At 49.7% G+C, this 60948-nt stretch overlaps 1 protein-coding gene across 2 annotated transcripts; it reads right to left on the minus strand.

Moving 5' to 3' along the window:
- Positions 1 to 12412: 12412 nt before the first annotated feature.
- Positions 12413 to 41539, minus strand: lcat (lecithin-cholesterol acyltransferase). 2 transcript variants are annotated; one of them, XM_072518427.1, is made up of 6 exons: positions 41331 to 41539; positions 29681 to 29837; positions 27528 to 27643; positions 26704 to 26799; positions 26096 to 26320; positions 12413 to 13391 (listed from the first exon to the last, which is right to left on the minus strand). In XM_072518427.1, the coding sequence occupies exons 1-6, from the start codon at positions 41503 to 41505 to the stop codon at positions 12847 to 12849; spliced, it is 1314 nt and encodes a 437-aa protein (XP_072374528.1). In that variant the 5' UTR covers positions 41506 to 41539; the 3' UTR covers positions 12413 to 12846. The 2 variants fall into 2 exon arrangements, with proteins under 2 accessions (XP_072374528.1, XP_072374529.1); XM_072518428.1 differs by lacking the exon at positions 41331 to 41539 and adding an exon at positions 39517 to 39652.
- Positions 41540 to 60948: the final 19409 nt, after the last annotated feature.

Here is a 60948-nt window from a genome sequence, read left to right on the forward strand (position 1 = left end):
GGGAGGGGGTCTGTGCTGGGGTGGAGGTTGGGGGTTGGGGAGGGGGTCCATGGCGGGGTGGAGGTTGGGGGGGGGGGTCCGTGCTGGGGTGGAGGTTGGGGGGGGTCCGTGCTGGGGTGGAGGTTGGGGGTTGGGGAGGGGGTCCGTGCCGGGGTGGAGGTTGGGGAGGGGGTCTGTGCTGGGGTGGAGGTTGGGGGTTGGGGAGGGGGTCCGTGCCGGGGTGGAGGTTGGGGAGGGGGGGGTCCGTGCCGGGGTGGGTGATGGGAGGGCAAATGAGTTGGTCCACCTGGCCAGGTGCCAGCCTCCAACAGTTGGACCCATGCGGTCCATGCCACCTGGCTGGGGGGAGGAGGGGATATGGGCAATGATGACATGTCGTCGTTCCCCTCCCCCCCACCAGGCCGTCATGTTTTCAGACCATCCAGCGATGTTGGCCGCCGTGGTGGCAGCCGCTCATGTCTATGTTGCCCTGGATGAGGAGGAGGAGGAGGAGGAGCGTGCCAGAGAGGCGGCGCAGGCTGCCGCAGAGGGGCAGGCGGCAGCCGCCCAGGCTGGAGGGACACCTGACCGACAGGACGAGGAGGGGGAGGACGACGTCGCGGCCCCACGGCAACGGAGGCACCCGAGGGCGCCCCGTGTGTACCGGCCCCGGCAGTCATACCAGGACCTCACGGACCGGGAATGCAGGAGGAGACTCCGGATGAGCCGGGAAACCGTGGCACACATCTGCCACCTGCTGGCACACCTGTCACCGCGTGGCACTGGCGGGGGACACCCTCTCCCCGTGTCCGTCAAGGTTACGGTGGCCCTGAACTTTTATGCAACGGGGTCATTCCAGGCACCGAGTGGGGACCTGTCCGGCATATCGCAGACATCGGTGCATCGGTGCATCCGGGCAGTGACAGATGCCCTTTATGCCATGGCGCACCGCTACATCCGCTTCCCCGTGGACCGGGCCAGCCAAGATGCCCGGGCCGTGGGCTTCTCTGCCGTTGCCGGGTTCCCCATGGTCCAGGGCGCGATCGATGGGATGCACGTCGCCGTGCGGCCACCTGCAGATAACAGGGCCGTGTTCACTAATAGGAAGGGGACCTATTCGATGAACGTACAGGTGGTCTGCGACCACCGCATGATGATCCTGCACGTCTGCGCCCGTCACCCAGGCAGTGTACACGACTCATTCGTGTTGTCGCGGTCATCCATCCCCGGCATGTACGAGGGACGCCATCCCCGGCTGAGGGGCTGGTTGCTGGGCGACAGGGGCTACCCATTGCGATCGTGGCTGATGACGCCTATACGGAGGCCACGCAATGAGGCGGAGAACCGCTACAATGATGCCCATGTAGCGACAAGGGGAGTGATCGAGAGGTGCTTTGGCGTGCTGAAGATGCGTTTCAGGTGCCTGGACCTCTCTGGGGGCGGCCTCCAGTATCGGTCAGATAGGGTCGGCCGCATCATTGTGGTGTGCTGCGTCCTGCACAACATAGCCCAGCAGAGGGGCGATGTGCCGCAGGCAGAGGAGGGCGGAGTGGAGGAGCAGCAGGAAGAGGCCCAGTCCTCCCCAGATGAGGGGGATGGGGGCAATGGTCAGGGCAGACGGGGTAGACACAGACGGGTGGCTGTCCACCGTTACCGGCTGGCCCAGCGGGCACGGGACAGACTGATAGCCGCCCGCTTCACTGACTAGATGGGCGTGGGAATCGGGTAGTATGGCCACAGACCGCACACCATGACAACAGCCGACCACCCACACCCCCCACCCATCCACCCACCCAGCACCCTCACCCCCCTCCCCAACCCCACACACCCCACCCGCATGCACACCACCCCCCCACTCCCAATTGCCGATCCACCGGCGGCACAACGGGCCGGGCTCACCCAGTTGCGGGTGGACGCGTGTCTATCGCAGGCCATGGAGAATGATGACAACCCGCCTCCGATGAGCTCCTGGCTCTACATCGTTGGACTATGTCTGACCCATGGCCACAGTACCACCATCCACCCGGACCATCCCTGCATGCGGCTGTGACACTGCAGCGCACGGTCCCGTCCTCTGCCCGGGGGATGTTGATGGCGGCCCAGGGGGAAGGGGGCAGACTCACCTGGGGCTGAGGTAAGACCACCCCTCACACACACACTTGCGCTCAACGTACATGACACCCCCGCACACTTTGGACAGAGCACAAAGGCAGCTTCGGTAGGTGTAACAATGACTTTAATAACCAAAGGAGTTCATGCACGTGCCCTAGCGCCTAAAACTCATCTGTGCCCTGCACCCGTGCCAACTTACTCAGTGTCTAATTGTTTGGCCTTACGGGCCCTTTGACTACGTCTACGTGGTTCCCCAGACGGTACAGCAGAACTGGAGGTGGACTCCTGTGATTCCTGCCCTCTGACACTGGATCCCTTTGGCGGCCGTTTCCTGGGGCGTCCTGGCCTAGATGGGCCAGGCTGCGGCCCGGGCGACTGGGATGGCGAGCTGCCAGCCTGTCCTGCCCGTTGCCCACCCGATGCACCTGGGACGGAAGGGGGGGAGTCCGAGGTGTCGCGGTGTACCGGGACCTCCCCTACAGAGGGAGCCGGGACGGACCACACCACCTCCTCCTCCCTCGGGGTGCCCGATGGCCCCCAGGCCTCTACATGGGTGGGGGATGCGAACGGACTGGCCATCCGACGCGCCCCCGACATCTGGCGCTGCCAGTCCTGGAGGCCCGTGCTGGTATCGACAGGGGTCTGCAGGTTTGCAGCCATGGAGCCCAGGGGGTTGTCGAACCCTGTCTGCGACAGTGCGACGCCAGCTCGCACATGGCCACTGGCGCCGATGCCCTCAGCGATGGCCTGCTGAGACTGGGCCATGGCCTGCAGCGACTGGGCCATGGCCTGCAGAGACTGGGCTATGGCCTGCTGAGACTGGGCCATGGCCTGCTGAGACTGGGCTATGGCGTTGAGCGCCTCTGCCATCTGGCGCTGGCACTGGCTCATGGCCTCCTGTGAGAGGGCAGCCATTTCCTGGGCCACAGACGCCGCCTGCACGGAAGGCCCCAGGCCTCGCAAACCGTTCCCCATGTCTGACACCGTCGCACCCATTGCCTCCACCGCGGACGCCACCCGTGCGGTGTCAGCCTGGGTGGCACGCATGACCGGGACCACTCCCAGCTCCTGGACGCGGGTGGACTCCTCCACCTGCGACCGCAGCCGCCGCAAGCCACCCGTCACCCTATTCGCTCGTCTCCGTGTCGGTGGTTGCATCGGATCTATGTGTGGGTGTGGTAACTGCAGGAACCCGGGATCCATCTGGGCGGCAGATGTTCGCTTGGCCTGGGCTGCCCTCCGACCGCCCGGTCCCTCTGCTGCTCCTACCTCCACCTGCTGTACCGGGACGGCTGTGTTGTGCGCACCAGTGAGTGTACCAGACGCCTCATCACTAAAGTGCCCAACCGTGGTGAGTGTTTCTGCGATGGTGGAGGGTGTTGGTGACAGCAGTGGCGTTGTGTCGTGCTCTTCGTCCCACTCTGAGTCCATGGCACTTTGGGGTGGGGGTTCGTCTCCACCCATCCACTCTGAGTCACTGTCCGGTATTTCGTCTTCCAGGGTAGGGGTGTCCTGGGTAGTGGTGTCCCGGGTAGTGGTGTCCCGGGTAGGGGTGTCCTGGGTAGTGGTGTCCCGGGTAGGGGTGTCCTGGATAGTGGTGTCCCGGGTAGTGGTGTCCCGGGTAGGGGTGTCCTGGGTAGTGGTGTCCCGGGTAGGGGTGTCCTGGATAGTGGTGTCCTGGGTAGTGGTGTCCTGGCTCGGATGTGACGGGGGCCTGTGGCTGCCCCCCTCATCGCTGGGTGGTCGCTCCCGCACGTGACGGGGGTGTCGTCTCCCTGTTGCTCCAGGTCTCTCCGTCTCCCGTGGTCTCCGAGGGGCATCCTGCGGGCGTCGCATGCTGGAGGGTTCGGGTCTCTCCGTCTCCCGTGGTCTCCGAGGGGCATCCTGCGGGCGTCGCATGCTGGAGGGTTCGGGTCTCTCCGTCTCCCGTGGTCTCCGAGGGGCATCCTGCGGGCGTCGCATGCTGGAGGGTTCGGGTCTCTCCGTCTCCCGTGGTCTCCGAGAGGCATCCTGCGGGCGTCGCATGCTGGAGGGTTCGGGTCTCTCCGTCTCCCGTGGTCTCCGAGGGGCATCCTGCGGGCGTCGCATGCTGGAGGGTTCGGGTCTCTCCGTCTCCCGTGGTCTCCGAGGGGCATCCTGCGGGCGTCGCATGCTGGAGGGTGCGGGTCTCTCCGTCTCCCGTGGTCTCCGAGGGGCATCCTGCGGGCGGTCTGCATCTGCGGGGATGGGTGCCTGGACGTTTGGTCCTGCGATACACAATGAAGCATGCATGGTTAGACATCAGGCAGTGATCAGGTGATACGGGAGAGGGGGATATAGGGGAGGGGGGATATGGGGACGGGCTGTTGGTGGCTCACTTGCTCGTGGGGCCCCGACCTCTGCATCAGCAACCTCCCGGTCCTCAGGTCCGCCAGCCAGTTCCAGGGCCCTTTCCTCGTGTACGGTCAGTGGCCTCTCATCAGCGGGCCCTCCTCCAGTCCTCACATGCTCCCTATTGTTGTGTGCGCGCTTCTCCTGGGGGGGGGGGGGTGGCAGGGGTAAAAGGCAACAGTGTTAGGCAGGTATATGAATGCACGCCATCGGTTGCGCGTGCATTGCAGAGGTTAAGGTTAGGGCTGGATTCACTTGGGGATATGGGGGATATGGGGGAGGGGGGATATGGGGGAGGGGGGATATGGGGGAGGGGGGATATGGGGGATATGGGGGAGGGGGGAATATGGGGGATATGGTGGAGGGGGGATATGGGGGATATGGGGGAGGGGGGATATGGGGGAGGGGGGGGATATGGGGGAGGGGGGATATGGGGGATATGGGGGAGGGGGGATATGGGGGAGGGGGGATATGGGGGATATGGGGGAGGGGGATATGGGGGAGGGGGGGATATGGGGTGGGGGGGATATGGGGAGGGGGGATATGGGGGATATGGGGGATATGGGGGAGGGGGGATATGGGGGATATGGGGGAGGGGGATATGGGGGAGGGGCGATATGGGGGATATGGGGGAGGGGGGATATGGGGGAGGGGGGATATGGGGGAGGGGGGATATGGGGGAGGGGGGATATGGGGGATATGGGGAATATGGGGGAGGGGGATATGGGGGATATGGGGGAGGGGGGATATGGGGGAGGGGGGGATATGGGGGAGGGGGGATATGGGGGATATGGGGGAGGGGGGATATGGGGGAGGGGGGATATGGGGGATATGGGGGAGGGGGGATATGGGGGAGGGGGGATATGGGGAATATGGGGGAGGGGGGATATGGGGGATATGGGGGAGGGGGGATATGGGGGAGGGGGGAATATGGGGGATATGGGGGAGGGGGGATATGGGGGAGGGGGGATATGGGGGAGGGGGGATATGGGGGAGGGGGGATATGGGGGAGGGGGAATATGGGGGATATGGGGGAGGGGGGATATGGGGGATATGGGGGAGGGGGGATATGGGGGAGGGGGGATATGGGGGAGGGGGGATATGGGGGAGAGGGGATATGGGGGATATGGGGGAGGGGGGATATGGGGGGATATGGGGGAGGGGGGATATGGGGGAGGGGGGATATGGGGGATATGGGGGAGGGGGGATATGGGGGATATGAGGAGGGGGGATATGGGGGAGGGGGGATATGGGGGAGGGGGGATATGGGGGAGGGGGGGATATGGGGGAGGGGGGATATGGGGGAGGGGGGATATGGGGGATATGGGGAATATGGGGGAGGGGGGATATGGGGGATATGGGGGAGGGGGGATATGGGGAGGGGGGGATATGGGGGATATGGGGGAGGGGGGATATGGGGGATATGGGGGAGGGGGGAATATGGGGGATATGGGGGATGGGGGATATGGGGGAGGGGGGGATATGGGGGAGGGGGGATATGGGGGATATGGGGGAGGGGGGATATGGGGGAGGGGGAATATGGGGTATATGGGGGAGGGGGATATGGGGGATATGGGGGAGGGGGGATATGGGGGAGGGGGGATATGGGGGATGGGGGATATGGGGGAGGGGGGATATGGGGGAGGGGGGAATATGGGGGATATGGGGGAGGGGGGATATGGGGGATATGGGGGAGGGGGGGATATGGGGTAGGGGGGCTATGGGGGAGGGGGGGATTTGGGGGAGAGGGGATATGGAGGATATGGGGGACGCTCACCCTGCCTGCTCTGACGAGGTCGTTCACCTTCTTGTGGCACTGGGTGCCTGTCCGTGGTGTTAGGGCCACAGCGGTGACGGCCTCTGCCACCTCCCTCCACAGACGCCGGCTGTGGCGTGGGGCAACTCTGCGGCCGTGCCCGGGATACAGGGCGTCCCTCCTCTGCTCCACCGCATCCAGGAGCGCCTCCACATCGCGTGACTCGAACCTCGGGGCTGAGCGACGGCCAGCCATCAAGTCGGGTGTTGCGGTCGGCTGTTCCGGTCGGGTGGGGGGGAGCTGCGCGGCCTTATGAGCCGTCACGCCGTGCAGCGCGTATGACGTTGCACGGCGTGAACCACTGCGCAAGCGCGGATCCCGTTACGTCGCTGCTAGCCCATTTCGGGCCGCAGACTATCGGCCCATTTTTATGACGTGACGCAAGTGGGATTTGCGCCGTTTTTTGCGCCGATCGGCGGAGTTTCCGCCGATAACGGAGAATTTCGCTCATCATTTTTTTTAAAATTCCAATTAAGGGGCAATTTAGTGTGGCCACTCCACCTGCCCTGCACATCTTTGGATTGTGGGGATGTGACCCACGCAGACATGGGGAGAATGTGCAAACTCCACACGGACAGGGGACCGGGATTAAATCTGGGTCCTCGGTGCCGTGAGGCAGCAGTGCTAACCACTGCATCACCTTGGCACCCTGAAACAGACATATCATACTCCACTATTTGATTTAATAGAGCCTTTATTATTTAACTCAGACTTTAGCTATGTGCTGATTTAAACAGATACATAAATTTTAAGACTCACAACTTGAACAAAAATGCTACCTGCTGGAGAGAACTTGGCCAGACTCGCTCTGGAGGGTGTGAGCTGTGAGCTTCCAAACTCAGCTCTTGTCTTGCGAATGTAGATCCCGGGGTTATCACCATTGAATCTCAGATGTCCATACTATTTTATAATATTTCAGCTTGTAATTTATAGTTCATTCATATGAACAATCCGGTAGCACACATAGACCTCATTCATCTCTGGGCAAGCCTTGTAGTCGCTGTTCCAAAACAAAGTGTTATCAGCAAAATGTCCAGTTGCAAGTTGTCATTGTGTCTGTTCCCATGAAATTAATTTTGAAGAGTGCTGCAGTTTTCTCTGTTAGCCTCTTTAATGTTAGTCATTGTCCTCTTTTACCATCATGCCTCACTGAGCCATCTTTCCCACTGAGCATGGGTTTTTGTCAACATCATCAATGTTTTCATGGTCATCATTAGACTTTTAATTCCAGATTTTATTGAAGTCAAATGTCACCATTTGCCATGGTGGGATTCAAACCCAGATCCCCAGAGCACTACCCTGGTCACTGGATTACTAGTCCAGTGACAATGCCACTACACCATGATGATACTACTGGCATGATGGAGTTGTCTTGCCAATCAGGCCTCAAAACCTGCTATTTAATGGTCCTGCAGTGGGTTGGGGGAGGAGGGGTGGGGCTGGGAAGGCCCAACGTTCATCCATAAAATGCGCCCAATTAGCGTTCTCTTAAGGTGACAGACTTCACAATGGGAGGAGCAAAACGGAGGAGGTCCTGGCCCTTTTCAACATTGTGTTCAACAACTTTCCCCTCTGTCTTAAACCCTTTTTTAATATCCTATATATTTATTGCCTCAATGCAAAAGCCCTAACTTCCCCAATCTTCCCCACAACTTTCCCTCTCCCACAATGGGCCATTTGTCTCTTATTCTGAAGGTTGCTACATCTCGTTGCAATCTCTCCCAGCTACAGTTTAAAATCCAACATATTTCTCCCTCTCTTCAGTTCTGATGAAGAGCCACAAGGGCTTGAAATGCTAACTCTGCTTCTCTCCCTACAGATTCTGCCGGACCTGCTGAGTTCTCAAGCACCCTACTCTTGTTTCTGACCCTTTTCATGTCTGAATAGTGGGCCATTCAACTGGTGACACTGCAGTCTTGCGCCCTCCTCCATGACTTGCTTGCTCCACATCAGACCAAAGAGATTTGGGAGCCATCGGTCATTATAATAAGACTGCACATAAAAATAGACAAGTTATTGAACGATAAAGAATTTGCGAATAATTAAAGAGTTGCTGTTAATAATTTTTTGTTCAATTCAGTGGTGTCTATTGATGAGGAATATAATCTACTGCTATGTGTAATAAAAAAGACAAAATGTGGTGTTAAAACTAAAATGATTCTGGTATAGGGATCATGCCCCAAGAACCTTCCCCACCAACCTCCCCCAAAAGTACCCCATATAACCGCTGTTAACATTGCTCCATTGGCTCTTTTCAATGTCCAGACATTCACTTGCAGCTTCCCTGCCTCTCTCTACCTTGTCAATAATACAAGATCCTCACTATACAAATCACAAGATTTACATCAGCAACAAACCTTCCTGAAACCCAGCAAAGCACTGATTTAATTTCACAACCAACTATATGGTTCCAGCTACTTGGCAACTTCAAGTCAGTTTCAGCAAAAATAAATGCAAAACCTGATGAATTTAATCTATTTTATGTCGATCCAGATGTCATGCGTGTCTGGTTCTGTTACGTAAGGTCCATGTTTTAAATCTAGGAGAATTGTTTTGGAGAGGGGCCTGATCCTTTGACAGGTGTCAAAGTGTCAAATTGGAGAACATAGCTGGAGCACTGATGCCTCACAGCGCCAGGGACCTGGGTTCGATTCTGACCTCGGGCGACTGTCTGTGTGGAGTTTGCACATTCTCCCCGTGTCTGCGTGGGTTTCCTCCGGCTGCTCTGGTTTCCTCCCACAGTCCAAAGATGGACACGTTAGGTGTATTGGCCATGCTAAATTGCCCCTTAGGGTGGGTTTGCAAGAATAGATTGGGGAATCGGGCCTAGGTAGGACACTTTTTCGAAGAGTCAGTGCAGACTCGATGGGCTGAATGGCTTCCTTCTGCAGGGATTCTATGATTCTATACATAGCTGTATTCAATTCAAGCAACATTCTTCTTAATTTTGGCTCCAGTCTGTAGCTAAATATTAGAACAAAGAACAAAGAGCATTACAGCAGAGGAACAAGCCCTTTGGCCGACCAAGCCTGCGCCGATCCAGATTCCTTATTTTGACCTACTACTTATTCTATGATTTCTAGGTATTCAAAGCCATGAGGGGTTTGGACAGAGTAGATGGAGAAAAACTGTCCCCACACTTGAAAGGGTCAAGAAAGAAAGATCGGGCAAAAGAAGAAAAAGTAACTTGAGGAAAACCTTTTCACACTGCGCGTGGTTGAGGTGTGGGATGCACTGCTTGAGAATATGGCGGAGGCAGGTTCAATCGAAGCATTTAAGAGGAAATTAGACATTTATCTGAAAGGAAAGAATGTGAAGGGTTACAAGGAAAAGGCCGGAAAATGGCACTCAGCGAACTGCTCAGTGGGAGAGCCAGTACAGACACGATGGACTGAATGGCCTCCTTCTGCGCTGTAACATTGGGGCACGGTAGCACAGTGGTTAGCACAGTTGCTTCACAGCTCCAGGGTCTCAGGTTTGATTCCCGGTTTGGGTCACTGTCTGTGCGGAGTTTGCACTTTCTCCCGTGTCTGCGTGGGTTTCCTCCGGGTGCTCCGGTTTCCTTCCACAGTCCAAAGATGTGCAGGTTAGGTGGATTGGCCATGCTAAATTGCCTTAGTGTCCAAAAAGGTTGGGTGGGGTTGCTGGGTTACGGGGATGGGGTGGAGGTGTGGGCTTCGGTAGGGTGCTTTTTCGAATGGCCGGCGCATACTCGATGGGCCAAATGGCCTCCTTCTGCACTGTAAATTCTATGATTCTAACAGTTCTGTGATAACTATCCAGGTAGATACTGTGGAACTGCCAAAAACCTCTGACTGTAACTCAGAGTCTGAGATATTCACGGAACGTCCCAGGGAAACAGGCAAATCGCCCATTGGAAGTTCAAACATTCTGGGCAATTGCCATATGGATCTGTGCGTCAGGCCTTCCACAGGGTCCTGGTGTGTGTATTCAGTCTCTGACAATCCGGAGGTCAGAGATTTGGCTTGCGAATATGCAAAAATAACAACTTTTCTGTATCTTTTGGTTCTCACTACAAAAAACTTGAACAGCTGATATTAAATGTAATGAACTGCTTGCCCACATTACGTGCAGATATTTATTAATGTGGCTTCATATTTACACAAGTTAATCTGAATCTTTGTGCGTCACCTGTTTCCTGTGGTTCAGCATTGATAGCCATGCCTTCAGCTGTCCAGGCCCTAAGGATCATAGAATTACAGTGCAGAAGGAGGCCATTCGGCCCATCGAGTCTGCACCGGCCCTTGAAAAGAGCACCCTACTTAAGCCCACACCTCCACCCTATCCCCGCAACCCAGTAACCCCACCTAATTTTTTTTGACATTAAGGGGCAATTTATCATGGCCAATCCACCTAACCTGCACATCTTTGGACTGTGGGAGGAAACCGGAGCACCCAGATGAAACCCACACAGACATGGGGAGAACATGCAGACTCCACACAGACCCAGGTGCTGTGTAGCATCAGTGCTAACCACTGTGCTACCGTGCCATCCACCTAAGGTCTGGAATTTTATCTCAAAACCTGTACACTTCCCCCCACTCCCCTAGAAGTATCAAAGTTCAATAAAGTTGAACTTTGTAAAACTCCCAACTTGATTTATTTACTCACTGATGCACTGTTTTGCTCTTGTCAACATCAAGTTCTTCCATATGTCAGGCATGCCATGGCCAGATAGTAAAATGGTGCAGCGCAGTAGCCCCAAAGCCCCAACTCAGAAAGTGGTCTTCACCACACCAACGTGACATTTTTCACACCAGGCAACCTGGGACCTCTCCAAATGAGAACGTTCATCTGTGCTGAACAAGGGATAGTTCTGCCCAGTGCGCAATGAGATTTAAATTGGACAAACCCCTTTCATACTGGGACCTGCGTAGCCAACAAAATTAATGAGGTTCAGAGAGATCGTAAACCAAGTGCTTGAGGCCAGGGGCAAGTGTCTAACCCACTGCATGCTTTTGTTTTAATTTTACAGTGACTGGCACCTCTGGAAGTTATGGTGTGCTGCGCACGTGCTAGATGCATTACTTTTCATTTTTTAGATGATTTAACGTTGCACAAAATTCTTGAGCTGGGATTCTCTGTCTGCCGACGCCGGAATCGCAAAACCTAATTAGGTGGAGAATCAGTTCTGACGCCAACATCGTTGCCGACGCCAGGTGCACACCAATTCGCAATTCTCCGGTGCCTCAACAGTGGCGTCAATGCATTCCACCCTGCACGAAAAGTAAACACCATTGGCATATCATTAGAAGGCCTGACCCAGTATTCTCCAGGGCATCTGCGATTCCCCACTTCCACCGGGGGGAATTCAAGACGGTGAGGCTCACTTCTGCTTTCAAAAATTGTGAAACAGACGCCGTGGCTGATAAGGGGGAGAGAGGGGTACGGAAAGTGTCCAACATTGCCATAGTCTGCTGACAGGCTGGGGGGTTCTGCCAGGCAACCATTGACCTCTCCAAGTGAGAATGTTCATCTGTGCTGAACAAGGGATAGTTCTGCCCAGTAGGCAATGAGATTTAAATTGGACAAACCCTTTTCACAGTGGGACCTGCGTTTCTGCTGGGGGGGAGTAGCAGGAGGGGGGGGGGGGCAGGAGCAGGAGGTGGGCCGTGGGATCACGGTGGACGGGTACGGAACACCATTGCCGCAACCTGCCAGGTAGCCATGCCACTGACTGCTCACTGTGAACCGAGCGCCACGGATGGTATGAGTGCCCGTATGGGATGAGTGTGTGTGGGGAGTGGAGTGGTAATATGCGGCTGCAGCTTGTCAGCCTCTCGCATGGCAATCCTGAACCGGTAAATCCTACACCGTTTTTCGATTGGAATCGATCGTGCTCCACATGGTGCTGCTGCTTGCCCCTGAACGCTCGGTGAATTGGTCCAGGTGCGCCGCCAGTTTTGCTGTCGTAGAACTCCACAAATCCTGCTCCGGCGTCAACATTTTGTCTCAGGGACGATGAATCTGGCCCTTTGAGTTTACAATTCTAGTGTGGCCCCATGATAAAAGCAGTTTTAAATGACAGTTGTGTGTCAGCATGGGGATATTCCCTTCACTTCAGCAGCTTCAACTTTTACGGGTCAAATCTTTCATAAAATATAACAATTAAAATATTTTCTTTAAAAATGGTTTAATCTGCAGCGTTAAACATTTAAAAACATTTTAATGTTGCACATTTAGACATTTCAAGTTCCTTTTCCACACACAACTGACATCAGCTTACTCCCTGTACTAGATGGTTTTTTTTTCAAAGTATGTCCTCTGCTGGTTTGTCTAAGAAATGTCAACAGTTACCCAGTCTGGCCAAATCATGTAAAAACCCCATTTAACTGGGTATGATCATAAGTAATTTGTAGCTTGTAAGTTCAGAACTCTACCAAAGATGGTAGTGAATCTCACAACAGACATTGTTATTACAATAAAAATGCCCTGTAGATGTCTTTGAACCCTCTCAGAGAAGCCCATTCTTGTTTAAAGGCAGAGGTTGGAAATCTAAAGTTATGTGCGCTGAATCAGGGACACCTTAATCACTGTGCAAATCCCATCTAGTTTCTGGAATTGACTTGGCGTTCGGAATAGTTTCCTAGCAAAATAGCTTGAATGATCTCTAAAGCTTCAACGTCATAAATCGTATCAAAATGTTGTTTGCCAGGAAGTTCCACAAGATGAACGTTATGCTTTTGCTGGTCCTTCCATTCTCTGCACAGAGACAAGCTTTTCAGGCTCACGGTGTTGTCACCATCACCATAGACAATCTGTACTGGCTGGCTGGAAGGAAAACCTTCATCATATATATAAGTCATTGGTGTTGGGATGTCTGCACCATACATGCAGTATACATCCACCCCTGGTGGAGGCAAGTCGGTCAGAAAACCCCTGCTGTGTTGCCACTTGAACCAGCCATCTTCATGTCCTATGTCAGTGAAGAACTTCCTATAGTCATTGTATGTGTAGTTGTAGCTTGGTGTGGAAACAAATACATGGTCTGCTGGCCAGGCCCTTCTGGTAGGGAGTAGCCAATGGTTGGTTGTTGTCATTCGTTGTTGCTCCCGTATCTTCAGGAGGTCAAGAGCAAGGCCATAGTTGTCCCCTGGAAAGAAGAATTGAAGTAAGAAAAACATAAATGTGAAATCTCCATTCTCTTTTAATGATAATAATAATTTTTATTAGTGTCACAAGTAGGGGCGGCATGTGGCACAGTGGTTAACACTGCAGCCTATGGCGCTGAAGACCTGGGTTCGAATCCTGGCCCCGGGTAACTGTCCGTGTGGATTTGTACATTCTCCCTGTGTCTGCATGGGTTTCACCCCCACAACCCAAAGATGTGCAAGTTAGGTGGATTGGCCATGCTAAATTGCCCCTTAATTGGAAAAAAATAATTGGGTATTCGAAATTAAAAAAAAAAAAAAATTAATGTCACAAGTAGGCTTATATTAACACTGCAATGAAGTTACTGTGAAAAGTCCCGAGTCACCACACTGCGGCGCTTGTTCGGGTACACAGAGGGAGAATTCAGAATGTCCAAATTACCTAATAAGCACGTCTTTCGGGGCTTGTGGGAGGAAACCGGAGCACCCGGAGGAAACCCACACAGACACGGGGAGAACGTGCAGACTCGGCACAGCGACCCAAGTGGGAATCGAACCTGGGACAGTACAAAAGAAGCTTGATATCATCCAGGATTAAACAGCCCACTTGATCGACCCTCCATCCACCATCTTACACACTCTCTCCACCACTGATGCACAGTGTGTACTATATACAAGATGCACTGAATCCACTCACCGAGCCCCCCCCTCCAGCAGCTTCCTAACCCCTGATATCTACCGTCTAGAAGGACAAGGGCAGAATATGCATTGGAACGCCACCACTTGTAAGTTCTCCTCCAAGCCACCCAACATCCTGATTTGGAATTATATTGTCGTTCTTTCACTGTCACTGAGGCAAAATCCTAGAAATCCCTCCCTAACAGCACAATATGGGTTGCAGCAGTTTACGGTGGCGGTTCACCACCACCTTCTCCAGGGCAATTAGAGATGGACGATAAATGCTGGCCTAGCCAACAATACTCACATCTCATAAACACATAATAAAAAACCACAAATCCATCTGCATGTACAATGTGTACAAAGTGATGGTTGCACTTGTCAGCAAAATGAGATGATAAGCCGAGGCCTAGTTGCCAATGTTCAGGTGGATGTAGAAGATCCGAATACACCATTCAAAGGGCAGCTGGAACTGCACCCAGTCAACATTCACCACTGATAGCCAGATTAACTATTTGCCTATCTAACTTCCTGTTTGTGGGAGCCTGGCTACATGGAAATTTGCAGCCAAAATAAAATAAGCTACTGTTCAAAATTCTGAGTGAAGCACTTTGGGATGTCGAAGAATGTGAAAAGCTTTTTATAAAAGCAAGTTCTTCTCTCTGACCAAGTTTGTTTGTAAGTGTGGGTGGAATTCTTCCATGCCCCCGGTGGCGGGTTCATTGGTGGACAGGAGGGAGAATTCAGCGTGTCCCCCCAAATTGGTTTTGCACTGGTGTGAAATTCCAACTTGCCTGACATGGCAGATTGGGAACCCCAGTGGAGGCTGGTGTGGAGCTGATTTGCATCATGCTGTTAGGATGCAGATTAAGACTTGTCCACCCATACCGGAGTCTGCCCATGCTAGCGGGAAAAGACGTCGGTCCAGAACACATCTGGACAACCTGGTGTGTAGATGTCAGGATTGAACTGAACCTGGGGCTGAGCCGGGGGCTGCTTCTGGAGCTCAGGATGGAGATAATCGGCAGCACAAGACTCCGGAACACCACAGCAGTAGGCGGGGAGAGCATCTACAAGTGGACCTTCCAGATTTGGTGTCCTGGAGTAGGTCCAACTTCAGCCTCAGAGTGTTCCTGGAGATCCATCTCCTTTTTCAGGAGATCCATCTTCAATATGGTGCCTGGATAGGATGGCGGACTACACAGCATCAGGCTTGCACCTCCACGGAATATGGCACAGAACACCCAGTTGCATATTTAATGAGGTTGGAGCCGGAAGATATGATGTCTTTTGCACAGTGGTTAACACAGTTGCTTCACAGCACCAAGGACCCAGGTTTGATTCCCGGCTTGGGTGACTGTCTGTGCGGAGTCTGCACGTTGCCCTGTGTCTGCGTGGGTTTACTCGGGGTGCTCCGGTTTCCTCCTACAAGTCCCGAAGGACGTACTTGTTAGGTGAATTGGACATTCTGAATTCTCCCTCATTGTACCCGAACAGTCGCGTAGTGTGGCGACTAGGGGCTTTTCACAGTAACTTCATTGCAGTGTAAATGTAAGCCTGCTTGTGACACTAGCCAGGAAGACTCCTTGTTCCCACTTCCGTCACAGGCTTACTCCCAGGATAGGAGAATTCCATCCTACGTTTCTATACTCCCCATTATCATGAATCAACATGAAAATTGCTCTGGACTTATCTTTTCCACTTCACATGATACCTTGGGAGGAATTTACTGGCTGTTCAGGTCGGCGGGATTATCCGGTCCCACCGACGGCGCACCCCTGCCTCGGGTTTCCCGGCAACGAGGAGTGTATTCAACAAGAAAACCCGCTGACAATGGCGGGACCAGAAGATCCCGCTGGTGGGCCGCCTCCGCCGCCGAAAAACACCCGGCGGGTTGCGCAGAAAATTCCGCTCCTTATATCCATATATTATCTCTCATTTGTTTCCTGCTTGGGCTGAGCTTTCTCAGGCTGTCTCTGCTGATGGAGATCAGCCTCATGGTTCTTTCTGAAGTATATTCCACTGTGCCTTGATAATGATCACTGAACACAGTATCGAGGCTTAGCCTGACCACAGAATGCTACATTTTTATCATGCTAACTTTAGATTTATACTGTAATGATCTGGCATTAAAGCACATTCTACATTTAGGAAGGACAGGCAAAGAGGAAATGGGATGATGATGCACTGATTATAAGAGATTAGATCAGTATGTTAGTAAGAGAGGATGTCAGATTGGTAGAACAAAATGTGGAATCTGTTTGGGTGGAACTAAGAAACGGCAACGGGTAATAAACATTGGTAGGAGCTGTTTATAGCTACCAAACAGTAGTGATAGTGAGGAGCATGGTATTAATCATGCGATTAAAGAAGCATGTAGCATCATGGGTAACTTCAAATTGAGTAAATCTAACAAGCACTTGGGATGTGGAGGATATATTTACAGATTGTGTTTGGGATTGTAAGTTGAGGAACTGACTAGAGAACAGACTATTTTAGACCCAGAATTATGTAATGAGAAAGAGTTCATTTATAATCTCGTTGTAAAATAACCTGTAGGGATGAGTAACCATAATATGATAGAATTTTACGTTGGGCAGGATTTTCCATTTTTCCCCCCCAAATGTTGTCTCAGGTGGGAAAAGTGGTGTGTAGCCTTCCAGCTGCGCTGTTGGCTTTTCCCTCCCGAAAATTTTAAAAATACTTTGAAAAACAAAGTGTTGTTTCAGAGCCTGCCCTGCCGGCAAAATCAGCCTTCCAGAAATCGGGCTGCCCTTTAAAAGGATGCCCCGATCTAACAGAACTAAAATTAGATACATTAATCCACCCCGCACAGGCTTGGAGACCCCCACCCCCCACCCCCCAACATGCATTCAGAGAACTCCCACCCCACCCACGCACATGGAGAGCCCACGGACACAGAAAAAACCCCTCCCACACACACAGGGACCTCCCCAAAGGAACCCCCCCTCCCCAGCACTGCCCCAGCACTGTCCCCAGTACTGCCCCCTTCACTCTGTTTGGGAGGATATCCGAATGTGGAGGAACGATACTAATGATATTAAAATGTATTTAAATGGTGTTTCTGTCATTGCAAGGCAGGAACCAATTACATCACTGGCGGCGGGTTGTTGCCCTCTTTGGTTGTTTCTAAATATGGCGGTCAATATGGTCGCCTTCCTCAATTCTAATTACGTTTGCTTTAGAGTGGCCAGGTATCTTTCGATACCGCCACAAAGTTTAAACCCGAGTACTGATCAAAGAGTCGGTACACCAGTTAGTTAGTTCAAAGTCAATACTATTTATTTACATACATAGTAATATCTACTCATGCACGAAATACTACAGACTAAACTATCACTGCTGCTAAAGCCTATACTTAGCTTCGGGCACCCACTCAGTCAGAGGAACAATGGCTGTTGTTCGGTTCTGAGGCTGCTGGGGTCGAAGTGGTAGAGGGGAACAGCTAAGGTCGTCCATCTGGTAGCGAGCGTTCACCTTGGACTTACTTGCTTCTGGTGTAGCTGGTGGAAGGGTCTCTCTGCTGTGAGAGCCGATTCCAAGAGAGCGAGTCTCTCTTGGGGCTTTCTTCTTATACCCGAAGGGACTTCGCGCACTTTTGGGCGGGCCTTGAACTTGGCCCCAATCAATTGGGCCATTTCTTGATTATTCACCTTGATCCTGACCAATAAAGGGATGGGTGCCCTGATGGCTGGGCGTGTCCTAGGTGGCCGTTGGCCTGCTTTGTTTTCTGCTTTCAGTTTGGGGAACTGGCGCCGCGAGGTCTCGGGCCAGATCGGTTACTTAAGTATCTTCCTTTGTTCCCAGAGGTGGGCCATCCATATGCTAATGGGCCTACAGTTTCAGTCTCGTCTGGGAGCTATTTCTGCAATATGCAGACAGGCTCTGTGCCGGCTTGCTTTTCTTAACATTGTCCATTTTTCCCTGCAATCTTTGCAAATGTCCATTTTGTATTCTGGAAGTGGCCATCCCAGACAGATGGCTACAGGGTGGGAGGACGATCACATCGTCAGATTTTGTCGGCACAGATCTTGTTCTTCGGCTCTTTCTGAGATTTTCTGCCCATGGCAGATAGAGAGGCTAAATCCTGGCTGAGACATTTGAAAGTGAAATGGTTCAATCTGAAGCTGGGTGTTAATTTTGAACAAAGAAAGTTACGAAAGTATGAGGGGAAATTTAGCTGAAGTAGATTGGGAAAATACATTAATAGGTATGATGGTACATAGCCAATGGACTGTCTTTATAGAATAATTACACAGTTTATAGAAACCATACATTCCTTCAAGGCACAAAAGCCTAAAGAGAAAGGTAAGTCAACCGTGACTAACAAAAGAAGTTAAAGGGTTATATTAAGATTTTTTTTAAAAGGTCTATGATGTTGCCAGAAATAGTTGCATATCTGTGGATATGGTGCATTTTAGATTACAGCAAACTGAGAATTTGCTGTAACCAAGAAACTGAGAATAACATGTGAATGTAAACTTGCAAAAAATATAAAACTGGACTGCAAAAGCTTCTATCGGTAAGTAAAAAGGAAAGGTTTGGATAAGACAAATGTGGGTCCATCACAGTCCATTTACAATGGGGAATAGAAAAATTGCTGAGAAGCTCAATTATTACTTTATGTCTGTTGTCACCGAGGAAGGAACAAGAAATCTCCCGCAATTAGAGATCCAAGGGATGAGGGAGAATTAGGAATTGAAGTAAATTAGTATTAGCAAGAAAGTTGTGTTGGTGTAAAGAATGTGATTGAAGGTTGATAAGTTCCCAGGACCTGATATTCTATATCCTAGAGTGTTGAAAGAGGTAGCTATGGAGTTAATGGGTGTATTGGTGATCATCCAAAATTCTATAGATTCTGGAATAGTTCCTGCAGATTGGAAGGTAGCAAATGTCAAACCATTATTTAACAAGGGAGGGAGAGAGAAAACTGAGCTACAGATTTGTTAGTCTTATGTCAGTAGTAGGGAAAATGCTAGAATCTATTCCAATGGATGTGATAAATGGATAAACTTGGATAATAATGATCTGACTGGGCATAATCAACATGGATTTATGACTGGGAAATCATGTTTGATGAACCTGTTAGTTTTTTGAGGATGTTACTAACTGAATTGATAGAGAGGAGTTGGTGGATGTTTTATACTTTGATTTTCAGAAAGCTTTTAATAAAGTTCACCACAGAAGGTTGGTCAAATTAAAGCAGATGGGATAGGAAGTAATATCCTTGCATGAATTCTGGATTGGTTGACAGGCAGAAAACAGACAGTAGGAATAAACTGTGTGTGACAATAAGGGTATCGCAATGATCAGTACTTGGGTCCCAATGATTTGGATATGGGAACCAAATATCATGGACGGGATTCTTCGGAAACCGGCGGGGCGGGCAACTCCGGCGCGAAGGAGTGGCATGAACCACTTTGGCATCGGGTCGCCCCGAAGGTGCGGAATCCTCTACACCTTCAGGGGTTAGGCCGGCAAGGGAGCGGTTTACGCCCCGCTGGCCGGCGCGGAATGGGCTTGGCACCACGCCAACTGGCGCCGAAGGGCCTCCGCCGGCCGGCGCGAGTTGGCGCATGCGCGGGGGTGCCAGCGTATGCTGGCATCAACCCAGCGTATGCGCAGGGGGGGGTTCACCTCCGCGCCGGCCATCGCGGACCGTTACACTGGCCGGCGCGGAGGAATAGAGTGCCCCCACGGCACAGGCCCACCCGTGGATCGGTGGGCTCCGATCGCGGGCCAGGCCACCATGGGTCACCCCCCAGGGCTAGATCCCCCCGCGTTCACCCGAGGACCCCAGAGGCTGCCCGCGGAGCCAGGTCCCGCCGGTAAGTACCTGTCGTAACATACGCCGGCAGGATCGGCCTATAACAGGCGGCCACTCGGCCCATTGCGAGCCGGAAAATCGCTGGGAGGGCCGCTGCCAACGGCCTCCAACAGGCATGGCGCAATTCCCGCCCCAGCCAAATCCCCGGCGCTGGAGAATTCGGCAGCCGGCGGGGCGGGATTCACGCCACCCCCGGTGATTCTACGGCCTGGCGGGGGGTCGGAGAATCTTGCCCAATATTTCCAAGTTGATGACATAAAGCACATGTGTTGTGAGGAAGAAGCAAAGTGGCTTTGAGGGGATTTGGGCAGATTTGGTGCATGGGCAAGAACGTGGCAGATGGAATACAATCTGGAAGAATGTGAGGTTATCCACTTTAGTGGGAGGAACAGATGTGCAGAGTATTTCTTAAATGCTAAGCGATTAGAAATTTTAGATGAACTAAGGGACCTGGGTGTCCTTGTCAATAAGTCACTGAGAGCTAACATGCAGGTGCAACAAGCAATTAAGAAGACTCATGTTATATTAGCCGTTATTGCAAGAGGATCTGAGTACAGAAATAGTGAAGTCTGGTCCCTTTACCTTGGAAAATATACTATTCCAAAGAGGGAGTGTAACAGAGGTTCACCAGATATGTTCTTGAGATGGCAGGACTGTCCCATGAAGAGAGATTGGGGGAACAAACCCTGCAATCTCTAGAACTTCAGTGAATGAGAGGTGATGTCATTTATATGTACAAAATACTTAAAGGAATAGACAGAGTAGATGTCAGATAAGATGTTCTCCCGGTTGGGGAGTCTAGAACCAGGGGACACAATTTCAAAATAATGGGGAAGACCGAGATGAGGAGAAATCATTTTACTCAGAGGGTTGTGAATCCTTTGAATTCTCTATCCAGAGTCACTGAATATGTTTAAAGCAGAGATTGACAGATTTCTAAATACAATTGGCAAAGGATTATGGGGAAAATGTGGGAAAAAGGCATAGAGATGGATAATCAGCCATGATTGTGTCCAATGGCGAAGCAGGCCCGATGGGTTGAATGGCCTACTCCTGCTCCTATGACCCTGTGACACATTCTTATGTGTCCCTATTAATAACTTCTACATCAAGCTCCCCCACAACAGGCCACAAACCGCTCCTCGATCCACCTCCACCCCATGAAATCCCTTCTCAGAGAAAGTTCTGGAAGATGAGTGACTCTTTTGTATCTGCCAATATTTTAGAATTATTGGATGTTAAATGAGCATTGAGCGCCACCAGTTTGCTAATCTTCTAATTCACTTTGGGTGGCTGAAGGTTCGCTCTTGTTTCAAGACGAGCCTTCAAATAGCTGAACTGACATCATGGGCGGGATTCTCCGACCCCCTGTCAGGGGACGGCGTGAACCCCCCCCGCCGGCTGCCGAATTCTCCGGCGCCGGGGATTTGTTGGGGCGGGAATCGCACCGCACCGGTCGGCGGCCGCTAGCAGCAGCGCCCCTGGCAATTCTCGGCCCGCGATGGGCCAAGTGGCCACCCATTTTAGGCCGGTCCCGCCGGCGTAAATTACAACAGGCACTTACCGGCGGGACTGGGCTCTGCGGGCAGCCTCCGGGATCCTCGGGGGGGCGCAGGTGGATCTGGCCCCGGGGGGGCCCTCACATGGCCTGGCCCGTGATCGGAGCCCACCGATCCGCAGGCGGGCCTGTGCCGTGGGGGCACTCTATTCCTCCGCGGTGGCCGGTGTAGCTGTCCGCAATGTCCGGCGCGGAGAAGAACCCCCTGCGCATGCGCTGGGATGACGCTAGCACACGCTGGCGCTTCCGCGCATGCGCCAACTCGTTCCAGCCAGCGGAGGCCCTTTCGGTGTCAGTTGGTGTGGCGCCAAGACCCTTCCGTGCCGGCTGGCACGGCGCAAACCACTCCGCCGCTGGCCTAGCCCCTGAAGATGTGGAAGATTCTGCACCTTCGGGGCGGCCCAACGCCGGAGTGGTTCACACCACTCCTTCGCGCCGGAGTTGCCCGCCCCGCCGGTTCGCGGAGAATCCCGCCCCTCGTACTTTTCAGATGGAAAATTATGAGTCTGAATTGAACACATCAGACAGCATGCACGTGCCATTAACACTTCAAAATGTTTTAAATGGTATACTTCAGAGTTGTAGCCAAGTTGATAACTATTAGGCAATTTTTCAGTTACTCAGTTCCACAATCAGCCTACATTAACATATCAGTTCCCTCGGCGCAGTATAATTATAAATGGATCCTTTATAAGCAGGTTTATAATTTTCACTTGGTCATACAGAACTTGAAGTTTGTTGGAAAGAGAGACCATGTTGCCAAAGTTTTTTGTCTTGCACTCATCAGGATAAACACAAGAATATCAAATTTCAAACAATCACAATTTATATTATAGGAGAAAAGGGTGCCAATTGGTTGACAAGTTGACTTTGATTGGCTGAGGCATTGTCATAGAGAAAGCTATCCTGCAGTACATTGACTATCCTGATCAGATTGTGTATCATGCAGACTCACAATATCAGACAAGTGGCAATCTGCCTCAAATTACATTAGAAAGACAAAGTATTTCAAACATTTTAATAGTTTCAGAAAGTTGTTTAATGCTGCTAATATCCAGTGGCTATGTGAACTAACAGGATGCTATCGTCAGTCCAAAAAGATGTTCTGCCAACATACAATTGAGCGACATTGTATATACATTTCAATGTTGGAGCAGTGCCAAGTATGCAGGCCATACATCCCAAAGATTGGCTGATCAAATCAAACAGCATGTTCCTTTGGGTATTTGTAATAAGCAGAGTACAGACCGCTCTCAACCAGCCTACACCTGAAAAACCCAAAACAAAACGTCAACTGCTAGATATCAGTCCATAACTGGAAAGTACTTGCTGATCAATCCTGAGTGCAATAATAGCTACACTAAAACCAAGTTCAGATAATCAGTTGAACTTGTAATGTGGCTCATTTATGCTTGCTGGAAGTGGCACACATTCATACACAGGGACTCGTTCTGAGCAAACAAAAAGAATATGTCCAGGCTTTGTGCCTCTTTTGAATTACCCAGGAGCTTGGGGAGCCTATAGTTGCTTGTTGCTTTCTCCATGGCAACTTATCAACCAATCAGCATCCTTTGCTCCTGTAGTATAAATTGTTGTGATCGTTTGAAATTTGACATTCTTGTGTTTGTCCTGATGAGTGGAAGGTGAAAAGCTTCAGCAATATGTCTCTCTTTTCAACAATGGTTATAACTTTGCCATTCAGAGCACAGATAAAGTGTTCCTTCAGTGAGAGTAATACTAAAGTATAATTTGTTTGAAACCAATACTATTCATTAACATGATAACTCCCCTTGAAAGATGAAAGGATTTAAGCTCACTTCACTGAGATACTAAAGTTGAAAGTTTCTACTGAGTTGGAACATTTTATTTTATTTTTGGACTGCTCTCAGCTAGGGACAAAAATAGTGAGGTGAATTCCCCCAATGTCAGGCAACAGACCAAGTTCAAAGTTAGTTAAACATAAAAAAAGTTCTGGATTTCAACAGAGTCCGTGGGAGGGACACAGAAAGTAAACAATGTTGCAAAAAGTTGCTTCGAAACTTCTATTTCGAACAGGGATGAAAAACAGGGATGGCGGATCTGCAACGTTAGTTGTACAATGGATGTCAAACTGAAAACCTGACTCCTCCCATCCATTTGTTTTTCCCTCTCCCCAAGCTGCCCAAAGGAAAATGTGCATTGTTTGATATTTGTTTCATTCTGGAGGATCTACAATCAAAAGAGATCCACACACCTCACACAGACTGCTCAAGATTTTCCCTATCTAAGGGAAATTAATAACCCAAGTTACCAAGAGGTAGCATTAGACTGGACTAGGTGAATTTACTAGACTAGTTCACAACACACTCTCTCTCACAAATCTGTGGTAACTGATGGAGAAGGTTGGAGGTGACTGTATGTATATGAATCCTGGTTGGCTCTACTTTGTAAGTCTCTATATTCTATCTGATTTTGTATAAATTTGATTTGTGAGATTAGTTTGTCAAATTCCTGGCGTGCGTACACATAATTCCTGCCTATCTGAAGCGCGAACGACAACAGGGACAGATCTTCAATTTACTGCATGAGGTGGGCAGTGGCAAGGGGAAGGGTCAGGCGGTAAAACTGGCATTAACCTGGTGTGCATTATAGAATCTGTGTAATATCATTGATGTCAAAAGATAATGGGCCTGATTCTGCGATTCTGCGATTCTGAGGCTCACTGCAGAGGATCTGTGGCGTTTTATGTGGACAGAATCGGTGGCACCCCCTCACCGATCCTGCGACCGAGTAAAACACCCAGCCCCCATGAAATAAATGGCTGGAGAATGACCAGGTTAATGGCCGCACATGTACATGACGGCGATCTGCAACAGTCGTGCCGTAAAACATGGTGCCAGCTGTGCGCAGACGTGACCTGCCAGATAGCGCCCCCCCTGGCCACCCCATCGCCACCCCCTAGCCACCCCCCACTAGTCTCCCCGCTCCTATGGAAGCCCACCCCTCCAGCCAGCAGCACGGCTCCCGCCCGACTGTGGCGGTGTTGGACACAGGCCGCAGCCACCACACCAGGGACAGGATTCTTGCCCCCGCCGTCTGTCGAATTCTCCGGTGCCGGGGATTTGGTGGGGGCGGGAATTGCGGCGCGCCGGTCGGCGGCCGCTAGTAGTGGCCCCCCAGCGATTCTCCGGCCCGCGATGGGCCGAGTAGCCGCCCGTTTTGGCCAGTCACACCGGTGTATGTTACACCAGGTATTTGCCGGCGGGACCTGGCTGCGCGGGCGGAGTCCGGGGTTCTCGGGGGGGGTCGCGGGGGGATCTGGCCCCGGGAGTTGCCCCCAAGGTGGCCTGGCCCGCGATCAGAGCCCACCGATACGCGGGCGGGCCTGTGCCGTGGGGGCACTCTATTCTTCTGCATCGGCCGCTGTGGTCCTCCGCAATGGCCAACGCGGAGATGAATCCCACCTGCGCATGCGCTGGGATGGCGCCAGCATACGCTGGCACTCCCGCGCATGCGCCAACTCGTGCCGGCCGGCGGAGGACCTTCAGCGCTGGTTGGTGTGGCGCCAAGCCCCTTCCCCGCCGGCTGGTGCGGCGCAAACCACTCCGCCGCCGGCCTAGCCCCTGAAGGTGCGGAGGATTCCGCACCTTTGGGGCTGCCTGTCGCCGGAGTGGTTCACGCCACTCCTTCGCGCCGGAGTTGCCCGCCCCGCCGGTTCCCGCCCCTGGTTCCCGCACTGCTGAGACCATGAGTGAACCGCGCCGTTGTGAACTCAGCCCATCGGGGTGACGCCGGTTCGGATGGGGCGGAGGATACGAAATCTGCATCAAACAGGTGCCACCCCAGATTTCGACGTCAAAAGGGATTCTCCGCCCGATCGTCGATTACGAAATTGGCGTCGGGGAACGGAGAATCCAGCCCAATAATTGTGAGGCACTTGCCTGGATGAGTGCAGCTCCAACAACACTCAAGAATCTCAACACCATCCAGGACAAAGCAACCCCCTTTACTGGCACCCCATCTACCACTTTAAACGTTCAGTCCCTCCACCATTAGTGGACTGTGGTCGTAGTGCATCTATTGGATGTATTGCAGTAACTCAACAAGGATCCTTTAACAGCATCTTCCAAATGCATAAACTCTACCACCTTGAAGGACAAGGGTAGCAGATACATGGGAAAACCAGCACCTGTATGTACACCTCCAAGTCGTACACCAGCCTTATTTGGAAATATATCACTGTTCTTTCACTATCGCTGGGTCAAAATCCTGGAACTCCCTTCCTAACAGCACTGTGGAGGTTCCTACAACACATGAACAGTGGCGGTTCAAGAAAATGGCGCACTATCACCTTCCCAAGGGCAGTCAGTGATGTGCAATAAACTCTGGCCTAATCAGTGAGGTCCACATCTCATGAACAAATGAGCATCAAGCACTTTGGGACATATGGTCGTGAAAATTGTGATCTAAATACAAGTCTTTTCTTTCAAAAATGGCACCAGATTTTCAGAACTTTACCACAAGCTTTCCAAATACACGATGACAGAGAACAAGTTGCCAGCTTTTATAACTTCATTTACAGTTCCCGACGTTCCATGGGACAATAATAGGAGAATAACTGTACACACATAAATAATCGTTACCTGAAGCAAGCACAGCAAGAGATTTAACTGTCCCGCCCCATGGAGCTCCGAGTGATATGAATCCATGAATGAATTTGTCTTTCCATTCCTGGGGCTGCCTCCTCAGGAAGTACAAGATGTACAGATTCCCCATGCTGTGCCCCAGCAGGTAAACGGGCTTGCTGTAGGCCCTGTGCATTTCCTCGATTAGTTCCTTCAATTTGTCAAAATACTCTTCTTGCTCATCTGTCAATCAAAATGGAGCCAAGTGTTACGATCGGCAACAGCTTTGCACATGAGCAGTGAGTGCACTGTGAGGGCGTAAAAAAGATGGAGTGTATGTTCATGGCTCTTCACCCTGCGTGTTCCTACTCACAGCTATACTGCTATGCCCAAGAAAAGATTGCACGTCTTTGGGCAATGTATGAGGTGCGGGACTCATTAGATAGCTGATTCAATGAGTTAACACAGACATGATGGGTTGAATGGCCTCCTTTTGTGCCGTCATGTTATGTGCTGAGCTGCCGCAGAAGTCTACGTTCAGATTTCAGTGGTAATATTTTTCACGTGGTTAGTATTTTTGGTCAGAAAAGTAGTCGCTTGAAGAGGTGTCCGTTATCTGTACTCACATGCTGCCACTCTCCAGTCATAAGGGGCAGCTCGCACAGTCTCATCACGAACATAGCCTGCGTTCACCAAGAACTGCACCAACGTGTGCAAGTACCCTGTTAAAGGAAAATTCCAGTTTTTACGCACAGTAAACTGTTCAACATGGCTGACCTGGTTACCAAATGGGCCCCACAAACTGGGCCATAACATTGGCCTTATGGGTTAACGGAAGTAATTGAGGCTGCGTTTTTAATTGAAAATTTCAAACCCAAAATGGATAGATTCTTGTTAAGTAAGGGTATTAAAGGGTGGAGGACTAAAATAGAAACATGGACTCAGGATATAGATCAGCAATGATCTAATATAATGGCAGAACAAGCTTGAGGGTCTGAATGGCCTATTCTTGTTCCTGGGTTTCAAAGAGATCAGGATACAATAGGGACATGATCAGCTGGTAGTTTGCTGAGGGACATATACCTACACTGTGTTTGCATCAGGTACACTATGGTGAGGAGATGATAATACTGTAGCTACAGTCTTACCTATTCCAAAGAGGGTGAGTGTAGAATATCAAATCTTAAAGAGGTGGAGAAGGACTCAATGAAGAAAGGGATAGAATGATGGCCACATGAGTAAACACTGATCCCGTGAAAGAAGTAGATGAGAAATAGATTTACCAAAGGATCGGGAATCAATAAGTGCTTGCAGGTGTGGGAGTTTGCTGCGTGCAAAATGGCTGCCACATTTCCTGCAAGGTCTACATTTTAATAAGTGCATCATTGACTGTAAGGTGCTTTGGGATATCCTGTGCTTGTGAAAGGTTTGCCAGCTTTCCCAAACAAACCTGCAAGTTTCAATGGATCCAGGTACTCCACGGAATAGGTCTTCCCAAAGCCAGGAATCCGGGTCACCACTCCAGGTGAATTAGAGCTTCTCTTTGTCGTTCGGTTGTAAACAAGTCTAAGAAAGATTCAGTTGTGTCAAATGCCAATGAAGTGAAACATTAAGCAAACCATACACGATGCTCGACAGAAGTGACTTTTCTCATCCTTCATCTGCATTGGGTTTACACTGGACTAGGTTTTCAAGTTGCCAGCTGACTGTAAGACTGGCATTGATGGGAATGAAAATCAGACAGTTTCTGTAATGGACACCCAATCCATAGCACCAACTCTAATCCTGGACAACAAGCTGAGAAGTCACTTCTAAATGTCAGAGGCTTTCACGGTTCTGATCTCATCTCCTCTATTCCCATTTAGTTCTGATCAACATGAGGGACTTCTGTTTCATTCCCATTCAGATAAATTCCAGTTTCAGCTTCACATTTGTGGGGATGAGCCAAGCAGAACTTGAATGCTTGCCTTCTAGAGGTAGAGGAAGGTTTCTAGCCCATGCCAACAGCAGCTGGCATCAGTCAGGCATTGGCCGTCCAATCAGCTGAGGGAGGTGAGGAGATGAGGGAGACTTTGGAGAATTGGGAAACACCACAAAGAAAACAAATGAAAAGCAGCATTCAATACACTTGATAATAAGAAAGATAAAAAGTCAGCCTTTTTGTTAAATCTGTACTTGTCCTTACTATAGCATCCGTACCTTATTTTGATATCTGCAGAGAAAACCTGTAAAAATGATTTGATCTTAAATGGTAGAAGGCTTTACGGATCCCAGCCGGGAGTGGGCTGGGCAGGGAAAAGAGCGGGTAAAATAGGATGTCTGGCTAGGCCACCACCTACCAATCTACCCCAGAGCTGCCCCCAGCTTGTGGGTGAGCGGGTAAGGCCACGTCGCCCATCCTTAGATCTGCTCCTGATTCTGCCCCCACTGCAGTAATACCTGCGGCTATGGAAGGTGGAATGAAGGAGGCCAGTCGTACACTTCACCAGTTCAGGTGAAAAGGTAGGAAGGAAGGGGCAGTATCTTCTGTGCCCATCTGGTGCAGCCCCTCAATAAGGTTTGACAAAAAGAGTCATCCAGACTCAAAACGTTAGCTCTCTCCTCTCCACAGATGCATTCAGACCAACTGAGATTGTCCAGTATTTCATGTTTTTGTTTCAGATTCCAGCATCTGCAGTAATTTGCTTTTACCCTCAAGATGGTACCTTCCCCCTTGGTGCCTCCCTCCCTGGTCTCCAGAATGCAACACCCATGGCCTCAACATCCCCCTAACCCCTCCCTCCAGAATACCTAGCCCCCCATCCCTCCCCAACCAAAAGCCCGGACGTAGCTAAGTCCGGTATCCATTCTTCCTGATCAGTACTGCTTGTAGCTCACCTCCCTCAGCTAATTGGATGGCCTTCTTAGTTATGCCATTGCCTGACTGATGCCAGCTGCTGGTGGCATGGGCTAGAAACCTTCCTCTTCCTCCTAGCAGGCACTGTTGTAACTACTAAACTACTGGCCAATTAGCTTGGCTGGCCGCTTTCAAGGATGGGAGATCCTGACCCCAAGAGGCGGAAGTCCCACAATTGCCTTGGGAAGGCCAACCCCAGTGTATTACCATTGCACGGCAGCCTTTATAAAACTCGGTTGGCTCGGGACTGACTTTTCAGGGTGGGCAATACATGCCCCCCCCCCCTGTAAAATTCACACTGATGTCTGAGTGATTGAGAGATGGTCACTGAAGTAAATGGAATACATGGAATATTGGTAACACTGGGGGCAATGGAATCTGAGACAAATGCCAAGGATTTCCTTGGAGATTCTTCCACTGGCCACCATAACGTTGCCTTAAGATTGGTGGAAGCTCTGCTTACTTATTTATCTCAGTTTCCTGCCAATGTTACATCAGCAGGTGGACTCCAGCATGACCCCAACCAATAATGAATGGACTACCATTCGAATGAATCTCTCTGATGCCCCTGAAACTCATGTTGAAATCTATGCACAGGAGAATTCCCAACTTGCACAGACAACAATTAAATTCTGATGTGAAAGGCAATACTATGAAAGGAAGATGAATAAAGTCCAGATTGCCTGATCATGGTGAGACCTCAATACCTGATATTATCTAGCCAGCAGTCAATTCCAATGGGCATGAACATGTTCAGATTGAGCCACAATGCAAAGTATTGATTGGTCTTCCTCATGCATAGCCAGTGGACTACAGTGGATTTATTCAGCTTCGCTTCCAGACGGTTTCCAACATGTCCGGGCACTTAGAACAACAAAAAAACACACAGGATAATTGTGAGTCATTTACCTAAAGTGGTCGATTTTCAGATTGATGCCCAGATGTAGACTGGTGATACCCATTTTCAGGAGTCTTTTCTCACCTCCTTTAACATGGAGTGTGATAGAAAACTCTCCACTTGCCTGGATGAGTGCAGCTCCAACAATACTCAAGAAGCACAACACCACCCAGGACAAAGAAGCCCGTTGATCGACATCCCATCTACACCTTAATTATTCACTCCTTCCACCTCCAGCACACAGCAGCTGCAGTGCGCCCACTGCAGCAGCTCACCAAGTCTCCATTGATGATATCTTCCAAACCGCTAACACCTCAAACACCAAGGGCAGCGGAAATTTGGGAACACCAGCACCGGTAAGCACCCCTCCAAGTCACTCATCATTGTGACTTGGAACCATATCGCCATTCCTTCATTGTCACTAGGTCTAAATCCTGGAGCTCCCTTCATAACAGCACTGTGGGTGTATCTACACCACATGGAATACAGCGGTTCAAGAAGGCAGCTCACCTTTCTCAAATTCTCAAAGACAATTAGGGATGGGCAACAAATGCTGGGCCTGGCCGGTGACACTCATATCCCATGAAAGAAAAAAACAACTGAACATCAGGTGGTGTCTGTGCCGCACAGCCAATCTTTCACATCACTTTTACTCTTGGCAAGTAAGTTGATAATCTGAAATAAAAATAGAAAACAGAGGAACTACTTGACAGGAGAGGGAGACTCCATGGAGGGACTTGATGATCAGATCTGGCCATCACTGTACTTTTGTGATTGAGGTAACCCTGCACCTCCTTGTATGAGAATATCAGGCAGTGACCATGTATTATAATGCTAGATGTGTGAAGCTCGTTAAATTGGAAGTTGCTGATTACATGTACACATGCATGGTAAGTAAGCATAACTATAAAGTTGTCAAAAATCTTGGTATAAGCCAGTGTTGACTGAAAGACAAGAAATTATGGCAGGCATACTTGTACCATCTACCTGAAAATGGTTGGGCAGCCTTAACCTTCCAGTATTCGTACGGTCTGGCAATTTCTTCTGTATCTAAATATGTGTGTTTAAACTTATTTGCCAATGAGAGAGAAACCAACAAATAGCAGTGAGCGAGGAGCAGAAATGAGATAGAACCATAGAATTCCTACACTGCAGAAGGAACCCAGACAGCCCATCGAGTCTGCACCGACCCTCTGAAAGAGCACCCCTCCTAGGCCCACTGGCCCACTCCACCCTGTAACCCCACCTGACCTGCACACCTTTGGACACTTAGGGGCAATTTTATCATGACCAATCTACCTAACATGCACGTCTTTGGACTGTGGGAGGAAACCGGAGCACCCAGAAGGAACCCACGCAGACACGGGGAGAATGTGCAAACTCCACACAGACAGTCACCTGAGGCTGGAATTGAACCCGGGTCCCTGGCGCTCTGAGTGAGCAGTGTTAACCATTGTGCCACCACGCAGAGAGATATAAACAGTAAAATTAGAAATGACTAAAAATTTGCATAATCAAATTAAGGAAAACAGCAAAAGTTACAAAGGAGATATTGAATTATGCAGACATCAATGTCCAAGTGCAACTAATAATGTTGTCAAGCTGCAGGCATTAACTTGTTCCATGGGATTATGAGATGGTTGCTTTAACAGAGAGACGACTCAAACAGGGCCAGAAACCAGTGTTTAATATTCTTAGTTGTAAAACATTCAGCAATGAAAGAGAAAGAGAAAGAAAGGGGAAAACGTGACAGTATTGATTAAGGATAATGTTACAACTCTAAACAGAATCTATTGGCTTGAATTTTTTAAAGAATTCAATGGAGCTCCAAACAATATTGCCAAGACTAGAAAGCTTGTGGCGAATTTCAATGGCATGTACAAAAATGAAATAGTAACATAAATATAGATTGGGAAAAACAAAGTGCTGAGGGTAAGGAAGTAGAGGAATTTCTGATTTGCATACAGGAGAACATTCTTGGTCAATCTCGCTCCTGTCTAACAAGGTAGGAATCAATGTTGGTTCTGGGTAAATAAATCGGGCAAATGGAGTGTGTTACAGTAGGGGATTGTCCTGCTAACAGTGATCACAACATATAAGAGTAAATATGGAAGAAATTAGAAAATATCTGAGGAAAATTGGTCAACTGGAGAAGAGCTAATTTCAGTGATTTAAAGGTACATGGAGATGGGGAAAGGCAATTGTAGGATATAGCAACAATGAAGCAATGGAGGACTTTCAGGAAAGAGATGGTGTAGTTCGAAACTGGACATACATTTTTGAATAAACAAGTTGGAGCATGGAAAAGCTAATGCCCGCTTTTCAATTTTAAAATAAAATAGAAAAAGGGCAGCACGTGGCGCAGTGGTTAGCACTGGGACTGTGGCGCTGAGGACCCGGGTTCGAATCCCATCCTGGGTCCTGTCCGTGTGGAGTTTGCACATTCTCCCCATATCTGCATGGGTTTCACCCCCACAACCCAAAGATGTGCAGGTTAGGTGGATTGACCACGCTAAATTGCCCCTTAATTGGAAAAAAAAAATAATTGGGTACTCTAAATATATAATTTTTAAAAAATAGAAAAAGGAACATAGCCAGTTAAAATGGCTAACTCCCGAGTTAAAATGGCTAACTCCCGATTTAAAATGGCGAACGGCAAAGGCTGATGGGAAAGTCAGCCAATAGGACACAAACAAGCAGCTACGGGTTGAGTGTGTATTTACCTCTGGAAAGGCCAGACAAGATCGATACCGGCAACCATCAGCATAACAAAACACCAGCCATCTGCATATTAATGAGTAATCCCCGGGAACAATGAGCAACATTTAGATACATAAAGCCAACCCAGACTCGTCGGTGCCAGCAGAAGCCTACACAAAGGGAGGTGAACGACCACCTCAAGACCGCCCATCAATCAGGGAACCGCTCCAGCATTGGAGAAAATCGAACCAAGTGATTGGGACAAAGTCCAATCACTTGGAACCAGGTACAGGGTTCGCCCCGAAAGGCGGGAAGCCCCTGGGGACTATAAGAATCAAGCCCAAGTTCAAATCTGCCCTCTGCTTCTCTTCTTGACCGGGTCACTCAGCAACGCGAACCAACCCTTGACAGTGACCGGTCCAGCCATCGCTGAAATCGAGTAAGTCGTACTTCAACACTCGCTACGAGATAGGCGCTCCTAGCTACCAATCTGTACCAACTTCGAATCCCGCAGGCTCAGAACCCGAACGAAAGGCCATTCGTTTCCCTGACCTGGTGGGCCAGTTCCGAGTTAAGTATTGGCCTGTTAGTCGTAGAAGTAGCTTAGACGTAGAATTTATGCATGAGTAGTGATTACATGAGTAGAGAGTAGCACACTAAATCAATGTGCTTTGATTTAAATCTTACTAAGCGGTGTATTGGATTATTGATCATTACTCGGACTTGAACCACGTGGCAGTATCAGAAAGATACCTGGTGACTCAAGAGCAAAGGAGATAAAACAGAGCAATTAAACTAAGGCAAAAGTTAGCAACAGGAGGCTAAATACATAATGTCAGAAATATGTTCCCGTTAATAACTAAGATGATGGCATGGGACCCAAAGGGAAATCTTCACGGAAGCAGAGGACATTTAATTGTTGAATCCCTCACTATCAACATCCTGGGAGTTACCATAGACCAGAAATTGAACTAGACTACTCATATAAATACTGTGGCTACAAGAGCAGGTCCAAGGTTGGGAATCCTGTGGTGAGTAATTCACCTCCTGACCCTAAATCCTGTCCACCGCTAGAAGGCACATGTCAGACATGCGATTGAATACTCCCCACTTATCTGGATGAGTGCAGTTAAAAACAACACTTGAGAAGCTCAGTACCATCCAGGAAAGCAGCCTGCTTTATTGGAACACCATCAACTACCATAAACTTTCACTCCCTCCACCACCTGCACACTGGTACAAGTTCACTGCAGCAACATGCCAAGCTCCCTATGTCAGCATCTTCCAAAGCTGCAAACTCTACCACCTGGAAGGATCAAGGGCAGCAGGTGCATGGGAACACCACCACTGGTCAGTTCCCCTCCCAGCCATACACCATCCTGACTTGGAACTATTATCGTGGTTTCTTCAATGTCGCTGGGTCAAAATCCTGGAATTTCCTGAGAGCGCTGTGGACTGCAGAGATTCTAAAAGGCTCTCCAGCACCTTCTCAAGTACAATTAGAATTCCTACAGAATCCCTACAGTGCAGAAGGAGGCCATTCAGTCCATCGAGTCTGCACTGACCCTCTGAACGAGCACCCTACCTCGGCACACTCACCCGCCCTATCCCCGTAACCCCACCTAACCTGTACAACTTTGGACACTACGGGGCAACTTTAGCATGGCCAATCCACCTAACTTGCACATCTTTGGACTGTGGGAGGTAAACGGAGCACCCGGAAGAAACCCATGTAGATACGGGGAGAAATTGAACCTGGGTCCCCTGGCGCTGTGAAGCAGCAGTGGCACCGTGCAGCCCAGGATGCCCAATAAAGGCTGGCCTTATTAGCATCACCCACATACCAGGAAAATTATTGAAAAACATCTGCCTTCACAAAGGTGGTAGATAATGTGGTGGGGTTACTAAAAGAGCAGAGGAAAGTTACAATATTTACAGGATAGCAATAGATAGTGAAGTGGGATATCTTGTGGTGCAGTGGTAGTGTCCCTACCTCTGGGCCAGAAGCTCCAGGTTCAAGTTCCATTTCAGGTCTTGATGGCCATGGAAAGCGCATTCATAACATGGACAAACAGGTTGATTGCCTAGCCCATAAATCTTTCCAATATGTCTGACAGCAGGTAATAAGAGTGGGAGAGCTTCCTGATCAACCACACCGCAGAAACCCACAGCAAACCATTGCAGTACTTTGTCAAGCATAATCATGGGCCAATCCAATGGAAATGCATGGTTGCCGTTGCCCTCTTTGGGCATGGTACCTGAAGGAAGGAATAAATAGAGAAGATTGTTTTGAATCTCCGGATATTGACCCACTCACTGGAGGGAATAGTTTTTCTTTAGCTACTCTCTTGAAACCTTACCATCTTAGAAACCTCTAACAGGTCACCTTTTAATCTTCTCTAACTCACTGAAAACAATGAAAATGATTGGCCTTACTGAAAGTTGGTCAGTCACTTGGCCTAGAAGGAATGCATCCTCAGTTACTGAAAGAAACAAAGGTAGGAATCACAGAGGCATTGGCCATAATCTTTCAACCCTCATTGAGTACATGTGTAATGCAGGAGGACTGAAGGGCTGCTAATAATGTTCCATTACTCAACAAAGGAAATAAGGGGCTGGATTCACCATTGTGAGTCCGCCCTGCTCCCGCTGTTAGCGAGGACAGAGAATTTAGCTGTGCCATTCGCTGGTGGCGGGATTCTCTACTCACACTGCTGTCAATGGGAACTCCCATCGAAGCCACCCCATGCTTCCGGGAAACCTACGGGCAGAGGAGCGCTGCCAGTGGGACCCGAGAATCCGGCCTCCAGAAAATGGCCAGAGAATTCCAGTCAAGAGATGAAACTGGAAATTACAGGTCAGTTCGGGAAATGATTGAATCCATTATCAGGGACAAAACAAACATTTTTTTTACAAAAGGTGTGAATTCATCAAGGAGAGCCAATATACTTGTTAAAGGTAAATTATGCCTGACTAACTTAGATACATTTTTTGCTGAGGTACCGGAGATGGTTGATCAAGGTAGTGTACTGGATATGGACTTCCAGAATGTATTTGACAAAGTACCCGCAGGAGGCTTATTAAGAAGATGGACGCCCATGGAATTAGCAGGAAAGTGGCAGTACAGATACAAAGTTGGTTCAGTGACAGGGAGGAAAGTGTGGTGGTGGGTGGATGTATTTGTTTTTTTCCAAATTGAGGAGATGTGCTTTGCAGCCCATTATTTTCTTCGCCATTTTTATAGATAGTCTGGACTGGATTGTGGGAGCAGCATTTTCGAGTTAGCACATGATTTGAAACTTGGCGACGTACTGTAGTAGACCATGAATAGGATAGATATAGGTTTCAGGATTACAGAGACAGGATGGTGAACAGGGCAGGAGCGTGGCAGACAGAGTTCAGTGCAGACAAGTGCGAAGTGATGAACTTTGGGAGGATCAATACTGAAAGGCAGTATATCATTAATGTCCTGACTGTGAGAAGTATAGATGAACAGAGATACTTAATTGTCCCGAGATACAAATCCCAAGAAGAAGTAAAGCAAACTGATAAGAAGATTTATAAAGTAATGGATTACTTGGGTATATAAATAGAGGAATAGAATAAAAAGCAGAGTGTGCTCGAACTTTAAAAATTCACTGGTTACTCAGCTAGAGTATTGTGGACAATTCTGGCACTCCACTCCAGAAAAGATGCATAGACCTCAAAAAGATGGAGAGGCGGTTGACCAGGATCTTCCCAGAGTTGAGAGACTTCCATTATGACAAGGGAACCGTTGCGGCAACCGAAGAGGAAAGAGTCGAATTGGACCCCTCCGGAAGGCCGCTGCCTTAGACTCGACATGTATGCTCAAGCCGTCAGGAGTCGTGTCAATGCCAGATTCATCAGTCGCATTCACAAGACAGCCCCGAACGTCACCCAAGCACAACGCAATGCCATCCGCGCTCTCAAGACCAACCACAGCATCGTCATCAAACCAGCAGACAAAGGGGGGGCCACTGTCGTACTGAACAGAACGGACTACTGCAAAGAAGTATACCGACAACTGAACAACCAAGAACACTACAGACAGTTACCCGCAGATCCGACAAAGGAACACATACGCCAACTTAACAGACTGATCAAGACCTTGGATCCAGATCTTCAGAGCACCCTACGTGCTCTCATCCCACGTACTCCCCGCATTGGAGATCTCTACTGCCTCCCTAAAATACATAAGGCCAACACACCAGGCCGCCCTATCGTTTCAGGCAATGGGACCCTGTGTGAGAACCTCTCTGGCTACATCGAGGGCATCTTGAAATCCATGGTACAAGGTACACCCAGCTTCTGTCGCGACACGACAGACTTCCTACAGAAACTCAGCACCCATGGACCAGTTGAACCAGGAACATTCCTCGTCACAATGGACGTCTCGGCACTCTACACCAGCATCCCCCATGACGACGGCATTGCTGCAACAGCCTCAGTACTCAACACCGACAACTGCCAATCTCCAGACGCAATTCTGCAACTCATCCGCTTCATTCTGGATCACAACGTCTTCACCTTCGACAACAAGTTCTTCATCCAGACGCACGGAACAGCCATGGGGACCAAATTCGCACCCCAATGCGCCAACATCTTCATGCACAAGTTTGAACAGGACCTACTCACCGCACAGGACCTTCAACCGATGTTATACACCAGATACATCGATGACATTTTTTTCCTTTGGACCCACGGCGAAGAATCACTGAAACGACTACACGATGACATTAATAAGTTCCATCCAACCATCAGACTCACCATGGACTACTCTCCAAAATCAGTTGCATTCTTGGACACACTCGTCTCCATCAAGGACAGTCACCTCAGCACTTCGCTTTACCGCAAACCCACGGATAACCTCATGATGCTCCACTTCTCCAGCTTCCACCCTAAACACATTAAAGAAGCCATCCCCTATGGACAAGCGCTCCGTATACACAGGATCTGCTCAGACGAGGAGGAGCGTAACAGACATCTACAGACGTTGAAAGATGCCCTCGTACGAACGGGATATGGCACTCGACTCATCGATCGACAGTTCCAACACGCCACAGCGAAAAACCGGACCGACCTCCTCAGAAGAGAAACATGGGACACAACCGACAGAATACCTTTCGTCGTCCAGTACTTCTCCGGAGCGGAGAAACTACGTCATCTTCTTCACAGCCTTCAACACGTCATTGATGACGATGAACATCTTGCCAAGGTCATCCCCACACCCCCACTACTTGCCTTCAAACAACCGCGCAACCTCAAACGAACCATTGTTTGCAGCAAACTACCCAGTCTTCAGAACAGTGACCACGACACCACACAACCCTGTCATGGCAATCTCTGCAAGACGTGCCAGATCATCGACATGGATACCACTATGACACGTGAGAACACCACCCACCAGGTACGCGGTACATACTCGTGCGACTCGGCCAACGTTGTCTACCTCATACGCTGCAGGAAAGGATGTCCCGAAGCGTGGTACATTGACGAGACCATGCAGACGCTGCGACAACGAATGAACGGACATCGCGCAACAATCACCAGGCAGGAATGTTCCCTTCCAGTCGGGAACACTTCAGCAGTCAAGGGCATTCAGCCTCTGATCTCCGGGTAAGCGTTCTCCAAGGCGGCCTTCAGGACCCGCGACAACGCAGAATCGCCGAGCAGAAACTTATAACCAAGTTCCGCACACATGAGTGCGGCCTCAACCGGGACCTGAGATTCATGTCGCATTACATTCATCCCCCACCATCTGGCCTGCAAAATCCTACCAACTGTCCTGGCTTGGTACAATTCACACCTCTTTAACCTGGGGTTACCCCATCTCTGGATCTGTAAAGATTTAATCACCTGCTAATGCTCGCATTCCTAGCATTGTTTGGCATCTTTGAATTTGTCTATATATGTGTTTCTGGAACAGACCTCTTCATTCACCTGAGGAAGGAGCAGCGCTCCGAAAGCTAGTGACATCGAAACAAACCTGTTGGACTTTAACCTGGTGTTGTAAGACTTCGTACTGTGGACAAGGGAAAAGGTTAGGACTGTTTTCATTGAGCCCGGGAATGATTGCGAGTTAAGTGATTAGTCGTTTCCAAGATGGGGGTTTTTGACAGAGACAAACATGTCCTGCCGGTGAGTGGGTCAATAACCAGAGATTATAGATTAAAAATTATTGGAAAGGGACCTAGAGAGATGTGGAGAAATGTTTTCATTCAAAGGCATCTGGTATGCTCGACCTGAAAATAGATGGTAGCCAATTCAAAGAAGTTGACCAGAAACGTATGGATAAGAAACTTAGAGGGTTACACACAACAAGCAGGGGTAGAGTCATAGAGTTTTACAGCACAGAAAGAAGCCTTTCGGCCCATTGTCTCTGTGCTGGCCATCAAACACCTATCTATTCTGACCTCCCTTTCCAGCACTTGGTCCATAGTCTTGTATGCCATGGCATTTCAAGTGCTCATGTAAATGCTTCTTAAATGTTGCGAGGCTTCTCACCTCTACCACCCTTTCAGGCAGTGAGTTCCAGATTCCCACCACCCTCTGTTCTTCCTCACATCCCCTCTAAATCTCCTGTCCATTACCTTACAAAATGTGGCAGTAAGCACAACTGCACTTTCCAATAGTCAGGGCAGGCATAATGAGGTCAAATTACTTTCTTCCATATGTTACTATGAATCTATCTGTCCACTAGATGGTGTGTAGGGCTCTTGGTGTCTATGGCACTAATCCAGGTCACCATCTGGACTTATGCTGCATACACTGTCCCCAATACAGATGCAGTGGATAACAACAGATCTTAAGGCAGTTTCCAAGCTAACTTGCTGAACTGCTGCCCCCAAAGCTGCACTTTGATACCAAACAAAGCAACCACCATCAGATTCAATTCACTCCGAAACGCATCCACTTGGTGTTCACCGCGTTCAGGTCTTGCACTGCTCCATCGATTCATCAAACGTTTCTTTTCCTGTTTCCACCAATTTCTGGCCACTCAAAAAATTGCAGCAGTCAGTTTCTGCTTTTGGCATTGTGTTGGGGAACATATTGCCTCCCGCAGTAGCCACTTCCTACTCGGTAACCACTTTGCCCTCCATGGAACAGGAGAACCTCCAAGAGCTGAGAACGGGTCCTGTCCACTGGAATAACCAACAAGGACATGAACTTTGATCTGGCATTCCTTTTCAAAACAACATTCAGGTTTGCTGCAAACATGACGTGATGTTGGTACAAAGGTAACAAAAATGACCATGATCTTTGATGCTCTATTGGCTGATATTCTTGTAACACTAGCAGGATATTGGAAGGCAGGCTGTGCGAGGTTATAATCGGTGCTTTCACTCATTATATACCCAAATCAAAGACAGATGCTGATCAACCTGGTGCCTTAAAGGGACTCAGCAGCAGGTAACTTAAAAATAAAATGTGCACAGGATAAAACACCACTTCAACCAAATCCAAATTGTCCAAAATCTAAATACACTGCACATTCCAACTCTAAAGCTGCATTGGCTACACACTGATGAAAATAATTTCTTGTTTTCTTTCCTCCAACCACATTGTTAAATATTACACAGATGAGCATTTCAAAAGCAGGACAAACAACCTGAGATTGCCTTACAATGGGGCTGCTGCAACTCAACTCAATAATCCAACAGATTTAATTTTGGTAATCAGTTCCGTATAGACAGCATGGTTTATCAAACAGGAGTATGGGGAAAGGTCTCACTCATCAGGTATAGGTGCTGCATAGTCCTGCCTCATTCGTCCAGTCTTACACAGAGACAGGAGGAGCTTGGGACTTCCCCTCTCAGAGTGATTGGATGTCTCCTGGCACAATATGTAGGTACCAGTGCTGTGCCTCCATTGGATATAGGTCACCGCCTCAATTATTCAGATGAACCTGTCCTTGCAATTTGAGATGGGAACTCGAGAATGTTAAAATGCAGAGTGGGAATCCTGCTCTGCTGCACTTTATCCTCACAAGGATTTGGTGGAATTTCCTTGGTCAAATATTTTATAGCTGACATCTGTCTGTCTTGTGAGGCGATGGATTGCATCCAGGGTGTGCTGTATTGATCATTGTCTGTTGTGGCTGTAGAGATTGATTCATGAGTGGCAGTTCCTTCTGCAGCTGAATAGCGTTGACACAAAGTGATGTCTTTTCCTTCCGGCAGGGTCTTGTTTCCGCCATCTGGTCATTTCTTTTGCCCCCTGCTTTTTTAACGTCCTTTTCTCCTGCCAATTCTAATTCCAAGTAATTTAATTCATTCTATATTGCCATCCAAATAAACTGCGGGCACAACTCAGCGGCTTCTCGCGAGATTTGCGAATTGCCTCGGGAGAGTTAACGAAATCTCGTGAGACGCCGCGATCTAGATTTCGTCCTAACTGGGCGTGATCTAGATCTGCCTATTTAAATGAGCCATTAGGCCCATTTAAATGTGCATTTGCCGGATTCTTCAGGTGCTCAGGACCTAACAGCCGCACCTCGGAGACCTTGCCAATGCGCTGCTTAGTACTGGTTTCCACAAGCATGGACCTATTTTTAGATTTACAGTTTTCGCTTTCTGAACATCAGGAGGTGTCGATACAGTCTAGCGCCAACCGCACCCCCCCCCCCAACAAAAAATCAGTACAATTGACCGCCACCACTTGCCCCCACCATTGCAACTCACTGCCGCCGCCAGCCCGACCACCCCCGCCACACCACGGCACTCACGTGATTTGCTTACCAACGATCAGGGGCGGGAGTTCGCTGTGCTTTAAGTTTACATCTTCAGGGCCTATCGGTGGAAACAAAACATTGAGAAGCCAAATTGCCTTTAGAGATTCAGGTGCTGACGGCTGGATAGAGATGGCCACCAAGATCAGGGAGAGAGCAAGACTCAGTGGAGGGAGATCTCTCATTTTTCACTGCTCTCTCTCTCTCTCTGTCTGAGATGATCTCAGTGCGAACTAGCAAAGCTTTCAAGGTCCTGACTCTAGCAAGTCAGATAGCTCAGGCTGAGTAAATACTCAATGGGCTGATACCCAGTCTTCTGCCAATAATGGATTTCAACTCTAATCTCAGACAGAGCAGCTCTGCAAATGGTGAAGGACACAAAAAAAACAAGAACTTCCCGATTAATGAGTGCTGGAATTCTGGAAGAAGAAAATAGTTTTCCTGCTTGTGTACTGCAGCATTTTCCTTTATTGACTTAGTTTTGTACAATGACTTTCATAAACACAGGGGGCTGGATTCTCCGGTTCTGAGACTAAAGTGTTGATTCCAGGGAAGGATTAGGGATCGTCTACGACAGCACCTGGATTGATTCAGCGAGCGTTAACGGTCTAGCACTGTCGCCATGTGGAACACGATCGATTCCAATGTGAAACGATGCGGGATTCGCCGGGTTCAGGATCAACACTCAGGAGGCTGACAAGCTGCAGCCACATATACACACTTCACTCCCCACACACACTGTGATGAACGGTTACTGTATTACTGTACCCTTATCATCATGTAAGGTGATGTCCCCTTTAAGACCGGGCTTGGAACCCTGGGGGACTCCGCCTCCGGCTCCGCCCACCTGGGAGTCGTATATAAGGGCCGCCTTGTAGGGGGCACCCAGTAAGCACCCGTCTCGGCATCAGGCTAGTTCTTAGCTTATTAAAGCCTTCTTTACCGTTTTACTCTCTAGCGTTGTTATTGAGGATACAACACACACCATCCCAGCCAACAAGATGGCAGCAAGAAGAGTAGCACCCAGTTTCAAGGACGCCGAATTTGAGACCCTGCTGGATGCCATGGTGGGGAGGTGGCGACCCTGTTCCCCGAGGTGGGAAGGAGGCTGCCAGCCATCGCTGTTCGCCGAGCCTGGATGCAGGTCATCAACTCCGTAGGCAATATCGTGAGACTGGCCGGCAGTCCTGGAAAAACTGTACAATTCCTCAGGGTGACCAGCGTGAGTAGGCAGCACTGTGTCGCTAGCACCAACCCCAATCCCACACACCTGTAAACCCCCGCACCTGGAGGGCGGCGGAACCCGCACTCTGCACCACATGCCGGCAGCCATACCCTGGCCACTGAGACCACCAGCTACCCACCCCCAGACTGTATGAGTCGGACAGTCTATCACTGTGCGTTTTCTATTTCCTCCCCCCCACCAGGAGAAGGCCACTCACCATCACCGAGAGAGGGAGAAGATTGGAGGGAGACTCTCAGACCTGTGGCCCCTTGCTACAGAGGGCAGTGTATGTGGTCGGTAGGCCCGAAGAAAGGGCAGTCGCCAAGGAAGGAAGTGAGACCCCGCAGAGTTGCGGTTTCTCATGGCACGTGTGTCACCCCCCCCCCCCCCCCAACCAGCACACCCACCACCACCCCCACACCCGTCTCCACCACCAGCCCCCTCTCTACCACCAACCCCCCTCCCCACATGCCCCCAGGAGCTGCTGCTGGTGACACGGGCTCTTCTGGTGTCACCCACCCCAGACCTCAACCACGACAACAACCCCAGGTTGCCAACAGCTACAACGAGGACACGACGGGAGCCCTCGACCCACATCCCATGATCCCTGGAGTTGGAGTCCAGGGAAGACACCGACTTTCTGTCACAGCTGTCTCCAACACTCACCTGGGAACTTTAGTGAAGAGGCTCCTGGGAAACTATCTGGTGCACACTATACACGTGCTGCAGTACCTCAGGTAGAGGTAGGAACCCCTGAGAGGGCGGACAGTCGGAGGGCAGGCCCCAGGAGCTAGCTGCCATCCAGAGGGGTTTCGGGCTTCTGGAATGTACGGGCCCATCGATTGTGGAGAGCCAGGGAATACATAAGGGGTTGACGACAAGCATCCAGCACCTGCAGGTGCAATTGGAGGAGTGCAACCGCGTGCAGGAGCAGGATGTGGTGCCAACCATGCGTGCCACCCAGGCCAACACTGCACAGGTGGCGTTTGCGACCTTGGTGGCGAAGGTTTCGGCCATGGGTCAAGATGTCCAAGGCCTGGGGTAATCTGTGCAGACGGCGGTCGAGGCTCAGGATAGGGCTGTCCTATCACAGGCAGCCATGTACCAGAGCAACCTGGACATTGCAGCAGTGCTTCAGTGCGTGGCCCAGTCACAGCGGGTCATAGCTGAGAGCGCGGTGACATTGCCCAGGCGCTGCCTGACATGGCATAGACACAGAGGGAGGTGGCCCAGTCATTGGCTAATGTGGCACAGACCCAGAAGGTGGTGGCACAGTTGCAGCGTGATGTGGCGCAGTCCCAGAGGGAGGTGGTCCACTTCATGTGCTCCATGGCCGTGAGAATGGAGACCCTAGTCGAGATGAGAGCGGGCCTCCAGAACTGGTAGTGCTAGGTGGTGGGGAGCCTCAGGGGTTAGCTCCACGTGCACCCCTACCCCATGGAGTAGCCCGGGAGCCACTGGAACCCAGAAGAAGGAGGAAATGATGTGGTCGATGCCTCGGATCCCCCCCCCACCCCTCCTATCGCTGTTGCATCACATGGGCAGCGGGCAGAACAGGGTGGCACCATGCCAACTGGGACACCTGATCAGCAGTTGGGCCCATCCAGGCCTGGGCGCCCCAAAAGACAGCCGCCAATGAGGACATGGGATGTGGGCATCACTGCCTGGGCCAGCATTTATTGCCCATTCCTGAGAGCATTTAAGAGTCAACCCATTACTGTGGGTCTGGTATGCTCGGTCCACATTGAAATGCATGTATTGTGCCGAACGGGTATATAGGGCCTCCATGATGGCATAGGTGCATCTCTGCACTGAGCTCTGTGAAATCCCGGACATGTCACAACTTGGCGCCTGGAAGGACCCCATGGTGTAGACGTTTAGCGAAATCATCACCTTGACGGCCACCAGGAGTGGGTGTCCTCCCCCATTACCCCATGGTGCCAGGTGCTTCGCACTGTACGTTGCTCAGCTGGAGTCTTCGACAGCATGCCCAGTCCGGCAGGTCCTCAAATGACAGGCACTGCAGGTACATATGAGGCCGCATCCTTCCCACCTCCTCCTCCCCCTGTTAGGTGGCCGGCACTCCATCCTCACTGGCTGGCTCCTGTTGCTCTGGGGAAGGTTCCACTGTTGCAGCGTCCTCCTCCTTGAGCAGCTCCATATCTTCCAGCCACAATGCATCCCCCAGGGCTGTGGCGACTAGCAGGAAGGCCACCATTGCTGGTTGTATTCCAATATCCATTGTTGACAGGAGGTGAAAGGCCGAGATGTTAGCATGATGCATACTGCCCTGCCCAACCAGGTCCAACAGGCTACATGGTGGCCCCGGTGGGCACTGCGGATACTGCCCCCACATGTTCCCCACCCCCCCTTCCACCATCTCTGCACCACTGGCCCTGTTGGTGCCCAGCATTGTGGGGCCTCCGGCCTTGGCGTCCGTTCCTGCTGCCAGGGATACCGTCAGCAAGTGCCCGTCTATCGGAGCTACTATGGGCGTTAACCTTGGGTGGGCTGCGTGCTGCCCCACTGGTGGATGGTGGCCGGTTTGAGGGGGGATGGTATGGCGGAGGTTGGGGGCTGGGTGCAGGAGGTGGGAGGTGGAATTCAGGGGCGGTAGGATGATGGGTGGGGGCTGGGGTGCGGGGGGTGGCAGGTGTGGTGATATGCCTATGGGCTATATCATAATTGAATGGTGTATGATCTCCAACCAACAGGCGGCTGTACAGACACACCATGCGGTCTCTAAACCAAGGTCATGTGACCTGTGACTCCGATATAAAGGGAGACATATCCGGCCATCTTCAGAAGAATATTGAGAGGGTAATAAGACATAAATTTGTATGATCAGTTCCAGTGCAAGTTCCAGAGGAGGAGTTAGCAGACTCCATGATAACATGCTTTGTATCAGATTGCTATCTTACCACACGAGACTCAATAAAAGATTCTGATTTGGATAAGTCGAAATGTTTGGTGAGTTCCTTCGTGAAGTACAAAGGACCAAACACACCAAGGTACCACTAGTGCTGAAGATTTAAAGATAGCGACGGCAGTGACAATGTCAGGCATTCGGCTTGAAGACCTGTTTGGTGAACTGCAACCTGTATAATTTGTTTGTGTTTGATAATGAGGAGGATCACAAGAATTTTGATGAAGTGATGAAGAACTTCGATAAGCATTGTTCCCATAAGAAGAATGAAACGTTTGAGCGCTATATGCTCCGTACGCGTACCCAGAGACCTGGTGAATTATTTGACAGTTTTGTCACGGACTTGAGGCTGAATGCCGAGTCTTGCAACCTCAGTGACCTGAAATCTTCGCTAATCCTCGACCAAATTGTCTTTGGTTTACTGGACGATAGGCTTTGTGTGATATTATTGCGGGAGGAAGATTTGGTGTTGGGAAAGGCAGAGAAGGTTTGCCAGGCGAGCGAGATAACAACACAAATAGACACACACTCTGCTCAAAAAGAATTGGCACCAACATTGAAAAATAAGGCAGCGTCGTTAGTGCTATGACGCACATCATGAAGAAATGTACTCTCAGTGCAGGTGGCCATTTTAAGCGGCCGGCAGGAGCCGCCACTGCCATCTTGTGCCACAAATGTGGCATCGACATGCCCCGCGGCAATGTCTGGCCTATGGAAAAGTTTGTTCTAGGTACGGAAGTGTTGGGCACTTTGCAAAACAATGTTTTTCGTCAATCGCATCATGGCGAGAAACCAGAAGACTCTCAGAAACAAAAATGAAAACAAAATCGTAACAAAGAATTAAGATAATAAGAACACTTTGAAAACCTTTATGTCAAATTGAAGGTAATGTTGAATGATGCTTTCATTCATTGTGACTTTGACCTTAAAGCGACAGCCAATCTCATGAGTCAACATGCTTTACAAAAGCTAAACGTGCAGCGGGACTTTGCAGATCGGCAAGGGCAATTCCTTCATTTTCCATCTTAAGTGACTCCTTATGCTCAAGCTACACCCCATGGTTCTAGATTTTCTCTCAAAAGGAAACAAGTTCTCCGGTGTAATTTAGCGGACTTAACACTAAGTCCGCTGTCTGGTGCATTTGCTGGGTTATTTCTTGATGGCTGCAGCACAGAGAAACACTCCGCTATTCAACAGCACTTTGGTGGGTTTTCGCCTTGGGGAGGTTTGCTCACCTAAGGCCGCACTTAGAGTGAGGAATAACAGTTCACAGAAAGGGACGCCATTTTGATCGGCAGCCCCAATCTTTCACCCCCTCAGTTGGCACTGCTAGGAATACAGGCTGGAAGTGCCAAGCTGCCCAGGTGCCGGGAGAGTGGCAGAGTACCACCCTGCCCTGTCCCTGACCACCCGGGTATCTCTAATGGCCTGAGTGACCCCCCCACTCCCAGGTGCCATTACACCTAATCCACGTTTAAGTGGACCAGTACAAAACGGTGCCCTGGTGAGGTCTTGCAAGGGCGGCCATTGACCCCCAGGCGCCGGGTGAATCCGGTATTTTAATGAGCCTTAAATATGCAGATCTCAAACTCGCCATGTGAGGGCAAGACCCAGATCACAACAGGCAGAGCAAATTGGATGACTCGTGATCGATCCGATGGAACCCGATTGGAGCTCTCAGGCGATTCACCCATTGTGCCTAGATCCCTGGCGGGCACAACGGTGTCACTGAATTGCCCCTCCTTCAGCCTCCACCCTGTCAAGCCCACTGCAGAGTCTTATATGTTTTAATAAGATCACCTCTCTTCCTTCTAATCTCCAATGAATAAAGGCTCAACTTTTCCTCAAAAGACTACCTCTTCATCCCAGGGTTGAACCTAGTGAACTGTCTCTGAACTGCCTCCAATGCAAGTATATCGCCCCTTAAATAAGGAGTGTGAAACTCTACTCTAGGTGTGACCTCCTTTGTGCCATGTACAATTAAGGTAAGACTTGTCTACTTTTATATTCTATCCCTCTTGTAATGAAGGTCAATATTGCATATACCTTTCTTTTTTTAAAATAAATTTAGAGTACCCAATTATTTTTTTCCAATTAAGGGGCAATTTAGCGTGGCCAATCCACCTACCTTGCACATCTTTGGGTTGTGGGGGTGAAACCCACGCAAACACGGGGAGAATGTTCAACTCCACACGGACAGTGACCCAGAGCCGGGATCAAACCTGGGACCTCGGCGCCATGAGACCTCTTCACCACCGTGCTGCCCTGCATATATCTTCCTAATTACTATTGTACCTGCAGTGTAGCATTTGTGGTTAATGCACGGAACCCGATTCCCTCTGTACTGTAGCATTCTGAAACCTCTCGCCAATTAAATTATATTCTGAATTTCTGTTCTTCCTAGCACATTTTTCCATATTATATTCCATCTGCCAAAGCTTTGGCCACTTGCTTAATCTGTCTATATCTTTTTTGCAGGTTTTGGAACGGGATTTTTGTTCTGGGATACAATCCCACTATCAGGATGAAATGCTGATTGGGAACTAATAAATTCCAGGAGTGGAGATGGGCTTTAGAGTGGTTTCACAGGTCGGCGCAACATCGAGGGCCGAAGGGCCTGTACTGCGCTGTAATGTTCTATGTTCTAAGTTACTCCAAGGGAGATTCTTCAGGAGGTGGCCAATTAGGAGGCTGTCTCCAAGTAACCTGTCCAATTAAGGACATTGGGCAGACTCCATTGCCAGAAGATCCAGTTGGAGCAGTTGACCAGATGAGGCAGGAGCTACCGATTTAACGATGAATGAGAGGATTTACAAGATGGAGACACCCTCTGAAGACATTAAACAAAGTTTAAAACCAAAATGTGACCATACCTGTCAGACCTTCAATGTGGCATGGGAACCCTAGCATCTGTGGTTCCCCTGGTTTCTGCAGTGATGGAACAGGGTAATTAAGCGAGGCATTGCGAGGGCAGCATGGTGGTGCAGTGGATAGCACTGCTGCCTCAGGGCACTGAGGTCCCAGGTTCGATCCCAGCTCTGGGTCACTGTCCGTGTGGAGTTTGCACATTCTCCTACCTTTCTTGGTATCACCAGAAAATTTGGTTACAATGCACTTCATCCAAGACATCCTTATTCTCTGTTTCCTGTAAGTCAATCCTTTGTCCGTGCTATCATATTACCTCCAACACTATGAACTCTTATCTTGTACATTGACCTTTTTTATGACACTTTATTGAATGCCTTTTTGAGATACAGGAAGAATCACAGTCTTTTCTCTTCATTTCCCCATTCTTTCTCACACATTGCTCTGCAGTCACCAAAATTGGCTACATGACCATGTGATTAGCTTGGTGGTGTCAACTTCCATTGGCCCTCTGTCATTGGCCTCTGCCTTTACTTGGGACAATCAGCACACCCTCTGACTATTAATTGGCCAAACCTTCCAAAATCATGTTGGCTGACATGGTGCATTGTCAGAACAAAGATTTGATCCCAGTATAATAATAATAATATAATAATCGCTTATTGTCACAAGTAGGCTTCAATGAAGTTACTGTCAAAATCCCCTAGTTGCCACAGTCCGGCACCTGTTCGGGGAGGCCGGTACGGGAATTGAATGAAATGAAAATGAAAATCGCTTATTGTCACGAGTAGCCTTCAATGGAGTTACTGTGAAAAGCCCCTAGTCGCCACATTCCGGCGCCTGTTCGGGGAGGCTGGTACGGGAACCCGTACTGCTGGCCTTGTTCTGCATTACAAGCCAGCTGTTTAGCCCACTGTGCTAAACCAGCCCCTTATTGCCAATATTAGGGACATGGGGTCAATATTGGGGCGATACAGTGGGTAGCACTGCTCCCTCACAGCGCCCAGGACCCTTGTTCAATTCTGGCCTTGGGTCACTGTCTGTGAGGAGCTTGCACTTTCTCCCCATGTCTGTGTGGGTTTCCTCCGGGTGATCTGGTTTCCTCCCACAGTCCTAAGATGTGCAGGTTAGGTGGATTGGCCATAGTAAATTGTCCCTTAGTGCCCATTAGTGTCCAAAGGTTAGGTGGGGTTATGGGGTTGCAGAGATGGCGGGGGGGGGGGGGGGGGGGTGGCCTGGGCCTGAGCCTGAGTCGCCTTCTGCCCTGTAGTGATACTATGATTCTATGACCCTGGAAGGAAATTTCTGCCCTCCAGTATCATTCAATTTCTCCGCTCTGCTCCCCCACCCTTTCCCATCAATTAATGCTCGATAACCTACACTTTCCCCTAGATTGCTGGAAGGTCAATGCTCCATTGACTACTGTCCCTTCTGCTGGCACTATTGGAGAGACACCAGGATCTTTCAGGACTGAAATCGATTGATGCTTGTTAGATAAAGTTAACGAGGGTGCAAAGGTCCACAGAGCAGCAAACAGAGCCTCTGAAAAAGTCGCCTCTGGTATTGCAGCACTCACTGCTGGTGCACTTCGAATTGGGGCTCAAATCTCTGGACTGGCACATGAACCCACAACACTAAGACTCAGGGGTGGGAATGATACCCACTGAGCCATGGTTGACACTGTAAAAATTCTTTCTGACGTAGATACACATCAAATATTAAATCTGTGTCATCTTTAATGAATAGCTCCGAAAGCTAGTGACATCGAAACAAGCCTGTTGGACTTTAACCTGGTGTTGTAAGACTTCGTACAGTGCTCACCCCAGTCCAACGCCGGCATCTCCACATCATCTTTAATGAAGTTAACACTTTGGTCTGAATCCATTTCACACCAGCTGCCACTAAACCACGACTCCGAGGAACATCTTTGAATATTTCACAGGAAAAGACTTTGAAGTGTGGTCAACGTGATTCTGTGGGCAAATTCCCCAGGCCATCTGCCATCCACTAGCAGCAGTGAGGTAAAAATGCCCAGTTACTGTCTGCTTTTTGCTGGTGGTGTCATTTGAGGCGGGTGGGGGTGGAATGTTACCCAGGATACAGGAGGGCTCCCATGGGATCATTAACATCTATCTGAAAGACAGGTATCGGAATTCCCTCCAGGATTTTTGACAATCCTCTGTCAAAAGACATGGGCCAAAGAGGAATATTCTCTGAGAAACCTGTGGGCCAACACCTCCGGCAATGCAGCACTCCCTCAGTATTGTTTCAGAGTTTCAGCCGAGAGTGGGGCTTAAACCTACCACCTTCTTTTTTTTTATTGTCACAAGTAGACTTACATTAACACTGCAATGAAGTTACTGTGAAAAACCACTAGTCGCCACATTCCGGCACCTGTTCGGGTACACAGAGGGAGAATTCAGAATTCTCAGCCGGTACAGGAATTGAACCCGCACTGCTGGCCTTGTTCTGCATTACAAACCAGCTGTCTATCCCACTGAGCTAAACCAGCATGGAGAATGGAATATGCCAGAGGCTGATAGCACTGAGTCCTATTTCAGTTGTGTACTGATACCTCCCTTGCTTGGAGTTGTGGAAGCGTTACAGGATATTAAACCGTAAGCTTCATGTAAACAAACCCATAATGTTAGACTAATTCAGATGCAAAGATCAATTTTGTTTACCATTTGCAGACGCATCCGAGTGCAAACAAATGTTCTTCATTATTACCATCAGTTATTGATTATATTTCCAGTACAGAGAGTTCCAGCTGTGTCACCAGTGAACTGTCACTGCTTATTAGAGTAATGGAGACAACAGCTGAGAAGTCAAGGTTTCCTCAGACTGAGCTGACAGGGGGAAACAAAAGTGATTGAAAGCTCATTGAGCATAGTGACAGCAGAAGGCCATTCAGCCCCTTGAAACTGCTTCACCATTCAATTAGATCAGGACTGATCCGCACTTCAATTCCATTGACCTACTTTTGCTCCAAATCGTTTGATGACGTTACGCAAAAAGGCATTAATGCCCCAATGGAAATTTTCAGCTCCTTTGTATCGTGTTAACATTGGTGATCAGGAAAACTTCATTGAGTCATTTCACATATTTTCCTGGGGGTAGATGAATGAGGAACATTGTAAACTAGACTGGTTTAAAGTTTTCACTGCCATCTCCCCGATGAAGCAGAATCATTTCTCTCCTCAGGTCATGTAACAGATTTAAAAATGAGGCACACATTGAATTTATTTCATTGCACATCTTGTAAACAAGTGGTGGAGCATTGCTATTATAAGAACAAAGAACAAAGAAAAGTACAGCATAGGAACAGGCCCTTCGGCCCTCCAAGCCTGTGCCGACCATGCTGCCCGTCTAAACTAAAATCTTCTACACTTCCTGGGTCCGTATCCCTCTATTCCCATCCTATACATGTGTATTTGTCAAGATGCCCCTTAAATGTCACTATCGTCCCTGCTTCCACCACCTCCTCCGGCAGCGAGTTCCAGGCACCCACTACCCTCTATGTAAAAAACTTGCCTCGTACATCTCCTCTAAACCTTGCCCCTCGCACCTTAAACCTATTCCCCCTAATAATTGACCCCTGTACCCTGGGAAAAAGCCTCTGACTATCCACTCTGTCTATGCCCCTCATAATTCTGTAGACCTCTATCAGGTCGCCCCTCAACCTCCGTCGTTCCAGTGAGAACAAACCGAGTTTATTCAACCGCTCCTCATAGCTAATGCCCTCCATACCAGGCAACATCCTGGTAAATCTCTTCTGCACCCTCACTAAAGCCTCCACATCCTTCTGGTAGTGTGGTGACCAGAATTGAACACTATACTCCAAGTGTGGCCTAACCAAGGTTCTATACAGCTGCAACATGACTTGTCAATTCTGATACTCAATGCCCCGGCCAATGAAGGCAAGCGTGCCGTATGCCTTCTTGACTACCTTCTCCACCTGTGTTGCCCCTTTCAGTGACCTGTGGACCTGTACACCTAGATCTCTCTGACTGTCAATACTCTTGAGGGTTCTACCATTCACTGTATATTCCCTACCTGCATTAGACCTTCCAAAATGAATTACCTCACATTTGTCCAGATTATACTCCATCTATCATCTCTCCGCCCAAGTCTCCAAAGATCTAAATCCTGCAGTATTCTCTGACAGTCCTCATCACTATTCGCAATTTTACCAACCTTTGTGTCGTCTGCAAACTTACTAATCAGACCAGTTACATTTTCCTCCAAATCATTTATATATACTACGAATAACAAAGGTCCCAGCACTGATCCCTGCGGAACACCACTAGTCACAGCCCTCCAATTAGAAAAGCACCCTTCCATTGCTACTCTCTGCCTTCTATGACCTAGCCAGTTCTGTATCCATCTTGCCAGCTCACCTCTGATCCTGTGTGACTTCACCTTTTGTACCAGTCTGCCATGAGGGACCTTGTCAAAGTCCTTACTGAAGTCCATATAGACAACATCCACTGCCCTACCTGCCTCAATCATCTTTGTGACCTCTTCGAAAAAAGAGGTCACAAAGGAGGTTGAATTATGTAATTCTGGTTTAGCTTGGGTTAAGATGGACTAATGTTTAACATTATACACTGGGACAATGATCACTGTGCAAATCCTAACATTTTGGGTTCAGTTCGCCCCAAAAATTAAGTGTCATTTTGGACAAGTTTGGCAGGGTTGGTTTTTTTGTGCGATCCAGCCTGGTATTCACCCACATTTTGGGCGGAATCTAATGGCCGCGGCTGAACCGGGGCATGACACAGCTGGTAAATCCCATGAGATGCCCCTGGTGGGATTTACCTGCTCGCCACGCCTCGTGAAATCAAATGGGATCTCGCTAGACGTCGCAATCTGGATCCCACCCTCAATGAGCAGGATTAAGATTATTATCATAGAATTTACAGTGCAGAAGGAGGCCATTCGGCCCATCGAGTCTGCACCGGCTCTTGGAAAGAGCACCCTACCCAAGGTCAACACCTCCACCCTATCCTCACAACCCAGCAACCCCACCCAACACTAAGGGCAATTTTGGACACTAAGGGCAATTTATCACGGCCAATCCACCTAACTTGCACATCTTTGGACTGTGGGAGGAAACCGGAGCACCCGGAGGAAACCCACGCACACACGGGGAGGAGATGCAGACTCCGCACAGACAGTGACCCAAGCCGGAATCGAACCTGGGACCCTGGAGCTGTGAAGCAATTGTGCTATCCACAATGCTACCATGCTGCCCTAAAGATCTTGCTAACCTGCATATAAAAGTGTTACAGTAAGCAGCCTCACAGATCCCGAGCGAGCACTAGTTATTACTGGTCTCCACAAATGGGAAACAGATGTACTGGCACTTGGGGGGGTCTCCCAGGGGATTGAGGGCCACTGGGTGGTTGGGCTCTGGGCAGTGTGGCACCCTGGCAGTGCCACCTGGACACCCTGGCAGGGGCAATGCCAGCCTGGAAGTGCCAAACTGTCAGGTGGCATTTTGCCCGTCCTGGGGTTTGGGCCCAGGGGTGCCCAGCCCTTATTTGGTGGGGTGTGGGAGGGCCTGATGACCCCCTTATAGGTGAGTTGGGGAGGGTGTGGAAATCGCATTGTGGGGCCTCGAGACGAGCGGAGCTCCTTAGTGCAGGAAATGGGACTAAGGCTGCAGAGGCCCCAAAATGAAAAAGAGCCCTGTTAGTTCGTGGGGCTGTGAGTGCAGGAAACGCCTGGCTAAACCCATTCAACATGGGACTCTGTTGCAATTCGGTTAGATCACGCCCGTGGAATTTATTTGTGCAGTGGGGAACTAACCTCGCCGGCACGACCGGTTCCTCAGAGATCGGGACGCTATTTGTAAAGGGTAACTCATGATTGGCTTGGCGTCGGGCTCGAAACTCGTTTTGGGCCTCTCCCGCAATGCACCCTGTGCAACGGGATCGGCAGAAAATTGCACCCATTAATTGTATCTCTGATGATAATCTTCAGTCAAATGGCTTCTGATAATCTGGGCGCAATTCAACGGAAGAAAACGATGTCCAGTGTTGTGCGTGTTCAGCAGAGGTTTCTCGGTGGCTGCAGTGCTGAGAAACACCCCTCTATACAACGGCACTTTGTTGTTCATTTTTTTGGGCCTTTGGGAGTTTCTCCCGGGTCCAGCCACACATAGAAATGTTTCCCGCAATGGAGAGCTGAACACACCAGCAAAACTGGCTCCTCAGATCGGACCGCCATTTTGAAAGGGTGCCTCGATCTCTAAGTGAGCTTGAGGGTGCCCCACACCCCCACTGACAGGCAATGGCACCCTCCCCACACACATGAGCACTCCCCCCCCCCCAAGTGAGGACAGCCCGCTATGGCGTCCCTGAGGGCCCCCCTTTTCAGGCTTCACCGCCCCAGCTTTTGGGGCCCACCTCCTTACAGGACCCTCATCCTTTACCCTGTAACCTTTATGAGGCCCCTTCAAACCCACCCTTCATCCCCCATTCTTCATAACCCCTCCCTCATGGGCGAGGGTCCCCCTCAGGCCCTGACACTTAGAAGTGCTATCCTGGCACCTGGACAGCTTGGTAATGCCACCCTGGCACCATGGAATTGTCCTGCCAACCTGGAAGTGCCACCCAGGCACCTTGGTAGTGCCTCGGTGGCAGTGAAAAGGTGCCAGCGTGGCACTGTCAATGTGCCCAGCTGGCAGAGGGAGAGACAGGGTGTCACCCTGCTCTGTTCCCAACCATCCAAGGATCTCCAATGGCCTGGAAGACCACCAGGTGCCGGTATGCCTGGTCCACCTTTGTGTGGACCAGTGGTAAACAATATCTGGCCGAGCCTTCACTGACGTCAGTTCCTGGGTGCTGGGAGAATCCAACTCATGCATATTTAAATTAGCCTAATGGCTGATTTAGGTATGCTGATCTGGATCTCGCTCAGCGCGTGCGAGATCCAGACCGCGATTGAATCTCATGAGATGTTTCGAATGTCGTGAATCTCACAAGAGGCCTTTCAACCAAGTTGGGTGCAACGAGGTCAGTAAGCCGCGCTCTTCGTTAAATCTCATAAGGCATTTTGAGCGTCCTAAACCTTGGGAGAGACTTCTCGCATGATTCAACAGCCTCCTCCTCACACCAAGTGGGTTGTGACGAGGCCGCTAAATCACGCCCTCCACTTATATAGGTGGCAAACAAACCGTTTCAAGGCAGCCCCAGGACGACTGACCCATAGCCATTGGTAGACTGGGCATCTCCCCAATTGTGAACAGGAAAATAATTCTTCACAACAGAAAATTAATATGAATCTTGTTCTTGATGCTTGAGTACCTCAAACCGTAGCTTTGGATGTGCTGAAACCCTTTCTCCCACACAGCCCTGAGATTTGACTGCACGGAAATTCAGAGGGGGTTTGATAGCGGGGGAACCTACAAGAGTGTTTCTGAGCAACGTTGGAGCATTCAGCGATGTGCCAATGCAATGTGCCAGAGGACATGGCCCATTTTGGAGCCAAGGATCTAGGTTCAAGAAAGTGCCAGAAAATAGCAGAAGGGAGCAGCAGAAAGATCAGAGGACAGGGTAAGACAGCAGTAAAATTAAAATGATCCCCACAATCCTAATTAAAAACAATAGCAACATTGAGGAAATGCTTTTAAAGTATGTCAATGATTATGGTGTAACTAATAATGTTGGTGAGCTGCAGTCACAAGTTACCAAATGGGACTATGGTATGGTCGCAACAACAGAAACAGGCTCAAACAAACTGAGATACGGATTCTCAATATTTCTCATGCCCAAGTATTCAGGAATGATAGAGAAAGAAAAGGAGGGGGAATGGCAGTGTTGAAGTTTTTTCTGCTGTTATGCATAGGAAGGGTATATACAATGATTCAAGGACTGGATCTATTTAGCTTGAGTTGGGGAATGGGAAAGCTGTTACATTGCTAGGATTTCCTTTTTACAGAGATCCAAAGATTAGGAAGGAGACAGATGAGGAAGCTTGTAGCAAATTTCGATGGCATGTTAGAAAAATGGAATAATAGTAGTTTGCTTGAGCGGGGTCGGGGAGAGGGCGGGCTGGCGCTGCCAAATTTTAGTAACTATTACTGGGCGGCGAATATAGCCATGATCAGGAAGTGGGTGGTGGGGGAGGGGTCGGCATGGGAGCGTATGGAGGCGGCTTCAGGCAAGGGCGTTGGTAACTGCGCCTCTGCCGTTCCCACTGGCACGGTACTCCACCAGCCCCGTGGTGGTGGCAGCCCTGAGAGTCTGGGGGCAGTGGAGGAGACATGTGGGAGCAGTGGGAGCATCGGTCTGGTCCCCAATCTGTAATAATCACCGGTTTGCCCCAGGAAGTATGGATGGGGAGTTCCGGATATGGCGGAGAGCAGGGATTGGGAGGATGGGGGATATGTCAATAGAGGGGAGCTTTCCGAGTATGAGGGCGCTGGAGGAGATGTTTGGGTTGGCGAGGGGAAACAAATTCAGGTATCTGCAGGTGCGGGACTTTCTACGTAGACAGGTGACAATCTTCCTGCTCCAACCGCTAAGGGGGATTCAGGACAGGGTAGTTTCCAGAGGGTGGGTAGGAGAAGGGAGCGTCTCTGACATTTACAAGGAACTTATGGGGTCAGAGGAGACGCAGACCGAGGAGCTGAAGCACAAGTGGGAGGAGGAGCTGGGAGGAGAGATAGAGGATGGTCTATGGGCGGACGCATTGAGTAGAGTAAACGCGTCCGCAACATGTGCCAGGCTCAGCCTGATACAATTCAAGGTCGTTCATCGGGCTCACATGATAGTGGCCCAGATGAGCAGATTCTTTGGGGTTGAGGACAGGTCTGCAAAGTGTGCAGGAGGACCAGCGAACCATGTCCACATGTTCTGGACATGTCCGAAGCTTAGGGGATTTTGGCAGGGGTTTGTAGATGTCATGTACACGGTGTTGAAAACAAGGGTGGCACTGAGTCCAGAGGTGACGGTTTTCGCAGTGTCGGAAGACCCGGGAATCCAGGAGGAGAAAGAGGCAGACGTTCTAGCCTTTGTTTCCCTGGTAACCCGGAGACGGATACTATTAGCATGGAAGGACTCAAAGCTCCCGAAGTCGGAGACCTGGCTATCGGACATGGCTAGCTTTCTCTGTTTGGAGAAAATCAAGTTCGCCTTGAGAGGGTCACTGTTAGGGTTCGTCCGGAGGTGGCAACCGTTCGTCGACTTCTTCGCGGAAAATTAATCGTGAGCAGAAGGGGGGGGTTAGTTTAGCTTAGAGTAGGGTGTTAATAAAGGTGGGACCTGTAAGGAAGGGAGACGGCTTTTGCACTATGTTTATTGTTTCATGTACATTGTTTATTTTGTTGTTGTTACAATCCCAAAAATAACTCAATAAAATGTTAATTAAAAAAAAAAGAAAAATGGAGTAGTAATATTAGGAGACTTTCTTCATCTTTCTATAGAGTGGGGAAAACAAGGACCCTCATTCCTGGTACCATTTTCCAAAATTTACTCTGCACCTTTTCCAAGATCCAAGATCTCAACAGCGAAGAGCGCCAAATCTTGCATGACTGCCTTTTACAGATGGGAAAGCTAAATGGCGTTAGGATATTTCAAGAACTGTGAATGGTGCAAGTTTGGTGCATAATTGAAGATTTTTGTCAACATAACAAATGTCACAGCAAATCATTTCATTTCATGTGAAATGCTTTAAGCTGATGATGAGAGATGTGCACAAACTTTACATTCTTTCCCATGTTCTTATGTTGCATTTAATTAACTCTATCTTCACCACAGAAAATGGGAAACACTGATATAGCACCTAGGTCAGGAGTGGTTAAATACCACACAAGAGTAAAGGGTTTGGTAACCGGTTTCCCTAGAAGGATGGGCGTAGTCATTTAGTTTTTACATCTGGCTGTTCCACATTTGCATGAAATGGCAATATGTCATTGCCTTCCTTGGATTCAATCTCAAACATGTTACCTGTGCACATGCCTGTGTCTGGGTCTCATAGCTTTGCAGCTTCCTATTAGGTGTGGTTCATAATTGAGCAGTTTTCAGCACACAGGAACAGGAATTAGTACAGCTGGTTACTTGCCAGAATCACATTTGACAAAGCATGCACCAGGCCCTCTGTTTTAACAGGCTTCACTCTGTGTACAAGCAGATCAAAGTGGCTAAAAACAACACCAAATCTGACTTAATGTGTGCCTGAGTTTAACTTAGGAAAGAAAGAGTGAGTGTGTTGGGGGCATGTGCAGAGAGAGGAGGAGAGAATGAGCATTAAAAAAAGGGAAGTGGTGCCTACATTTTATTCCTACACCAAGATGTGCTACAGACTGTCAATCCAGACCTTTCAGCCTGAGGGAAATGTGCTGTCACTAACTTGATGTGAAATGGAAAATGTCAAAAGGATGTGATCTAACTGTACCTGGAAACGAGGTGAAACCACAATCCCAAATCCTTGTGATAATCCCAAACCTTTCATTTGTTCCATTTGATACAAAATTCACGAGACATTAAACAGTGAGGTAAGGTGAGGTATATTAACAGATCATTGTCCAAATCGAAAGCGGCATTAGTGGGTCTGTGCCAACAGATCTGATGGGCAGCTTTTATCTGAACTGTTTATTCTCATGGACTTCATTCTTATTTTTCTTTCTGTCCTTCAATCTAAATCTGTCTTTTCTCTCCTGCTAACTCCAAGTCCATCCCTAATCTGTCTCATCAGATCCCATTCAATGTGTATGAAGTATGTTGTCATGATATCCATATTAACATATCATGGTGCAATCACACACACACACTGACGGACAGGTCGAAGGACCAATCAACACACATGCAACATCGCAGCCAATCACCAGTGAGAGCACACGCACTATAAAACAGGGAGCACCACAGTTCCCGCTCATTCCAGCAGGAGATAGCTCAGAGCACAGAGCTCACAGCGTGCCACTCAGACATACACCATGTGCTGAGTGCCTCTCTAAGATAGTGTTAGGGCTGGGTCCACAGGTTAGCTGGTGAAGTACGAACCACAGCCAGAAGTTAACAGTTATTATTCAGAACAATAAAACAGAGTTGTACCATCTGCAACCGTGTTGGTTTGTTTGTATATCGGAACACCCAACACGACATGATACCAGGCTTGGAAACTCACCAGCAACCGTGAGACCTACCTGCGCATCTTCAAAGATCCGCCATCCTGCGCCATGGACACCATCAGCCCGCCGCAGCCGCTCCAAATCGCTGGAAATCTCGGTGTCAACTGGAAGCTGTTTAAACAGCGCTTCGAGCTCTTCCTAGAAGCCACAGACAGGAAGCATGCATCGGACACCAGGAAGATCGCCCTCCTCCTCTCCACGGCAGGGCAACACGCCATCCACATCTACAACTCCCTGGCATTCGCGGAAGGCGAGGACAAGACGAAGTACAAGACGGTCCTTCTAAAACCTGAGCAACACTTCAGCGTCAAAGTGAATGAGAGCTTCGAGAGGTACCTCTTCCAGCAGCGCCTGCAGGGTAAGGGTGAGCCTTTTCAATCCTTTTTGACACACCTCCGTATCCTCGCGCAGTCCTGAGGCTATGAGGCCACCTCCGATTCCATGATTCGGGACCAGATAGTTTTTGGGGCACCTCGAACACCCTACGCCAGCAGCCCCTCAAAATAAAGAACCTCACCCTAGCCACCGCCATCGAAACCTGCGTCCTCCACGAAAATGCGACCAGCCGGCACTCCCAATTCCAGGCGGCTGAATCGGCACGGCAGGGGTCCTACGAGGCCGAGCGGGTCCAGTCGATTGAGTTCCTCCCGGCCCGCGGCCCGGACGAGGGCGGCCATTTTGCGTGCTTTCCGAGGCCTCCCGCGCTTGTACGCGCCAAAAGAGGGGACGTCGGCGCAGAGGGGTGTGACGCGCAGGCATGTTCTACGCAGGACCGAACTGCGCATGAGCGATGGCGCAACGAATGCCATGACGTCACAATGTGTGGCAACTGTGGATCCGCACATTTAAAGCGGCAATGTCCAGACAAAACTCGACAATGCCTCCGGTGTGGCAGGATGGGCCACTACGCTGCCTGCTGTCGAGCAGCTCAACCTGCCAATGCTCCGCAATTCCGCCAGCCTCGCAGGGACGTACGGGCCATTCAGCCTCCATACACCGAGTCATACCCTGACGATGTACAGACCGGTGATACCGACAACCGGGAAGCCTTCCGCGTTGCGGTAATAGACAGAAATCGGATGTCCCCAAGTAGGACCCACTAGCCGATGCCAGTACACAGCGTTCATCCGGGCGATGAATGGCGTGCCACCCTAACGGTCAACCGATCACCAATCACATTCCGCTTAGACACTGGTGCCTCCGCCAATCTCATTGCCTGGTCAGCCTTCCACACCTTGAAGGTCAAACCACCGATTCGGCCATCCCACTGTCAGTTGGTCGATTACAACGGTAATGTTATCCCGGCCATGGGATCGTGCCAGCTCGAGGTTGCACACAATTCATACACAGCCACACTGTCTTTTGAGATAGTTGGATCCTCGAAGGACTCTCTGTTAGGCGCACAGGCGTGCAAGATCCTCCACCTCGTTCAGCTGGTACACACTCTGTCTCCAAAAGGCACGTCCGATTTCCCG

The sequence above is a fragment of the Scyliorhinus torazame genome, chromosome 10, assembly GCF_047496885.1.
Source record: "Scyliorhinus torazame isolate Kashiwa2021f chromosome 10, sScyTor2.1, whole genome shotgun sequence".
In the NCBI taxonomy this organism is placed as follows: domain Eukaryota; kingdom Metazoa; phylum Chordata; class Chondrichthyes; order Carcharhiniformes; family Scyliorhinidae; genus Scyliorhinus; species Scyliorhinus torazame.

Coding starts and splice junctions, on each gene's coding strand:
- lcat (XM_072518427.1), bottom strand. CDS start 41,505: ATGAGAGATCTCCCTCCACTGAGTCTTGCTCTCTCCCTGATCTTGGTG. Junction 27,644..29,680: donor TGCTGGCTAGATAATATCAG/GTATTGAGGTCT, acceptor AATCTTTCTTAG/ACTTGTTTACAACCGAACGA. Junction 26,800..27,527: donor GGATCCATTGAAACTTGCAG/GTTTGTTTGGGA, acceptor TTCCTTTAACAG/GGTACTTGCACACGTTGGTG.